A 72,089-nucleotide genomic window follows, 5' to 3' on the forward strand; every position below is an offset into this window, starting at 1 on the left:
AGGAGCTGCATTTGGAGGTATAAAGTTCAAAACTTTCCTCTTCATTTTGGTTTGATGTTTCATGGACCATTTTAGGGTTAAAAGTCCCAAAGGTGGATACTTTATGAGTGTAATGTGCTCCATGGACCTAGATTTGTCCCATTTCAGTGGTATTTATGTTATAAATCCATAAAGTTTCCATCTTGGTCGTGGAAATGAGGTTATGCATGAGTATTGAGCTTTCTAGTGTTAGGAAGTGGAGTATTATGGGTGTTAGTGACTTGTCCAGCCATGCAAAGGCTTAAAGTCATTGACTTTATGGATTAAGAGGGTTATAAATGGTCAGATCTAGAAGTTGGACGTGGGTCTTAATGGATTAAGACCCCAAAATGCTTACAGTCTGAAATTGGGAGTTACGCTGGGCGTAATCCCAGTACGCGCGGCGTAACGGGTCGCGCACCCCGCTTTCTGTGAAGACACCGGGTATGCCCAGCGTACATGTGTGGTACGCGCAGCATAACTCGGGGAGTTGACTTTTAGGGTTTGGTTAACTTTAGGGTCTTTGAGCCATAAGAGGGGTAAAATGGTCTTATACCCTTCTGAGAGTACTAAGAGGAGGGATTGTCTATCCTTGAGATATGTATTGATTTAGAGTGTTTATTTCATATGATTAGGCGGAGGCTAGATCGGATTTTACAGAGTTCGAGATTTTACCGAGTTACCCGAGGTGAGTCTTCTCACTATACTTTACTTAGAGTGGTAATTAGAGTTAAGTGACAGAGTATTTTGTATGCTTTTGCATGATGTGATTTCTATGTGATTTATGCTATGTATGTGCCAGAGTTTTCAGAGTTAGGACCGTAAGGTCCATAGAGTTAGGGCTAGAGGGCCCACAGAGTTATGGGACTGGAGGGTCCCACTGAGACACATTGACTAGAGCGTCAAACAGAGTTATAGCCTCGAGTGGCTAATATGTATTGTGTGTGGTATTTTGGGGAACTCACTAAGCATTTATGCTTACAGGGTTGTGTTATGTGTTTCAGGTACCAGTGAGTATCGCGAGAAGGCGCCGACTTGATCAGTACATACACGAGGAGTTTTTATATTTTGATCTTGGGATGTGATGTTATGTTTTGACTATGTGATATAATGGTGTTTTTATAACACTTATGAAAGAAAATGTGTTTTATAAAATGTGAAAAATTATTCTGCAAATTTGGGAGTTACAAGTTCGTATCCGAGACTTTGTTTGAGGGATTCGGGTACACCTTCGGGCGTATCTTAACTCAAACTGAGGATTTGGGAGGTTTTCAAAATAAAATTTACAAAACTTTTTCAAGAAAAAAAAAAGTTTTTGAAAGAGCAGAGCAGAGCAGTGTGTACGATCAGCCAGCGCCCGAACGGTGATTTCCCAAAATACCCTTACGTTATGAGTTACGAGATATGTTATGATATGATAAGCATACTAGAGCAGGCTAGGTATTCTTATTAGGACTAGAGTAGCCTGATTTGTGATGCCTTAGCCTAAGTATTTTTTTGCTAGGAGATGCTTGAGAGTGAATAGATAGCAACAAGAAGCTTATGAGACATATGCATGAGAGTAGACTATGCATAGAGAGACAGTAGAGTGCTTGGGATTTGGGATCCTAGGAGGAGGACTTGAGGTGAATATTGATGCGGTGTGGGTGGTAGTATTGGGCCCGTACTACCGAAGGCACCGGATCGGTGCGCAGCCCAAGTAAAAATCCTTAGGGTACCAGGGATCGAGTAGGATTGGGATATCGAGTGTGTGTACACTCGAGCGAGTCTCTGATATCTTGTGTTGTATTTCATTGAGACATCATGGTAGGGACACGCCACAGGCCAGGGTCTAGTGAGGGGGGTGTGAGCGATGAGGAGCTCCGCCAGATGATTCATGATGAGATGGCTACTGCCATCCGCACTGAGATTCTAGAGATGTTCAGGTCTATCAAGACCACCCTGATCGAGACTTTTGATGAGCGGTATGCTGCTCTTACTAATGTTGTTGTTGCTATAGCCACTGCGGCCGTTACTGCTGCCATGCCGCAGGGGGGGTGACGTGTTGCTGTACCGGGAGATCAGCAACACAAAGCCACCAGAGTTTGATGGGACTCAGGATCTGATAGTTGCATTGAGGTGGATCTCTGACATTGAGGGGTGCTTCTACACATGTTCATGTCCGGAGCATCTGAGGGTTCGGTTCGCGCTGAACCAGCTTCGCTTGGGGGCGAAGGATTAGTGGAAGTTTGTGACAGCGCACTATTCTTCTGCAGAGCTTGCTGCGGTGACCTGGGAGAGGTTCAGCGCTATGTTTCGTGATGAGTACGTTCCCCCGGTGGAAAGGGAGCGATTGGCCCAGGAGTTCTTGACCCTCAAGCAGGGTACAAAGTCTGTTACTGTGATCACCAGGATGTTTCATGAGAGGGCGATGTTCTGCCCTGAGCACGTGTCTTCTGAGCAGGCACGTATGAGCCGTTATTTGAGCATTTTAAGGAGAGACATCCGCAAGTTCGTGGCAAACTCGATGTACCGTAAATTTTCCGAGCTTCAGGCAAATGCCCGGAAGAGGGAGATTGAGCTAGAGACTTAGGCCAGGGAGGAGGCGAAGTCTCAGGGGAGGGATCAGCGGCCGGCGCAGTCGTAACCGACTGCCAAGCGGGCTAAGCCCGCCAATTCGAGATCTGGGAACCAGAAGGGCCGGACTTGTGGCAAGTGCGGCAAGAGTCATGAGGGGGTGTGCAGATCAGGGTCTTACTACAAGTGTGGCAAGGAGGGGCATATGGCCAAGGATTGCCCCAAGGGGTTTGCAGTTTATTTTCACTGCAACCAGATTGGACATCGGAAGGCCGAGTGTCTGCAGTTGCGAGGGTCAGCTCAGGGAGCTTCTCAGGGCTCTGTTCCTGCTGCTGTTCGAGCTACAGAGAGTCGGCCAGTGAAGGCCAAGGCGCCGAAGGCTCGCCGGAGAGCCTTCCAGTTGATAGTAGAGGAGGTCCGCGCAGCACTTGATGTTGTGGCTGGTATGTGTTCTTTCATATGTTTATTCTGAGTTTGTGGTGTTATGCTTATATTTTGATATGCGTAGGTACATTTCTTGTGTGTTCTGTGCCTTCTTTGGTGTTATTTGACTCGGGTGCGAGTCGGTCTTTTGTGTCATTAGCCTTTAGTCAGCACATTAGTATTTGTCGTGAGGCGTTGAGTCGACCTTTGCGAGTTTCCATAGCTAACGAGAGAGCAGTGTATACCACTGATGTGATTCGAGGATGTGTACTCGAGATATTCGACGTTGACTTTCCGATTGATTTGGTCCCAATTGCTATGGGAGATTTCTGTGTCATCGTGGGCATGGACTGGTTGAGCAGATTTGGAGCGGTTATCGACTGCGAGCGACAACTGGTGACCATACGAGACCTTAGTGGGGTAGTTCTTACGGTTTATGGCGAGGGTACCCGTTCTAGGTCGGTGTTTTTTTCAGCCGCGAGAGTGAGGCAGAGTCTACAGCAGGGTAGTAGTGGGTATGTGGCTTATGTGATGGATACGAGGATAGGTGCAAAGAGACCGAGGTCGGTCGATGAGGTCCCGATAGTGCGTGAGTTCCCAGATGTTTTCCCCGAGGAGTTGCCGGGTGTGCCTCCCGAGAGGCAGGTGGAGTTTCGTATTGATTTGGTTCCGGGGGCAGCGCCTATCGCCAAGGCGCCCTATCGCCTTGCACCTCCATAGATGCAGGAGTTGTCCTTGCCGCTTCAAGAGCTGCTAGGGAAGGGGTTTATACGGCCGAGTAGCTCGTCGTGGGGAGCGCTGATCCTTTTTTTCAACAAGAAGGATGGTTCACACCAGATGTGCATTGATTACCGGGAGTTGAACAAGCTGACGGTCAAGAACCTTTACCCCTTACCGAGGATCGACGATTTGTTCGATTAGTTGCAGGGAGTGTCTTGGTTCTCCAAGATTGATTTGAGGTCTGTATATCATCAGATGAGGGTGCGTGATGAGGATATCCAAAAGACAATGTTCAGGACTCGTTATGGGCATTACGAGTTCGTGGTGATGCCTTTCGGGCTCACCAATGCATCGGCGGCGTTCATGGATCTCATGAACAGGGTGTGCAGGCCGATGTTGGATCGTTCGGTGATCATGTTCATTGATGATATATTGGTGTATTCGAGGACCAGAGAGCAACGTGAGGAACATTTGAGGGAGATCCTCGGAGTTCTGAGATCGGAGAGGCTGTATGCCAAATTCTCCAAGTGTGATTTATGGTTACGGGAGGTCGAGTTTCTAGGGTATCTCGTCAACCAGAATGGGATATTGGTCGATACGGCCAAGATTGAGGCGGTGATGAGCTGAGAGGTACCGAGATCCCCTTCGAAAATCAGGAGTTTCCTGGGGTTGGCCGGATATTATTGGAGATTCATTCAGGATTTCTCTAGGATTGCGGTTCCTTTCACCAAGTTGACCCGAAAGGGCGTGGCTTTTAGTTGGGGCCCAAAGCAGCAGGCCTCATTCGAGACACTTCGCCAGAGATTGTACGAAGCCCCAGTGTTGGCCCTTCCAGAGGGAATGGAGGATTTTGTGGTATATTGTGACGCGTCGATATCAGGTCTGGGCGTGGTGCTGATGTAGAGAGGGCATGTGATAGCATATGCATTGAGGCAGCTGAAGCCTCATGAGACGAGGTATCCTACGCACGATCTAGAGTTGGGGGCTATGGTGTTCGCCCTAAAGATCTGGCGTCACTATTTGTATGGGGTTCGGTGTACCATATACACGGACCACAAGAGCTTGAAGTATCTGATGGATCAGCCCAACCTGAACATGCGTCAGAGGAGATGGTTGGACGTGGTAAAGGATTGTGAGTGTGAGATCCTGTACCACCCGGGCAAGGCTAATGTGGTAGCCGATGCTTTGACTCGCAGGGCAGAGAGTGCCCCTTTGCGAGATGTTTGTATGAGTTTGACAGTAATGACTCCGGTGTTGGACACCATTCAGGGGGGGGGGGAAGTGGAGGCCATGAGACCGGATAACCGCAAGCGAGAGCAGGTGATTGGGCAGGTATCAGAGTTCATTGCCGATAGCCGGGGGCTTATGACCTTCCAGGGTCGGATTTGGGTGCCATTTAAGGGTGGGGAACATGCTATTTTGATGGAGGAGGCACACAGGTCGAGGTTTTCGATCCATCCCGGGGCCACTAAGATGTATTTGGATCTGAAAAGAGATTATTGGTGGCCCTGTATGAAGAGGGATGTGGCTTGGTTTGTAGAGAGGTGCTTGACCTGTTGTAGGGTTAAGACGAAGCACCAGTGTCCGCATGGCAAGTTGCAGCCACTTGAGGTTCCCCGGTGGAAGTGGGAACAGATTTCCATGGATTTTATCACCAAATTTCCGAGGACTGCGAGAGGTGTCGATGCAATTTGGGTGATCGTCGACCGGCTGACGAAGAGTGCTCATTTTCTTGCTATCAGTGAGAGCTCTTCTGCAGAGAGGCTGGTAGAAGTGTATGTGAGAGAGGTGGTATCACGGCATGGTGTGCCGATCTCGATTGTGTTGGATCGAGATGTGCGTTTCACTTCCAGGTTCTGGAAGAAGTTCGATGAGGCGCTGGGTGCTAGGCTGCATTTTAGTACCGCTTACCACCCACAGACGGACGGACAGAGTGAGCGGACGATTCAGCCGCTCGAGGACATGCTTCGGGCATGTGTGCTGGACTTTGGAGGAAGTTGGGACACATATCTGCCTTTGGCTGAGTTTTCTTATAACAACAGTCACCATTCGAGCATCGGTATGCCTCCCTTTGAGTTATTGTATGGGAGGAGGTGTCGGACTTTCATTTGTTGGGGAGAGGTAGGGCAGCGAGTGATGGGCAGCACGGAGATAGTGCATCAGACAACAGAGCAGATACAGCAGGTTAGACAGAGATTGCTGACGGCCCAGAGTCTCTAGAAGAGTTACGCGGATAGGCGTCGATCCGATCTCGAGTTCCAGGTTGGAGAATTTGTACTCCTGAAAGTGTCTCCTTGGAAAGGAGTGATCCGATTCAAGAAAAGGGGAAAGTTGGGGCCCCGATATATTGGACCATTTACGGTTATTGTGAGGGTGGGCAGGGTAGCATATCGATTGGAGCTACCTACGGAGTTGAGCCGGATTAATGATACCTTCCACGTGTCTCAGCTGAGGAAGTGCATAGCTGAAGAGTCGGCAGTGGTACCATTGGAGGATATCTAGGTGGATACAGGTCTTAATTATGTTGAGAGACCGATCGCGATCTTGGACTGAAAGGTCAAGATTCTAAGGAACAAGGAGGTGTCACTGGTTCAGGACCAGTGGCAGCACCGGAAGGGGTCCGAGCTGACTTGGGAGCTGGAGATAGACATGCGGGAGCAGCATCCGAAGTTGTTTTCGGCATGAGACTTCGAGGGCGAAGTCTGTTTCTATTGGGGGAGAATTGTAACATCCCGAAATCCAGGTAAATCTATTATATCCTTCCATTTTGTCAAGTTGTCAAAAGTGGTCCTTTGTAAGAGTTCTTGTAGCAAATGAGTACATTGGGCGTACTGGGGAGTACGTTGCGTGTACTCATGCACTTAATTCGGACGCGGACTCACCTGGGCACGCTGGGCATACCCAGGGTCACATTGGGTGTAATGGGTCCAGATGCAAACCCTAATATTTGACTTGTGCCTTATATAATCGATGCTAAGGCTCATTTCTCAACCTCCATATCAGTGAGTAAAACCCTAAGAGAGCCTCCCAATCGTCCTTAGCTTGAGAGTGAGTGTCTTGGAGCTAAAAGTGCCTTGGTGTGTTAGTGAAGAAGAAGGAGAGGAGCTTGTGGAGGCTAGAGCTTGAAGTGTAAGTTTGGATCTAAGATCTACAAAGGAAGGAGCTGCATTTGGAGGTATAAAGTTCAAAACTTTCCTCTTCATTTTGGTTTGATGTTTCATGGACCATTTTAGGGTTAAAAGTCCCAAAGGTGGAGACTTTATGAGTGTAATGTGCTCCATGGACCTAGATCTGTCCCATTTCAGTGGTATTTATGTTATAAATCCATAAAGTTACCATCTTGGGCGTGGAAATGAGGTTGTGCATGAGTATTGAGCTTTCTAGTGTTCGGAAATGAAGTATTATGGTTGTTAGTGACTTGTCCAGCCATGCAAAGGCTTAAAGTCACCGACTTTATGGATAAAGACGGTTATAAATGGTCAGATCTAGAAGTTGGACGTGGGTCTTAACGGATTAAGACCCTAAAATTCTTAGAGTCTGAAACTGGGAGTTACGCTGGGCGTAATCCCAGTACGCGCGGCGTAAGGGGTCACGCACCCCGCTTTCTGTGAAGACACCGGGTACGCCCAGCGTACATGTGTGGTACGCACATCGTAACCTAGAGAGTTGACTTTTGTTGACTTTTAGGGTTTGGTGAACTTTAGGGTCTTTGAGCCATGAGAGGGGTAAAATGGTCTTTTACCCTTCTGAGAGTACTAAGAGGAGGGATAGATCCTTGAGATATGTATTGATTTAGAGTGTTTATTTCATATGATTAGGCGGAGGCTAGATCGGATTTTACAGAGTTCGAGATTTTACCGAGTTACCCGAGGTGAGTCTTCTCACTATACTTTACTTAGAGTGGTAATTAGAGTTAAGTGACAGATTATTTTGTATGCTTTTGCATGATGTGATTTCTATGTGATTTATGCTATGTATATGCCAGAGTTTTCAGAGTTAGGACCGTAAGGTCCATAGAGTTAGGGCCAGAGGGCCCATAGAGTTATGGGACTGGAGGGTCCCACTGAGACACATTGACTAGAGGGTCAAACAGAGTTATAGCCTCGAGTGGCTAATATGTATTGTGTGTGGTATTTTTGGGAACTCACTAAGCATTTATGCTTACAGGGTTGTGTTATGTATTTCAGGTACCAGTGAGGATCGCGGGAAGGCGCCGGCTTGATCAGTACATACACGAGGAGTTTTTATATTTTGATCTTGGGATGTGATGTTATGTTTTGACTATGTGATACAATGGTGTTTTTATAACAATTATGAAAGAAAATGTGTTTTATAAAATGTGAAAAATTATTCTACAAATTTGGGTGTTACAGAAACGTACCAGTGCCACTGTGGGGTCGGCAACCACTTCCTCGTGGCTTATAGCCAGAACCCTTCCTACTCCATCGACATTCCCTGCCTTAGGGCAGTTCCTCTTGTAGTGGCCCGCCTCGCCACAACTGTAACAAGCTTGGCCCACTCCTGCGTCGGGGACTTGGTTGATTGGCCTCGCCGGAGCTTTGCATAAACAGGCTGTGTGCCCCTTCCTGTTGCAGTTTGAAAACTGCATTTCCTGGTAGGAACCGATGTGGTGGAAGTTGCATTTGTTGCACTTGGGCAAACTTCCAGCGTACTGCTTTACCGGAGCAACAGCGGCAAGTGCTATCGCAGCATGAACTGCCACGGCCTGCTGCTTTTTGGCAGCCTTGTTCTTTTTTTTCATCCTTGAATTTCCGATTGGAATCAGCAGTTTTGGAGGGTTCTGATATGGCTAGGGTCGTTTTTGTTTATGGGGTACGAACCCCATGGTCAATGAGTCTCTGTGCTAACCTCTTGGGACTATCGAATGTAGTGGGGTTTGAAGCTAAAACATTCCCCTGAAATGGAGGCACCAGCCCCCAGATGTACCTCTCTATTTTCTTTCCCTCTGTATGAACCATATTGGGACAGAGGGCCACTAGCTCGCAGAATCTGGCGGTATAGGTGACTATGTCGGAGCCTTTCATGGTTAGGCTCCACAGTTCCTACTCTAGTTTCTGGATTTCACCCCTCGGACAGTATTCTTCGATCATCAGCTCTCTCAGAGCTTCCCAACCCATGGCATTTTCCAGTATTAGAGATAGTGACTTGACATGGCTATTCCACCACGTCAGGGCTTTTGCCTCGAAGGTGCATCCAGCAAATTTGACTTTGCTTCCTTCCGGGCATGAGCAGATCTCGAAGATCGACTCTGTCTTTTCGAACCATTACGAGAGGGCAATGACCCCGTCAGTCCCTTTAAAGGACAGTGGCTTGCAGTTGGTGAAGTCCTTATAGGAGCACTCTCTCAAGCGCACATGGATTTCACCATGAGTATACTGGACCGGTGTTCCTCCTCCAGTGGAACCGGAAGAATGATATTGAGCCATGGTTGTTGCCACAGCCGCAGCTACTGCAACATTTAGTGTTGCCATATCAATTTGAGGAGTAAGTGGTGTTGCAGTTGCTGGAGGATTGCGTCTCGTTGATCGACGTGGAGGCATCTTTTAGCTATAAGTTTACAAAGATGACAATATGGGTAAGAATAGAGGAATTGATGAGAGTGACTCATGGATTAACTCTTTGTAGTCCAACAACACATTTGAATAGTATGATTGAATGTAGATCTAGTACTAGTAGATGATAGCATATGGATATTAATTTCCATGAGATTAGATATCTATCAAATATACTGGAATTACAGATGTAACAAGTTCGGGAAAATGACCTAGAAGTAGGCCTTACATCAACCAAGATGGGAAAATTTTGATAGAACTACGACCTGATCAAGACCTAACAGGTCCAAGTTTTAAAAAAGATAGGACATTAGACTAGAGTTTTACATAACTAAGTTATATCCAAAAGAGAATATTGGGTAGGCTCTATCTACGACGAGAGCTACTAGAGTGAGTCCTTGATTCTGATAGACGACGCTCCATGTCTCTCATGCGCCTTTCTATCATTGCCTGTCGAGCTCGAAGTTCCCTAACTTCAACTCGGGTTTTGGTAAGTTCTCTCTTTAGGGCTGCATTATGGACCTGAGTCCTTTCATGAGCATACTCCAGCTGACGAATGCAGATCGTGTTAACGCCAGAGTTGGCGTCAATCTCCACGACTCGGTCGATAGTTGCTCGTCCTTTCTCGGTGTTCCGAGAAATCCTACGAACGATGATGGGTAGGACCCGATTAGTTGAACCTCCTTCATTTAGGTTGTAAAAGCTTCTATCTCCATTGTAGGGAATGGTTTGACCTTGTTCCTGACTCCATCTGTTCAAGTTTGTGGCCCATAGGGGTGTGAGTCCTTGAAATGTTGGACGAGGGTTCGGGTTTGGAGCTACTAGGGGTAGGTTGTTGACTTTTGGCTCTGATTCAGAAGCATCAGAGAAGCCTTCCGCGAGGTGATCATCCAAGGGGATTGGATAATCATCTTCTGGCTCTTCTCCCAGCCATCCTGCATTGTCGTTGTTGGGATAGTAAGGGTCTCCGGGGATATGGAATCCAGCCATGATATCTACGCGAGAAAAGGGGTATAAGATATAACTAAATAGACGCACTAATTAGATAATTATAAGATGATCTTTATCAGTTACTTCAATACATGTTTAGTGCATACCGGTTACATGTACTCAAAACACGATAGACCTTCGAATATGTGACCCTAACTCTAAGCCACAACCAAACAAGGAGCAGGAAGTAAAGCAAAGATAACAGATTCTAAGCCTATGACACCCTAGTTACATATAATCTTAGCGTATCCACTTAGAACTTATTGACCTACTAATAAAGATCTTTAATTCTCAGATACGTAATTATAGTAACACAAAATACTCCTATAGTATTTTAAGTTTATGTTTTGTTCTATTGTTTTCGTTGTAGTAGTGTTGGTAAGTTTTTTGACTTGTTGCAACCTCACAACCACCCTTAGGAACATGCTAGTCACTCCTCATATAATAGTTGATCAGGCTATATCTTCCCAGGGTTGACCATATGTCTCTAAGTCTAATTGTGTTGCCCAACAATCGTAATACTTCTGTTCTTTCTTAGTGTCACTGATTTTAGTATGAATGCAAGTATGTATACTTGGTTAAATATTTTATTATTTAAAAGCATAAACTCTTGGTCAGAGTATTTTAATCCTGTTGTGTTTATAGTTTATATATCTTTTATGGGTTGATATACTCGATTCACTATAAACAATGCTCTGATACCAATATGTCACACCCCAAAATCGGAACGGCGGAAACGTTCAGGGTTGGAGGACGTCATGTTCAGTATCACAACAATGCATAGTAGTAAACAAGCAACGACGTCATCCATTGCATTAATAGTATAATTTAATACAAGTGTGTTCTATTAAGTTTAATAGACACCAAAAGTAAATCAAAATATGAGATGAGTCCTGAATGTGCTCCATCTTCTCAAAAGCCTGGCATCAGTACCTGTCTACTGATGACCTGAGAATACAAGTTATTTTGAAAGAGTTGATCAGCTTTAAATCTGGTGAGATCATAAGTATTTTAGTGTCATTGTTTCTATGAAAGTGTTTGTATGCACTTGATTTATAAGTTTGTAAATGTTTGAACTCTCCTAGAAAACCCTATGTTTTCTACTAAAAGTAGCCTTCTACTAAGGCATCAACTCACCTGTAGTGAGTGGTTTGGATGAACAAATGGTATAGGATGGTAAGTGTCAAGTGAAGACTTGAGCACACACAGATCCTATTTATCATATAATAACACATATATGTATCCAATTAGTCACTTAACAACTAATTAACCAAGTTAAGACACCGTAGGACATGGAAAACACTTTGATTCAAGTGCTAGAAGTACCAAGGTTTGCATCTAAGGGTTATATAGCCACTTAAGGGAGTTTTCGGTCTAAGTGGTATGTTTCTTGTGGTTTTCGATCCAAGAGGTTTTTGGTCCAAATGGTTGGTCAAAAACTCATGATCTTTGATGCATAAGGTGATTTCCAAGGGCTTTCAACAATTAATGAAGTGTTCTACACTCAATACTAAGTATTAGGAAAGGCTTAAAGTCATTTTTCTCTGTTCATAAGGGTTTTCGGTCTAAGGAGATGCACTAGACCGAAAACACCTTTGTTCTTGGATAAATGGATGTTTTTAAGGCCCTAAATCAAGTATCCTTACTAGATAACAAGTATAGGAGATAGATACTTACAATATGGAAGCAAATGAGGGTGTTTTCAGCCCAAAACACTAGTGTGTGTTCTTGGTGAAATGAAGAACACTTGAAGATCTAAGAAAATGGAATGATTTCATGGATGAAATCATGTAAGATCACTAGATAATGGAAGAGATCAACTAAACAAGGAAGGAAACACTTACAATCTTGAAGATCTTGACAAAAATTCGGATGAAACTTGAGAGAGAATTGTTCTTGACTTGGAAATGGAAAAAGAATGGTAAAAATGACTAAGTGTCATTTATATACCCTTTAGGGTTTTCGGTCCAAACACTATTTGGGCCGAAAACTCCTAACTCTTGGAGTTTTGTGACTTAAATGTTGTACAATTAATCCTAAAGTATACTTCCGCTAATTATCTCTTGAAGTACTAGGCTTTAGAACACTCAAACTGACTCCAAAAAGCTTAAAAATTAGTAGAATTAAATTTGACTTCTATTGAAGTGAATGGTTGTACAAGATAGAAATTTCGGGTTGTCACAATATCATACCTCGTCGTTATCCTGACCAACTTTCAAACACAACATCATACATAGTCTTTATGCTGATCAACTTTATAGGATAATATCATACCTAGTTGTTACTCTGGCAAACTTTCAAACACGGCATCATACCTAGTCGTTATGCTGATCAACTTTATATGATAATATCGTACCTAGTCGTTATCTTGACCAATTTAAAAACACAACATCGTACCTAGTCGTTATTTCGATCAACTTCATAGGATCATATCGAACCCATTCATTATGCTCACTAGGAAAGTAGTATACCTAATCGTTACACTGGCTAAACTTTTGGATAGCATTGTACCTTGTTGTTACTATGCTCGAATATCGCACCAAAATAAACTATACCAACTTCATTATATATATATATATATATATATATATATATATATATATATAGAGAGAGAGAGAGAGAGAGAGAGAGATTAAACACAACAGGAATGACACATGAAAAGAAAGGGCACAATACTGATGCACATAAAACAGCCACGATACTGGTTATACGAAAACCGAATAAGCTAAACTAACTCATATATATATATATATATATATATATATATATATATATATATATATATATATATATATATATATATATATATATATATATATTAAATACAAATAAAGATAACAACGGAAAGTAAGATACACGATATATATATATATATATATATATATATATATATATATATATATATATATATATATATATATATATATGTATATATATATATATATATATATATATATATATATATATCAAGGTTGTAAAAAACGTTCGACGTTAGCTGGTCAGTAGACTGGGGTCAATGGATTAATCGGCTAGGCGGAGATTTATCGGGGGATTAATCGAGGACCATTAATTGCTAATTTGTTGAATTTTAAAAAATTAAATATTAGTACTATGATATCAAAGTTCGTAAATACCACTAATATGATAACAAATGGGTAATACGATCAATACAATACTAATTACGCCTCAAATAGTTTCCATTGAAATAAAACTTCTTCAAAATGTTTAAATTTATCGTTTTATAATGTTTCCCTCATTATGTATGCAGGGATTAGTCGTTAGGCGCCCTAATCGGTTGAGTAGCACCAAGGGATTAATCAGATATTAATCAGGACCTAGTTGGGATTTTTACAACAATGATATATATATATATATATATATATATATATATATATATATATATATATATATATATATATATATATATATATATATATATATATATATCGTGAGAGGCATCAGACTCGGCCGTTAGATATTGGAGGCCCTGTGCAAAAATTAAATTAAGGCCCCATACCTTTTTTGTAAAATATTATTAAGGAAATTTTTTAACGCTAAAGACAAAAAGAGTCCACTATTTTATCAAACAAAATTTATATTGTTTATAATATAAATGAGATTTGTAACATGCAATTTTATTTTAATTAACTTATTATTATTATTTTTATTCTAACTTTTTTTAGTAATATAATACTAACAAAAATTTTCAATCGGAGGCCCCTTACGATTGGAGGCCTGGTGCGATTGCACATTCGCACCACCCCAAGGCCGCCACTGAGAGGCATTAGTTAGATCTGAGAATCGAATATGAGGAACTCATTTTAACTTTTTCCACCAGCATTAAATTTATAAGTAGTACATACATTTTTATGTAATAAATACTGCGAACTTTCGAAATGTGGAACGTCTTAAGCATACAGTGATATAGGTGGAAAAATGAATAGTTGTAGGATAGAACGTTGTCCTATTAACCCACCTCCAGTAAACTGTTATAAGATAATATCATATTAACCTACCGTCTGAGATAGAAGAAGCAAGATACAAACATATAATAAGAAACACATAATATACTATATTTGATAAGGAGATCCCTAAAGAGACTAAGAGAGTAGTAGTATACAATAAATATCAGATAAAGTATGAAAACCATAATACCTACAAACAGTAAAATCTTACCCTAAAACCATGTAGGCCGAAATACTTTTATAATCACATATAGTTACATGTAAAAATTATTTTCAAACTATAAAACTTGTGAACTCACCAACACTACGTTGACCCTTTCAAAATGACTTGTATTCCTAGGAACCGTGAGATAGAAGACTGCACGACCTGGAGCAGCCGTTAATCAATGGAGCTACTGGAAGCTTAGTATCAGTTAGTGTTATGCCTAACTGTAGAGGCACCCTTTTGTGTTAGAGATTTCAATAAAACATATTGTGATGTAACATTTTACACACAATGGAAGTGATATTTATGTTACATCTTGTGTTGTATTGTTCAGTTTATGTTCAATATATGTGATCCAACCTTCTAATGTTGCACAGCTCGGCGATTCCGCTACCGGTTGAGGGTGTGACAGATTAGTATCAGAGCTATTGACTATAGTGAACTAGCACTGTAGCCTAGGGACTTAAACATAGATTAGAATTGTCGTCAAACCTACAAATAAAAGTATTATTCTTAGTTACACTACTGATAGACTACTTACGGGAGAGGTGTCTAGATTTAACTTGTCGCTTGGGTTGTTGGATTTCAGAACAACTATATGCTAAAGTAGTCATTCCCTCCGAAACTTCATGACTAAATAATCTTTACTTGATAGTCTTGAAGTACAAAACAAGAATTAAAAAAACACACTTCTGATATAGAGTTATATATATATATATATATATATATATATATATATATATATATACACATATATAAAGTCAGTCCCTCGATGAGAAAACACCTTTATCATATAATGAAATCTATAGAAACCCAAACTCAAGAGTTTAGGTCAAATATGATATCTATGATTGGAACAATATATGGATCGAACCACAACTAGGCACAACATGTACACCTGTGTTTAATTATGGTTAGACCGATATACAACTAATCCTGGATGTTGTAATTGATAGACTAAACCCTCAAGAATCCCATAGAATTTAGAACCCAATGATTCAGACCATTACTATCTAAAAAAGAGAGCACGATCATCGCGCGAGAATGGCAGATCTTGGAAACAGGGTAACAAAACCATTTCCTGAGAAAGATCACGTTGAGACACTCTATATTAAAACCATGGATATCCATTTTCATGAGGTCTCCACAACCTTATTTTCTTTAACTCCCAAACGAGGAACCCCACAAGGAGAACGATCAACTCAAGAACTAGTTTAGTTGTCATAAGAATCCCATGAGGACCCTTCAGAGCCCTCTAAGGAAGACGATTGTGCAGAGGAGGAAACAAATCCCACTAAGGAAGAAGATGATTTCTTGCAGTATGAGAATAAGAAAGATGAAACTGATAAAAAGCAAACTAAGGAAGGAGACCAAGTGTTAAGAAGGGACCAGAAAAGCTAGAGTTCGTCACTAAGGAATAAGCTCCACTATTAATCAAAACATTTCAACTTTTTCGGAAGATCCTCGCATAAAAAATTGCTATGAAGAGACGTGGATCAGACACCTTCCCACTTTAAGGTCAGAAATCACCATAGGCTTCAAAAATTAACCTTTCCCTCGAAACATCATCTAAATCCCTCTATACATATCCTAGCCACTGGTAACACACATCATGCCAATCATACTCACATCATCAATGATGTGTTTCGGATCATCAAAGGAAAACCATAGATCTATCTAAATATAGTCCAAAGATGAGAAGAGGGTAAAAGTCTATGATGAAGAAGATTAAGACCGGATGCGGAAAATGCGGAGAAAAGATCAATCACCACCAAAGCTAGAGCCTATACGACAAGGAAAGGAGCCACTCCGCTCAAAACACAACTTTGTAACCTTATATCAGTAACAATTACCTTTTTAAGATATGATAGACTTACCCAGTCAAAGTTATGCCCTATGATCCTTGGATTACGGGTACAATACGAAGTCAGGTTATACGAGAGTATAGTATCCTCGCCATCTAGTTGGATAGGGCCTTTGGGCATATTAAAGCTTTCCACCCAAAAATTTCACGTTATCCGTAAACTTTTTAGTAAGAATTCATGTACTAACTCATTCTCATAACCATCGATATCTACGACATCAAAAACTATCACCCTCTCTTGTACTGACAAACCATAGGATGGAAACTTGTTGCCAACTCAAAGCAATCTAGAACCCCAATCAGACTCAGATCACACATTCATGGACATAGCAGCCATTGAGACAATGATAGCCTAACACACCTCGAACGCAATAGATATCTTTGAAGCTAATAGGAATATCAAGTCGAGTCGTAATGGAGGAGCAGACAATGATAGTTCTCTAGGGAATAACAGAGGTCATCCAAGGGCATGTACTATAAGGTATTTATGAACTACAAACCCAAATCCTTATATGGAAATGAATGAGTAGTTATACTCACTCACTGGATTGAGAAGATGGAGTAATCGTTTGAGATCAACTTTTGTGCTGAAAACACCAAGGTTAGATTTGTTATCTACACCTTCGTAGATACAACATTAGCATTGTGGAACAACCAAGCCAAAACCATGGATATTAATGCAACTAATTCCATATCTTGGGATGAATTAAAACAACTACTGATTGAGGAGTATTGCCCCTTAAAAAGATTCAAAATATAGAGCAAGTATTTTGGAATCTCACCATGAAAGATGCAGATATTGCAACTTATACCAACCGCTCGAATGATCTCGCCACTTTCTACCCCAACCTTGTCACCGCATAGTACAAAATTTTTTAAAGGTCCATATGGGGTTTGGTTAAGACTGTTTAAGGACTGATCGCTGCTTTAAGGCTAACTACATACGATAGTGCCAAAAGATTGGCATTTAACCTGACTAATCAGAAAATTTTCCAAGGCACTATGGTCCAGAAGGTTGACATTCCCAAGTATGAGAGCAGTAAGAGAAAATCTAATGGTGATTTAGAGCAACCAATATGGAAGAAATGAGACTTGGGGTAGGTTTACGCTGCCAACACCACATCTACCACTCCACCAAGACAATACGTTGGAGATCTAACACCAGGAAATAAGTGACAGTACCACCATTAAGGAGAATGTAGAGAACTAGTCTGTAAGAACTGTGGTAAGAAGGGACACATCGCTAAGTCCTGTAGAAGCCCGACATATGCCACACACCAAAATACTAGAGATGGTGGTAAACACAAATGTTATTAATGTAAATAAGTTGGCCACATCAAGAGAGACTGTCCGAGGAGGACAAACTACGGAGGTAATGCTCAAGGAAGATCATTTTACATTAGAACAAGAGATTCTACACTAGAAAATGGTATATCCTTACTAAACAACTTGTGTGCAAACTATATGCAGATAGGCTTTATAACTACTAGTCTTAAGTGCTCGTTAAGACATAAAACTGATATAAACTAAACCTTAGGAAGTCGGTTCAATTTATAGGAGTAAGTTGTACCAATATTCACTACTACCTAAGAGTATGCTTAAAAAAAACATGTTTCCTTAACATTCTCCAAAATAGTGCCTACGCATCAGGCACTACAAGTTGAATTTCGAGGACGGAGTTCCTTTATCGGGGGCAGAATGTGACATTTCCAATAATTGTCACCGATCATTAACGTGACAAAACATAATAGACTAAATATTAGTCAACCCATGATGAAAATATAAGAATTTGCATCCCTTTATTAGCCAAATCGTCCATAAACTAAAAATAAGGTGCATATAAGGTCGTGTCAGCATATGTAGATAATTACAAATTCTGAAAGTACACGTCATTCGAATCACAAAAATAAAAATTTCGTAAAAATCTGATTCCTCGTGAATAAGTTATTATTTGTACAAAATATAAAAATCTATCGCACACAAAAAGTTATAACATCAAAAAGTTACGAAGAGAACAACTGACTTTTGGCTAAAGTCACCAAAAGGAGAATCGACGTACTCCTCGACATAAAACCGACGAAACAAAGAATGCCAAAAAATGGAATCCATATGAGAGAGATATGATTTCCGTAAAATCATGTAAAACCTATAAAAATAAGTGCTAAAATAAAGTCAAAATTAGCAAACTCTACCTAAAGGAAAGTTGTAGTATGCGTAGACAGCTACGTGTGGATATAAATAACGTAAAAAACGGAGCTCGTATGAAGAAGTTATGCAATTTATAAAAATCAGTATTTCCAGCATGCGCATGGGCGCGCGGCGCGCGACACACAAGGTTTCTAGAAGGGGGCATCATGGATCGGGGAAAGCAAGACACGTGTTACACAACCATTGGGGCCACGTCAGCAAGGCATGACGCCCCTATTGAACAATTTCCCTATAAAATCCCAACGAAGCACAACCGTTTCGCACACCTTCCTTCTTCACTTCCTTTCGATTTTTTGAGAAAGTTTTCCCACTTTTGAGACAAGAAAGTCTCAAGTAGACAGGGGAAATCTATCGGAGCAAAAATCACACTTCAAGGGTGAGTTCACGGCTGACGACTTTTCAAATGCTTTACGAGGGGAATATATGTTATAATACTCATTGTTTTTATAGATATTACTAATTGTATAGTACCAGTGATATAATTATGCCTAAAATGTTAGGATAATATTATACCTAGTATATACCCTACCCAACTTCATAGGATAATATCGTACCTAGTCGTTATCCTAACCAAAACATAACTTCGCACCTAGTCGTTATGCTGATCAACTTTACATGATAATATCATACCTACTGGTTATCCTGTCCAGCTTTCAAATACAACATCATACCTAGTCGTTATGATGATCAACTTTATAGGATAATATCGTACCTAGTCATTATCCTCACCAACTTTCAAACACAACATCATACCTAATCGTTAAGCTGATCAACGTCATCGTTTAATTTTGTACATAGTCATTATGCTCATTAGGAAAGTAGTATACCAAATCATCACCCTGGTCAAACTTTTTAATAACATTGTACCTAGTTGCTAATATGCCCGAATATCCTACCAACACAAACTATACCAACTTAATTATATATAGGATGATATATATATATATATATATATATATATATATATATATATATATTGATTAAGCACAACAGAAACGAAACAAGAAAAGCAAAGCCACGATATGACTATATGAAAACATAATAAGCTAAACTAACTCAAATACATATATATGATAATATATATTAAATACAAGTAAAGATAAGAATGAAAAGTAAGATACACGATATGACGACAACAAATTAAGACTAAAATAAACAAGTGTTAAATGAGACACTTCACTCTTCTTAAAAAGCTAATTAGATTTTAGTTATACCTCAAGCTATAATCATGGATCATTACAGCAAAGTATCTTGTGGGGCATTAGTTAGATCTGAGAATCGATTATGACAAATTCATTGTAACTTTGTCCATCAACCTTAATTTGATAAGCAATACATAATTTTTTATGTAATAACGCAGGAAAAAGTACCTATTTATTTTTAAATTTATAACCTAACATATCTATGCACTTATTTGTAGTGTACCTAGTCAGTTTATAGTATAGCTCAGGTAAGTCGGGTGCCGATCACAGAGAACGGAATTCAATTAATTAAATTAACTACTTCTAATTAGAGTATTAAACAAACTAGGATTGGGGGGTTTATTCTGATTTTTCAAGATCAAATAAACTTAATATCAACTAGCAAACAAGCAAGCAACAAAAACAAAGTAACTTCAAGAATTAAAAGAATACTTCTGTCTAGATCTGATTTCACTTTCTCCTTTGGTTGATTTCTTACAGATAGATTATATTGATTATCAATTATCTAGTTATTATGATCAAATATCTAGGACTACCAATTTATGAATGAAAAAGCAATGACCATGCACAAGTTAAACACCAAATTGATAATAGAACAATTAGACTATAAAAGATATGAGTTATTGTAACACTCATAAACATCATGATAAATGTAAACTTTTTAAAACCAACTATTTCCACAAATTGTTACAAACGTAGTTTTCAAAACATGTTCAATATCAGAGTCTCCCAAAATCATAAGTCCAAACATAAGAATGCGTATGGTTACACATTCGCCTTCCCACGATTATCCGAAGTACCTGAAACATAACCCAAAACTATAAGTCAACGCTTAGTGAGATCCCCTAAAGTACCAACACGCAAACAAATAACATATACAATTATAGCATATCGGGTTCGCTCAACCATCAGGTTGGAGTACCCTAGGCCCCTCAACCATCGGGTTGGAATGTCAATACACTGTGGGTCGAGTCAAGCATCGAGTTGGAATGTCAATACACTGTGGGTCGAGTCAACCATTGGGTTGGAATACCCCAGTCCCATCAACCATCGGGTTGGAATTCCAATATACAACGGGTCATGTCATCCTCGGGATGGAATACCCTTGGGCCTACTCAACCATCGGGTTGGAATGCCCCAGTCAGTTGGCTTACAAATAGAGCAGTAAAGACTCAACCATCAACAAAATATGTGCACATATACATAACAAATAAACATATTGTCAACCAAAAGACAACGTACAGATCCACTGATCACTATGCATAGCAACATCCTATATATCAGGGTACCAATCTAACAGATCACTACAGTACAATAGCATGCATAACAGGATATCGAATCCGAAGGGCCGGCCTTGATGCGTTCGACCCACAAGTACAATGAGGAAAACTCACCTCACAACTGAACAGAAGCTGGTGAGGTCCCGACCTCGAATCTCAACTCTATAACCGGAACCTAATCCCACCAATGACCAATTTCCATCAAAATCCTAAAATACCCTCAAGGTCAAACTTGGTCAAAGTCAAAGTCAATTGGTGAAACCCACTAAGTCAACTAAGTCAACCCAGCCAAATCAACTCATCTGGGCTAACCCAGTGCGAGTACGCGGGGCGTACTCCAGAGGTACGTTGAGCGTAATCCAAACCCTCGTAGTTGACCACCATTGGGGTGGTTGACCTCGTACGCAGGCATACTCCGAGTACGCGTGGTGTCCTCTCGCATCCTTTGAAACTTAATAAGCGCTTAATGGCTTAAGCACTTATGTCCATATTTCATATCGAACGCTCAAATACACTCTAAAGTCATCAAGTTTCCAACCTTATAACTTTACATGCCCATTAAGTGCTTAACTTAGGGTCTTAATCCTTTAAGACATTCTACAAGATGCATGGAGCAAAACTAACCATTGGGACTTCATTTTTATGACTTAGGACCCCTCCCAGGGTCTGAAAGGACAACTAAAATCGTCAAGAACATGTCATGCTCAAGATAAGACATTCGCAACCAAAAAGTATCACTAAAACAACCAGTTCTAGATCAACATGATTGAAAGATCAATTTGCAAGCTTTATACCTTTGAAGGGTTGCAAATAAGAGAAAATCCTAAATCCAAAGTGCTTCACTCTCCAAAGATGATCTTGGCTTCCTCCCTTCCTCTTCTAAGCACACAAACACACACTTTTAGTCTAGAAATGGCTTCTCAATGAGAAATAGGGCTTTAAACACGAATGAAAGGGTGGAGGCTGATAAGGTGAAGGAAGTACGTGCAACGTAGAATTATGTACGCCCAACGTACTAGGGCACGCTCTACTATGATCAGCATACACCACGTACGCATGGTGTACTCTGAAGCCTTAAATTACCAAAATGCCATTAAGTCCCTTTTTGCCTATAATTCTTGAACCTTGGGACCAAATTCAATATAAATGAATTAAAGGGTTGGAATTTGAAGTACTTTATCATCGGGATGTTACAGTTAGTCTCCTATGATCAATTCAAGCAACCAAGCACAACTTAATACTAGTTATGCTCTATAAAATAGATAAACTTACTAGCTTTAATTACTTAAACTAAGATGTGATTAATCCTAGCTCTAATTATCTAATGATCATAAAAAATTAGAAGATAGATTCATGAAATTAATATGATCAATTTATAAGCAATATAAACTGCAATTAAAACATGTTAGGCTTTATATATAAAAAACCAAGTAAAATCAACAATACTCATCTAATATCGAAATCAACATATAACTATCAAGCTCATCTTCACCAAACAGAAGTAAAAGGTGATTAGCCTCTCCTTGTAGTAGAAAAACACATTAAATCTAAGCACAGTAAGCTAGACATAAGTTTAATAAGCAAACCAACTAGATGAATGTTGAATATCATCTAAATCTTCCTCAATCCTTGAGCTCTCTTGAATTTCGACTTTATCTAGGTTTCTAAGGGTTTATTATTCGCATTTAACCTTAGAGAACCAAATGCATTCTCACACTTTCGACCTATTATCCAGGATTTATAATTGAGAAAATCTGACCACCATGTTGTTTTTGACCGTCACCACGATGTGGTCTTCGTGTTAATCATGTGTCTGCCACGTCAGCAAATGGGTCATGATTATTCCAATCACCACATCGCGGTTATGTGACCACAACATGCTCTTCAGACCTTTTCTTTTCTTCTTTTGTATTAGCTCATGTTTCCTGCTTTCAGCACCTCGTATGCCTCCTTTTTGTCCCAAGCAAGTCTTTGCCACTACAAAACATAATTTAAACATACTAATTATCTTTTTTTCCATATTAAGCATAATTGTAGCTAAAAGTATTAGAAATATGCATTAAATATGTAGTTAATTATGCTCATATCAAAATACCCCACACTTGGCTTTTGCTTGCCCCCAAGAAAAACTGATCTTATTATCATCATATCAAGACTTTAACTACCAACATCGCACAAAACAATCCATTTTGATCCTCTCCATTACTCCAAGACCGCAATGCATGTATTTGTGTTTAAATTTTTCCTAAGAACTTCCCCAATCCTAAAAACTCACAATCTTCATAAACACTTGCCTACTTTTTTTTAACAACGCTCATTTTATTCATCCCTCCGAATCCATCCCCTTAAAAATTTCTTAACCTCAATGTATTTTTGGTTAAACCCCCAAGCATACATATGAAAAATAACCTAGAAAATTAAAATACAATAAATAACTTGGCAAACTTTGCCTTATTCTTGAGTCTTTGATAATTTGGAGTTTTTCTTCATGATATTTCTTGATCATCATAGCTTGTAGACTCTTTTTCTTGATCCTTTGCAACTTTTTTTTCTATTTTCTATTTTTCTTTTCTCGCTATTTTTTTCACTCAAAACTAAAAATCTTATCAAACATATGCTTTAGATAGGGAACTTAACTTCAACCCTTATTGGTTAGAGGTATTAGTCTAAGGTGCAATGACTACATAAGCTCTCCTAGATACAATTATGGTACACGATGCTAAACATATTGCAGCCTTCAAACTAAGCAATTTCGTGTTTTTGTTACATGATTTCAATCGGACATGGAGGCCACAAATACACTATAACAGCCGAAATAAAGATTGAAACTCGCAATGGATCGTCCCACACAACACTAGCAACCTAGATCTTAAGACAACAATTTTGTTTGACTAGATTAAGTTTTAGATTATTGTTTCAAATCTTTCTAATAAATTTTTTAAAATCCTAGCCATTTTTCAATTTTTTTTTATCAGAATTCTTGTTTCCCTTGATTCAACCCCCTACCCCACACTTAAATGATGCAATATCCCCATTGTGTACTAAAAAAATTAAGAACATATAAATTAAAGAGGAAGAATTGGAACAGACTCCAATTGGGTAGTAGTGGCAAGATCGAATTCTGAAAGTGTGTGGAAAGCTTGGACTTCTTGTAATATGGCTGGAAACAAGAATATTGGACCTCTTTTTGTGAATGCAAATGTGCCGGATCGGAATAAAATCAAAGAACCATTCTTGAAAAATGTGTTGAACCGCTACCAGGTTGTGGGAAAGCACCGCCATGACTTGGTGTAAATCTGTATGTCGTAATGCTCGAGCAAAATAATGTTGCCACGACATGGTCTAAGGATGCCACATCGTGGTGCAGTAAAAAGAAATCGTGATAAAAACTTTTGCCATAATGTGTTGATGATGTCCATGTCGTGGTTCATTCTCAGATTGTCTTTAAAAATTGGAGTAAGGAATCGACTCTTCGTAATGTGTAGGACCATTCCCAAACTTCTTTTTTAGTAAAAATTCTTCAAAATGCCTATTCTCTTCATCATAATGTGGGAACCCCACACTTATCTAAGAATATGGTCTTTGATTGTGATTTTCAAAAAGATCATGCATTTTTCATCCATTAATCTCCTTTATCGCTTCATGTACACTTTTTTTTAAGAAGACTAGAGAAACACATGATGAATTGGTTAAAATAAAAACTAAACGAAAATAAAATCAAGACGGAAAATAACATGCAAACTCTAAAAATTGGCTTACCTCCCAAGAAGTTCTTCTTTTTGAGGAGTCGTGAGTCGGACTCCTTCCCACTCTACGTTGTTGAAGTTGGGAGTAGGATATCCCTTTGCTCCTTTGCTCCTTCCATTTTTGCTTGTAAGCTTGAACCCTTCTCTTGTAAGCCTTCTTTAAATTCTCCTTCTTCTTGTTGTTGGCACTTTCCTCACCCTTATGCTTCACCCCTTTTCCTTACTTCTTTGCCTTGTTTACCTTCTTATCATCTTCCTTAGCTCCATCCTTATCTACCTCCATGTTGACCATTGTTGGCTCCTCCAATTCTCATCCCATATCTTCTTCTATTATTTACACTTCCTCATACAAGTCCTCTTTGATTTCATCCATTTCTTCTTCCTTTTGAACCTTAGGTGTAGTAAGTGAAATCACCTCAAAATTCATAGGATTCGAGGCTCTTGGCCTCAAATATTTGACTTTTTCAACATTGGGCTCCTCCCAAACCTTAAGCTCTTCTTCCATCATCTTCTCAATTGCAACTAGCTCATCAAGATCCTCTTCCATCGCATCTATCTTCGACACTTCGCCTCTTGGCTCTTCATGTTTCAATTTAGGACCCATCTCAAAGGTAATATAATCGTCTTCCACACGAAGTGTGATTCTTGATTCATGGATTTCAACTAGTGCTCTTGTGATACTCAAAAATGGTCTTCCTAAAATAATTGGAAGTTCTTGATCCTCCTTCATGTTAAGAACCACAAAATCGATAGGAAAAACAAACTTTCCCGCTTTCACTAGTAAGTCTTCAATGATTTCTTATGGGTATGTTGTCGAGTGATCAACCATTCGAATGGTAATCCTTGTGTCTTGGAGCCTTAGTAATCCGAGCTTTTGATAGAAAGAGTATGACCTGAGATTAATGCTTGCCCCCGAATTGGATAAAGCATTAATAGAAATCAAATTGCCAAATTTACAAAGAAATATGAGTTTTTCATGGATCTCCCATCTTGATTGGTAATCCCTTGATAATCGCATCTGAACAAAACTCATTAAGAACCATAGTTTAGGCCTTTTCTAACTCCTTTCTATTACTCATTACATCTTTTGCAAATTTTGGAAGTTTTGCCATTGATTTAAGGAATGGGGGGTTGATCCAGAGTGAGGTCACTTGTTCCATAAATTTCTTTTGTCCGGGCTCAAGAGAATGTTTGATTGCTCGAGATAAGAATGGAAAAGGTGGCTGAAATGAATTGAGAAGAGAAAAAAGTTCTTCAACTCGAGACCACGACTTGGTGAAGCATTAGAGAGCAATCCACTATATGATCTTTTGGCTCCAGGATTTTCTTCTTCCGCACATGACTTAGATTGACTTATAGCTACTTCATCGATCATTATTGGCTCAGAATGAACCTCTTCTTCGGTGTAGATCACCATGACATGAGGTTGTGATTTTGGGTCTTGATTTTTGGGTGGTAACCTTTCATTAACAAGTGTGGTCAATTGCCCAAGTTAAGTTTCTATGTTTTTGATGGAAGCTTGATGGTTTCTCAGATCGACGTCAGTAGTATTATGCCTCTTTTCAGATGCTTCCATAAATCTAATCCTTTTGTTTCTTGTACTATTCGTATGGCAACCACTCCTTCTTGGGCTTCCTCCAATCTTCATCATATTTATCACCACTTGAGTAGAACACTTGCGCCTACTTGTTCCCATTTTCATCCAAAATCACAATTCTTGGTCAAATGTGGACAACTATAATTGTCACAACCAACTCTTATCGCATGAATGGATTGATCTAATTTTGTCATTCGCATATCCATAGAATCTAATTCAGCTATGATTGCAGCCAAGTTCTCATTCCCACCATCTCCTTTTCCTCTTGTAACATTATCTAATGGATTGTGGTACTCTCGTGAGTGATTTGAAAATTCTTCAATTAATTCTTTTATAGTTGTCGGCTCCTTCTTCGTCATAGGCCCTTATGAGTCAAGAAGTTGTATAGTAGTTACATTCAATCCATCATAGAATATGGAAACTTCTTGTTGAACATTCAAATCATGTTGAGTGCAACTTCTAATAAAGCCCTTTTATCATTCCCAAGCTTCATATAAGGACTCTCCCACCCCTTGTTGAAAGTTAGCAATCTTCTTTTTAAGCTTTGAAATCTTCGAAGGTGAACTAAATTTCTCTATCAAAGCATCACAAAGAGTAGCCCATGTGGTAATAGATCCGGGTGCAAGAGACTTCAGCTAATCCTTTGCTTCATCGGTAAATGTGACCGGAAGCATCCTTAGTAACATAGATTCTCATGGAACATTAGGGACATGAAAGTAGTTTGCAATATGCTTGAAAGCATCTTCATACTCTTTCCCAGCGAAAGGTATGTCCTTGAGCATTGATAGAATGTGTCCCTTGAGCTCAAAACTTCTCTCGGCTGGTATCTTAGGTAAAACTAGACCTAGTACATGTTCTTCATGTATCCTCTTCTTATAGCCTCCAATCATCGTTCTCGTAATGCATGCTATCTCTTCAACCTCTCTTTTAATCTCCAAATTGTCTTAACTTCCTTCGGTAGAGGATTTTGGCTCGTATCCAATTCATTTTGTCTAGCGTCCTCTCAAAGCTTTCAAATCCTTTGTCTGATTGAAAAGTGCTTGTTGACTCGTTGACTTTCTTATCCTTCTTCTTGTGGAAAGCGGATTCGGGGTCTTGACGTGGAGGAACAATAGAAGTTTTAGATATTTGGGTCATAAATCACTGAAACAAAACAAAAATGCGTAAAAGGAATAAAAATCAGTAAACTAATAAATTCACTGAAGTGAGACCACGACGTTGTAAGGATAACCATGATGTGGTTGTGTCTCAGAAAGAAAAACAAAATCTACTAATTGCATAAAATTAACTTTTTGTGGTTTTTACCCCACAAAAATGATCGAATAACTAAAAGCAATTAAAATGATTATCAAATAAGTCGTTCCCCGACAACGGCGCCAAAAACTTTGATGCCAGAAAAAGTACCTATTTAGTTTTTAATTTATAATTTAACAAACTCTTACTAACTATGAACCTATATGCAATGTATCTAGTCAGTTTATAGTATAGCTCAGGTAAGTCGAGTGTTGATCATAGGGTACAAAATTTAATTAATTAAATTAACTACTTCTAATTAAACTATTAAACAAACTATGATTAGGTGGGTGTTACAGATTTTCAAGATCAGAATAACTTAATATCAACTATCAAACAAGCAAGAAACAAAAACAAAGTAACTTCAAGAATTAAAAGAATACTTCTGCCTAGATTCGATTTCATTTAATCCTATGGTTGATTTCTTATGGATAGAATATTGATTACCAATTATCTAACTATTATGATCAAATATCTAGGACTACCAATTTATGAATGACAAAGCAATGATCATGCATAAGTTAAACACCAAATTCATAATAGCACAATTGGATTAGGAATGATATGAGTTACTCTCCTATGATCAATTCTAGCAACCAAGCACAACTTAATACTATTTATACTCATTAAAACAATTAAAGTTACTAGCTTTAAATACTTAAATTAAGATGTGATTAATCATAACTCTAATTATCTAATGATCATAAACAATTAGGAGCTATATTCCTATAATTAATATGATCAATTAACACACAAAATCTTATTTATAAGTAATATAAACTAGAACTAAAACATGTTAGGCTTTATATATATAAAAAACAAGTAAAATCAATAATACTCATCTAATATCGAAATCAACACATGTATCAAGCTCATCTTCACCAAACAGGAGTAAAAAGTGATTAGCCTCTCATTGTAGCAGAAAAAACACATTAGATCTAAGTAAAGTTAGCTAAACATAAGTTTAATAAGCAAACCAACTAGATCAATGTTGAATATCTTCTAAATCTTCTACCATTCTTGACATCTCTTGAATTTCGACTTTCTCTAGGTTTCTAAGGGTTTATTAGTCACAATTAACCTCAGAGAACCGAATGCATCCTCTCTGTTTCGACCTAATGTCCGGGATTTCGTAATTGAGGAAATCTGACCACCACGTTGTGGTTCATTGCCACCATGATGTGGTCTTTGTGTTAATCCCGTGTCTACTACATCATCAAATGGGTCGTGATTCTTCCAATCACTACATTGCGGTTATATGACCACGATTTAGTCTTCAGTGTTTTCTTGTTTTAGCTCTTTTTTCCTACTTCCAGCTCTTTGTATGCTTCCTTTTTGTCCCAAGCAAGTCTTTGGCGCTACAAAACATAATTTAAACATAATAAGTACCTTTTGTTCCATATTATGCATAATTATAGCTAAAATTATTATAAATATGCATTAAATATATAGTTAATTATGCACTATCAAAATAGCCCACACTTGGCTTTTGGTTGCCCCCAAGCAAAACTGATCTTATTATCATCATATTAAGACTTTAACTACCAACATCAGACAAAACAATCTATTTTGAGCCTCTCCATTACTCCAAGACCGCAATGCATATATTTGTGTTTAAATTTTTCCTAAGAACTTCCCCAATCCGAAATACTCACAATCTTCATAAACACTGTCTCACTTCTTTTGAACAACGCTCATTTTATGCATCCCTCCGAATCCATCCCCAGAAAACTTTCTTAACCTCAAGGTATTTTTGGTTGAACCCCTAAGCATACATATGGAAAAATAACCTAGAAAATAAAAATACAATAAATAACTTGGAATTTTTTTCCTTATTCTTGAGTTTTTGATAATTTGGAGTTTTTCTTCATGATATTTCTTGATCTACATAGCTTGTAGACTCTTATTCTTCAACTTTTGCAACTTTTTTTTCTTTTTCTATTTTTTTCTCATTTTTTTCACTCAAAACTAAAAATATTATAAAACACATGCTTAAGCAAGGGAACTTAACTTCAACCCTTATTGGTTAGAGGTATTAGCCTAAGGTGCAATGACTACATAAGCTCTCATGGATACATTTATGGTACACGATACTAATCATATTGCGGCCCTCAAACTAAGCAAGTTCGTGTTTTTGTTCCATGATTTCACTAAGACAAGGAAGACAAAAACACATTATAACATATATTGGCTCAAATAAACATTGAAACTCGCATCGGATCGTGCCACACAACACTAGCAATCTAGACTGCCACCACGACGTGGTCTTCGTGTTAATCTCGTGTCTGCCATGTCAACAAATGGGTCGTGATTCTTCTAATCACCATGTTGTGTTTATGTGACCATGATGTGGTCTTCAGACCTTTTCTTTTCTTCTTTTGTTTTAGCTTATGTTTCCTGCTTCCAGCTCCTCATATGCTTCCTTTTATTCCTGAGCAAGTCTTTGCGACTACAAAGCACAATTTAAACATAATAAATATCTTTTGTTCCATATTAAGCATAATTGTAGCTAAATGTATTTGAAATATGCATTAAATATGTAGTTTATTATGCACATATCATGTAATAAATACTACAAAAATTCAAAATGAGGAACATCTTAAGCATACGTTATATAGCAAGAATAATAAACAGTTATAGGATAGAAAAGTATCCTATTAACCCACCTCTAGCAAACAATTATAGGACAGTAACTTGTTAACCTACCTTCTTAGATATAAGAAGCAAGATAGAAACATACGATAGGAAATGCCTAATATACTACATTTGGTAAGGAGACGCCTAAAGAGAGTAGTAATATACAGTAAACATCAGATAGAGTAAGAAAACCATAGTACCAACAAACATTAAAATCTTACCTTAAAACCATGTAGGCCGAAATACTTTTATAACCACATATAGTTACGTGTAAAAAGTATTTTCAAACTATAAAACATGTGAACTCACCAACATTATGTTGATTATTTCAAAACCACATGTATTCCTAGGAAACCGTGAGATAGAAGATGCACTCTGTGGAGCAGCGGTTAATCAATGGAGCTACTGGAAGCTTTGTATCAGTTAGTTTTATGCCTAAATATAGAGGCATCCTTTTCTATTAGAGACTTCAATAAAACATATTCCGATGTAACATTTTACTCATAATGGAAGTGGTATCTATGTTATATCTTGTTCTGTATTGTTTAATGTATGTTCAATATCTGTGATCTAACATTCTAACGTCGCGCAGCTCGGTGATTTTGTCGTCGGCCGAGGGTGTGACATCTTGAAACCAACTATGTTATGCATGTAGCTAAATGATGTCATTAATAGATATTGATGTTATGTTACCATAACTTAATACATTAAACGCAATAACCAAAAACTAACATCCTATGAAAACCAAAGGTAAATAAACTCAAGCAAAGATGTATTGAACATGGATAATTAAAAACAAAAACGAAGATTTGAATATCATCATGTGTAGCTTGTTCTTAAAGAAAGATTGAATCATCTATAAAAATTATATAGGTTTTATTCATTTACATCAAAAAAATTTCAATTTTTCATTCACTATTCTATACGTTTTAATCATTTCTTGCCTACGTCAAGCAATGTAAATATATAAATAAAAACCCAAAATATGAAATTGTCAAATTGATTAAACATGACAATATTTTGTGGCATACGCCACCTTAGGCGTTCCCCACAACTAACATGGAGAAGATAAATAACAATGTCCTTAGAACAACATTCAATCATCGACTCATTTGATTATGTTTTACTTCTAGCTATATTATTTTAATCTTGCTCATTTGAGATAAAATATAGCTAGAATCAAAATGTTTTTAAACAATTTAGTTAACTTTTTTACAAAATTGATTATCACTTTAGTAACCCATGAGCTGACACACATCCTCTCGTCTCAAAACTACAATATGAAAGAAATATCAGTGAACTATAAATCGTGTACACAACATTTCACTAGGAGGCTGACATTAAAATACAATGTCCACAAGGAGTCCCATTCAATATCGGAATTCAAACTCTCATGTTGTGGAAACTAACACTTAAACCCTAGCCATTTGTACATTATCTTGAAACCAACTATGTTATACATGGTGCTAAATGAGTCGAAAGTGTCACTAATAGATATTGATGTGATGTTACCATAGTTTAATACATTTAACGCAATTACCAAAAACTAACATCATATGAAAACCAAAGGTAAATAAACTCAAGCAAAGATTCATTAAACATGGATAGTTTAAAACAAAAACAAACAACCAAACATTGTCATGTGTAGCTTGTCCTTAAAGAAAAACTCAATGGTCAGTAAAACTTATATAGGTTTAATTCATTTACATAAAAACAAAATTCAAATTTTCACTCACTATTCTATACGTTTTAATCATTTCTTGCTTGCGTCAAGCAATGTAAAGATATAAATAAAAACCTAAATACGAAACTGTCAAATTGATTAAACATGACAATATTTTTTTACGTACACCACCTTAGGCGTTCCGCACAAATTAATCTCGGGACTAACATGGGAAAGATAAATCACAATGTCCCCCACAAACTATTTCCATAACTAACATGTGAAAGATAAATCGTAACGTCCCCAGAATAAAGAAGGTGATATCCAAATATTTGAGTATCTGGCACACCTCTTATGGAGAACCATAACATGACAATATATGACAAAAAGATAGCAAATTCATTCGACATTAGTATATTTTTTACAAGATTTCACAAAACTTAAAACACATATCGTATCTATATAATTTGTTGAGCCTATACGGTATCTGTATAGGCTCATATATACTATATAAAGTAGCCTCTAGAGTACCTAAGACTCGAGGAAATCGGGCTAAAGCTCGGTATGAATCAAGCGCTCATCATCATTGACCTCAATTTCTTCAATAGACGACTTATCAATCAAGCGCTCATTATCATTGACCTCAATTTCTTCAATAGACGACTTATCAGAAGAAGTCAAACAATCAGCAGAAGGTTGAACTTGCCCATAATTAATTCCCGTAACAGAATTGCAATAAGTTTGGGCTGTTTTACCATCAAGCTTTAGTAAATTGATGTTTTTTAAAATTATGTTATTGCAAGGCACAGTGTCACTGCATGCAAATTTCATTGCGTCTGTGCTTTTTGATGATCCGGTGACGTTTTGGTACATTATTTGGCTTATTTCCACAGCCGACGTCTGTACAAGGAAAAAAAAATTTAAAAAGTTGATTCAAGAGTTTTTTTGTTATTCTTAATGTAAAATGTTGAAAATTAAGATATGATAGAAATTATACCTGATTTTGACAACTTTTAGGTGAATCGCAATAGAATTGATCGATTATGATGGGGTTGGCTACATTATCCATTTTTACATTTTGGTAGCGTACGCCTTTAACGTAACCTGATCCTCCCTACATGATATAAATTTTAAAAATCGATGATTTTTCATCTAAAATATATCGAATCAAATCATGTGTGTGCATTCAAGAAGAACAAAATATTTTTGCCTAAATATAAATAAGAGTTCACTTGATGCACACCTACATTTAGGTATCAATCAAAATCATTAAAATGCAAGTTGAATAAGTAAGTTATCCAGATCAAGAAACAAACAATTTATGTAATACGTCTATTAATTAAAATTGGTCAATTTGTGTGATACATTATTGATAAAATTGCAATAATGGTCCCTGTGGTATGTTCAAAAATGCTACTTTTGACCAAACAAGTTTGGATTAGCACCAATCCGTCATTTTTAGATTTTTTAGGACCAAAATGAAAAATTTTAGATTATTGATGTTAGTCCAAACCTGTCTCTCCAAAAATAGCATTTTTAGACATACCATAAGTACCATTTTTGCAATTTTGTCTTTATATTATTCATAAAACTTACCATAAAAATAAAGTTCAGTCAAACCATTTAAAAGTTATCTAAAATATACTCAAGTATTTGCAACTTCCTAAATTGCTTCATTAAAATAATTTAATCATTATTCTAATCACACTTTTTTAATAATAACTAATATATTGATATTTATTATGTAAATACCTGCCATGTTTTAATTCTGAGGCCATTACTAGTGCCTTTAAGGAAAGCTGTATCCAGGACTACTTTTGATACTATGCCAGTAGAGTTATCCTTACCCAAGCTTCCAATGCTGCAAACACCAAAATCTTTTTTAAGTATTCCCTTTTTTTTTTATTATTTAATCATCAAATATTATATAAATATATATTAATCTAACATTCTTATTAGAAATCAAAACACACCTAATTCCATGGCCGGGCCCACAATAAATATTCTTCATCTTGATATTTGAGCTAGCATTCACAATCGAGACACAGTCATCACCTAAATAACATGTGTGAAAATAGATAAACGGTTAGTACATTGACTTTTGAGGTCAAATGTTATACTTGTTGGATTCTATTTGAAGTATATAATATTGACTCTTTATTGTTTTATAAAGTTTATCATAGTTATTATATTTAAAGAATTTTCATATCGATTTTGAAGTTGAAAGTAGTATGTTAGACGTTAAAATCAACCATTTATATGTTTTATTAGTCTCATAAGAATTAGAACATTTAAAGGTCAAGAAAAAAAAACATTTTGACTATTAGTCAATGGCTTAAGATCCTTCACAAAATAAAAATAAAAAATAAAAATCTTGTGGACCCATATCAGGTAACTTTAGGCTAAAAAGTTGAAAAAAAGATGAAATTTAGCAATTTAGTGGATAGGAGATAGTGGCTGACCTACATGCAATGATGCAAAGGAGGGGATGGACGTAAATACCCTCAAATTCTTTTTGGTATCCTTTTTTAGTGTTAAAATCTTTACTAAATAATTATAAGGAAGAGGCAAGAAATAGAAACTTGCTTTCATTGATTTGTACTTTCATTATTTGTGTATTATATCATGCTACTCTCATTTCTTTCTATTAAAACATTATACTTTCGCATAGTATCTTATTACGAAATTATACTTCAGAAGATATTCCCAATTATTGTTTTGAATCTAGATGGCATTTCTATAATTGGGTAGAATTTCAAAAGTTGAATGTTATAATAACAAGAAAACAAAAGTAGGATTGATCTTTAGTAAACAAACCAATATAAATACGTTGCTATTTCTTCCATTGAACACAATATTATAACAATAGTAGAGTCTAACCTGTAGTATGTATTTTTGTTAACGAGAGGAGCTTTTATATGATTATATCTATATATTATGGAACATGAAATACAAGAAAAAATTGAAAAAAAAAAAAAAAAAAAAAAAAAAAAAAAAAAAAACCTGTTCCAATTTTGCTGTTTTGAATAACGACATTGCTTGATCCAGTTAGATGGATTCCATCAGTGTTAGGACTATCTTCAGGAGCAGAAACTACAACACTATTTATGCGCACAGAGTCACAATGAGAGATGACAAAATGCATCTGTTGACTATTTTGGAAAGTAAGACCTTGCACTTTTATAGATGAACTTTGATCAATTGTGAACGCCTGTATACAATCTTCTATGTTAAAATAAATTTCATTCAAGCTGTTCAGAAACCATATATAAGATGTGTTTGTTACACGGGACATGACTAAACATTAAAATAAAAACCTTAATCCAATTTTTCAATGTCAAAAACCAAAATTTTTGGTTCTTTTCGGTTTTAGTCAAAAACCTAACCTATTGAAATAAGTTATAGTCCAAGTCCAATACATGTTAAACGCAGTACAGACCGTGTTCTGTGTATCAAGTAGATCCTTAAGTTCTTACCGTTGGTGCTCCTAAGCAAGGCTGTAAAACAAGAAAAAAAGTATGTCAATAACTTGATTTTTATCGGTTATATTGAATTATGAGACTATAATTTATTTTATCGTGGTTAAATTGGAGTTTTTCGGAAAGAATAAAGATTTTACATTTGTCTTGTTTTTTTTGCAAGATGCAGCCCACCATTTCTTGCCGGATCCATCAATAATTCCATGTCCTTGGAAAGTGGCTCCGGTCAGATTAGAAAAGTGAAGCCAATTCCGAGGATTTTTCGAATCCCAGTTCTTGGGTTCATCTGGAGCTACGATTGTTCCATCGATCTGTATATAATTATATTCATCATTTTATTAATTATCTACTAAAAAAAACTTACGCAAATTGCGTAAATTTCGATCAAGAGATGCCTCGTTAAAATTTCAACATTTCTATTTTTAGAAATCTTTCAAGTTAAAAGTATTATTTGCTCAATGTCATCATTATAAAAGAAAGTTGAAGCCTTGAATGTAATGATTTGGTTTTAAATGGTTCCCTTGTAGTGTCATTGTTGAAGGGTATATCAACATTTCGCAAAGTGAGATGTTGCAATTTCCTAAAATAGAACCTTCATCTCAAAACTATAGTTAAGTTTTAGTTTTAAAATTTCCAACCTAGTTCTTTCCATATTCAAAATGAATAAGATCTTTAGTATTTTATCTTCAAAATGTATTGCAACATTTCTATTTTTGGAAAGCTTTCAAATCTTGCTCAATGTCACCATTACAAAAGACTGTTGTGATGGTTCCCTTATTATGTCATTTTTAAAGGGTATTTTAAGTATTCCTCGAATGAAAAAAACAATTCTTAGAAGATGTTAGTGAATAGTGAGTGAAATGCTTCAATTTTTTAAATAACTACATTATCTCCATCCCAACACTATCGTTAAGCTTTAATTTTAAAATGTCCCACATATTTCTTTCCATATTTAAAAGGAAATACCTGAACAATTAACTTTGTCGCACAAGGTCCTTTAAATCTTGTTGCATTAACAAGATAAGAGCGACCTGGAGGAACCAAAAGTACGGCTTTTGCTGTAGAGCAGGCTTTTGACCAAGCATTTTCAAATGCCTGAAAAATAAATCAAAACTTGGATTAAAAAAAAAAAAAAAATTTCTTTAAGGGTATTTCTGACATTTCGGAAATGAAAAACAATTGCTTAGAAGCATCTTGGTGAGTTACATGTTGCGTAGCAAAAGGTATGACAAATGAAAAAACAATTTCTGTAAGGGTATTTTAGTAATTTCCACATCTTCACCATTGTGTCATAGAAACTCCATTTCCACACAGAAAAAGATATGGAAACTACTATAAAAGTAATTTCTTGAAGGGTATTTTAGACCTTTCAAATGAAGAAAAAAAACAATTTCTTAAAGGGCATTTTAGATATTCCACATATTCACCTTTGTATCATCAAAACTCCATTTCCACAAACAAAAAGTTATGGAAACTGCTATAAAACTAATTTCTTGAAAAGGGTGTTTTAGACATTTCAAATCACACAAAACATTTTTTCGAAGGGTATTTTAGACATTCCACATATTCACCTTTGCATCTCAGAAACTCCATTTCCAAAAACAAAAACATATGGAAACCGCTATAAAAACAAATTCTTGAAAAAGGGTATTTTAGACATTTCATATCACAAAACAATTTCTTGAAAAGGGTATTTTAGACATTTCCACATACTCACCTTTGTATCGTCAGAAACACCATCTCCAACTGCACCAAAGCTATCCACATTGATCATAACCTTGCTACCATGTTGACTTGACCACGAAGGCAACTCCAAGAACTCAATTTCATCATCTTCGACATCCAAACTTTCAAGTTCATCAAAACCATAAAAACTTTTTACAACATGAGTGCCATGAACCAATAACAAAACAACAAGAATAGAGAAAAAGTCGATTTTGCCCATGCTATAAAAGGTTTTGTTAGTTTGAGAAAACCGATAGATTTGTATAAATCAAAAAGAAGACATGAGGATTTTAATTTATATGTATAGATTAGTGGTATAAATGATGATATAGTTGTACCTGGCTTTGCTTAAAAGTACATGAAGGTGTTAGATTTTCTACATGCTCAAGCTTCAAGTATTTTTTAGGAAACCTTTGCTTTACTCTTCAAATACTTGTCTAAATCAGCACTAAATTTCACAGAGAGTCTAAAAGCGTCTTTTGTTTTCTGTCTTTGGGACCCACTAGTAGCCGACGTTATATAGATTAACATCCTTCAAAGTTTCTCCTTTCAAAAAGTCTCCTCATGGTAGAATTAAGTCTAAGAAAATTAAATGTGACACACAAAACATAAATTAATTCTTTCTATTTGATTATATTATAAACTCTTAACATTTATCAAATGTTGTTTGACTGTAGATAAGCTATTTCTCGATTTTTGTTAATTTTTCAGTTTCAGGGAGCCAATTGTTTAATATGTTACATACATGGTATATGATTACTGCAATCTTTTTTCCAAAATTAAAATTTTAACCATTAATTTTACTATATGAATTTGATTTATTTAGGTAGATGATGCTTTTGAGATATAAACGATTTAACTTTCGTGACTTTGATCTTTTAGAGATTGTAAAGATTTGGAAATTGTATGGATTGTGTTGTGTTGGAATCTTGATATTTGAATTTTGTTTAAAGGTTTTCTAGCTTCTCTTTATTTATTTTTTTATAGGAACATGGAAATGTGACAATATGGAGGTGTAGCGATCCATATGTTTGGTTTGGTGCTTATATAGAAGATGGCATGGTGAATGGTAAAAACTATGATAGAAGATATGATTAATCAAAGGACATTATCGTCTTTTATAAATTAAATTTTATAGGTGTAAGGGAAAAAGTGCTCAATATAATACATATAGAGGTAATGTCCTAATGAGATCAAAATGAGAATGGTTCAGATTAGTATTTGCTTCTGTCGATCTATCTTTAATAAGTTAAGCATTAAACGAATTTGTTGTAAGGATAAGTGTTTAAGTGGTTGTATGCTTTGCTTGATCTATTTTTTTTTTTTAAGGTGTGGAGTTGTACTTTAGGCACTCTTGATTTAGTAATGAATAGGAAGAGGAGAGTGGAAAGAACAAAAGTGTTTGGTGGTTTTCAGGGATTGTATTGCTCCTGTGGATTGTACCATGTGCTTGGCTTTCATCACCAAGAAGTGGAAGTGTGGAAAAGAGTATTGGAAATTTATAAGAGTGTTGGAATCTTAACAATAGGAATAAACATGATTTTAAATGTTGTGTGATTTATGTAATTTGGCTGATGGAATTAAGTGCTGAAATATTATGTGGGATTATAGGTCTCTTCATTTGAGGATTTGTAATTTCCATTAGAAATTTGACATAAAAATCGACAAAAACCATAAGTGAGCCTCAAGTACAAACAAATGTAAGCACATTGCTTTTTTGCATAAAAAATAAAGTGCATTGTCTATATCTATATATAAAAAGAAACTAAAATACATTGTTATTTCATGCAATTTGTTTTTTTATCTTATTTTCTTGCAATTTGCTTAATTTTCACATAATGTTGCTATATGATTTTCATGTTGCTATTGTCTTTTTCCTTTTTACAAGAATAAATTACACGAATGGTCTCTATGGTTTGGGTAATTTGCACGTTTAGTCTCTGCAGTTTGTTTTTATTGTGTGTTTGATCCCTATCTTACCTAAAAATATTATTTTGCCCTTGATTTTTTTAATTTATTTAAATAAACACACCCAACCCTACTTCAACCTCATCTTACATTAACTTACCTACCCTATTTTATTTAAATAAATTAAAAAAATCAAGGGAAAAATAGATTTTTTAGGTAAAAGGGACAAAGCGCGCAACAAAAACAAACTGTAGAGACCCTCCAAGTTAAAAAAATAAGTTAAAGACCAATTTTACAAATTACCCCAAACCATAGGGATCATTTGTGTAATTTACTCTTTTTACAATTGTTAGCCAACCAACTAATTTTATATTTTATGAAACTATTGTTAGAGAACCATTGCCCAAAGAATCTATTTTAAATCATTGTTAAAGAAGCTTTTCACTTCTATACATTTTGTTAAAATAATAAGAAAACAAAATATTTGTCATCTTTTATTTTATTTTTTGAACTTTTATTCATTTTATATATTTGTTTCTCATTGCAATATGTGACTGGTTTCTTTGTGATAACTTTTTTCATTTTTTTAGTTAAACAAAGACTTTAGCAATGGTTGGTCTGGTATGAGGGTATATAAAATGGAGGTATTTTCTATTTATATGTACATTGCTTTTGTCTCTCAACTTCTTACAAATGGAGATATTTTCTATGATTTTTGCTCTAAAATGATCAAATTCTTGAAGAAATACCTAAACATTTAATGTATTTTCATTTTTCTCATTACGTCATTGTACTTTAAATTTTCCTCTTATTTGGGTGCTTTTTCAAACTATATTCCCTTAAATAGGGGGCTAAATGTGTGAAATGATAACATACTTCCATATAATTACTTTTGTTTGTGTAGCTTTCATTTTTTTCCGAACATAATACTGTAATTTTTTAATTTAGTTTGACTTTTTTTTCTTACATGAATAACATGAGTGAGTCAGAATTTTCCACCTCACATGAAAAGAACACAAAGTGACTATTAACATACATTATGGAAAACCGATCGTTAGGCCTGTTGTGCTGTTGAGGTTAAGGAAATGTTTGTTGTGGTCCATAAATGTGGTGAACGAAACTATGACAAAACATTAAAAAATGTTTTAAAGGTGATAGAATGCTTCCATAATATCTTTGGTTTCTTTTCTTTTTGTCATATCCATGTAAAAAATAATAATATACTTTTATTTATTGGGTATTATAGCATTCCATATTAAAAGATACATACGTGACAAATTATGTGAAGCTTAAAGTTCAAAAGAACATATTATATCACAAGTATTGTCGAAACTCCCTTAAAAACCTCGTTTATTATATACTCCATCTTCTTGGATAATTGTCCTTTTCTGAAGGTAAATACTCCAAGGAAATAATACCACTTGTATATTAAGGAAAACTATGTTCATAATCATAATGTGAAGCATACAAAAGTGGTTTTAATCATTCCTATATGAAAATCTAAAAAAAATTAAAGCTTTGCAAGCACCAAAAGGATAGAACATTTTTGCATGTGACATAGAGTGATCTGATTTGGAATCACTGATAAAAAAATAACGTAAAAACTTGTTGAGATAGATACCTTTCTTTGAATTCAAATTTATGAGAAATCTTACATATGTCATTTTTTTCTAAGGGGAGTGATCAATTTGGCTATTTATGTCAAATGGAATAAGTTTCAAAATTTAAAATAAATAATTAATTCCTTCTAATTTTCAATGATAAAATAATAAACTGCACTATTCTGTCTAAAGTTGGGCTGAAGCAATATTGGGTGAACTTTGGAGTAAAATCTAAAATCATTCTTTAATAAGACAATATATAAATTTGACGGGGTAAAAGTGAAACATCATATATTTACTTTCATATGTTTGGACGATTACTTTTCACTTTCTTTCCTTCACCTTAAGAAAACACGCTCATGAGTCGTGAACTTTGGATGGATTTTAAACAACTGTTAAATGCAAGAAATAGCTAAGTGCTTTTATTGATTAGTTTATTATAACATTTTTTTTCTTCATTTTTTTCTATCACAAAATTGTACTTTAAAATTTTAGCGATTATAACAATTTCATCCAAGTACAAAGCAATTTCCAGTGCTATAATGAGGTAGATTTTTCAAAATATAATGTCATAATGAGAAAAACAAATTAAGAGTATGATGCTATAATGAGTAAAATTCACAAAGTACAGTGCCTTGAGATTAATATACGCATTCTAGCAAATTGTAGTACGGTGCTTATGTGTTTTTCTTTTTTTTGCATTTATACAAGAATGATGGTTTCTTTGCTATAAAAAGCCAGATACATTAATTTGAAAAGTCAACAAGTCTGTACATTTTCCAATTCAAAATTGAAGAAAAAGGATTGCAAAATACTCACCCACACAACTTCTTTCGAGCTACACATATTGTCTTGAAAACCCTAATTCAGTAACTTGCAACACATGGGAAGTGCATATTCTCCCTCAATCTCAAGAACAGTAGAACTACCTAAAGTAATACCAACATCTAAACCTTTCTTTTCGAAAAATTATATCAATTAGAAATTATGGTCTTTATTCGATGTTATAAAACCCTACCAAAGTCTCAAAAGTTGAAAATATCCAAAAAAAGTGCTAAAGGACCAAAAATGATAAATATCTTGTGAAATACAAATTGAGGCCATTGTAATTACTACAAAGAAGAAAATAGACCTTAAAATACACAAATCTCATGAAGATTCAACTATCGTATCAAATTGATCACTCGAATGATCGTGTATATATGCATGCAACATATTATAAATAAATACAAAAGAAGTTGAAGAAAAACTGAAATATAATTCACAAGAATGGAGAATCACCTCAAACTCGAATAGTTCACAAAATCCCTCTCCTGTGGCCGGCTGTCAAGAGAGAGAAAGTGATCATTTCCATACGCCAGCTATACACCGTCGTTCCGTGGTACGTTGGGCGTGTTCGGTAAAACTAGTTGGTAGCGGGTAGCTTATAGCAGGTAACGGGTAGCTTGTAGCTTTTAGTGTTTTGTTAAACGCTACATGAAGTAGCATTTGGATTTGTAGCGTTTTGATTAAACTAAACGCTAGAAGTTTGTAGAGTCAAACGAGATTTTTTGTTTTAAAATGAGCGTTTTGTCAAACGCTACAAGCTACAAGCTCTCAAACGCTCCGTATCGAACATGCCCATTATAGATTTCTTAATCTGGACCCTTGATTTTCTGTTAGCACAACTAGCTTGCCCTTATGGTTTATATGTGGACATATTACACTTCTATCTAATGTGACATAGTGGTTCAATCTGTGCAAAACACTATTATCGACATTTACCTACCTTACCCTATTTTAGTGGTATTACTGATTGGAAATCAATATGTGATTCTCATTGCTCAAAACTTACACTATATAGCAATATATACAAGGAACAAGGGCCGAATACAATCAAGCTAATTATGGGTTATATACAGTACAATATATACTAACATCCTCGCATAGTTTTATCGGGAGGCAACTAACGAACGTTTAAACTAGAGAAAAAATCTAGAATAGGCCGATGGGTAGTCCTTTGGTGAAGATGTCGGCATATTGAGATCAGGATGGCACATTATGGACATGTATGTGGCCGAGAGCCACTTTGTCTCAAACAAAGTGGATGTTGATTCCAATGTGTTTTGTCCGTTGGTGTTGGACCTTGGTTGACATGTAGACCGCATTTACGTAGTCACAATATACAATGGTTGCTTTAGGTGTATGGTAATTTAACTCAAGTAAAAGGTTCCGGATCCAAGAGATTTTTGCAACGGTGTTGGCAACTCTGTGGTATTTAGTCTCGGCGTTGGATTGGAAATGGTGTCTATTCGTTTGGAAGACCAAGAGTTGAGGTTGTCCCCAAGAAACACATAGTAGCCTAAGGTGGAATGTCTGGTAACTGGGAATCCCTCTCAATCCGCATCACAGTAAGCAATAAGGGATGGGGTGGAGGAGATATAGAGTTGGAGCCCATGATCAAGAGTTCCTCAAACATATTGAAGAATTCGTTTGAGAGCATGAAGATGTAGCTCTCAAGGATCATGCATGTATAAACAAATCCGCTTAACGATGAAAGCAATTTCAGGTACATGTGAGATGCTAAAGAGCACCTGTAAGACTACAATGTGGGGTCAATCATTGTGAGATCCAGGTGCGTCTAGTTTGTGAATCGGTTTAGTTAGATTCCGAAAAGGGTTGCAATTTGTCATGTTTTCTCATTCCAAAATCTCAGTGGCATACTTCTGTTGCAAAAGAAAGAGACTTGTGGAAGATCGAATTGCATAAATACTCAAAAAAAAGTTAAGGTATCCAAGATCTATCATGGCAAACTCATGATGATTTTGTCAGTAATATGATGTGGGAAAGATAAAGATAATATCGTCGACATAAAGTAATAAGTATGCAGTCTCCCCGACTAAATGTAATATAAATAATGTGGAATCTATGCGACTATGGTGAAAGCCGATGAATGTGGATGTTGAGAAAATCGATGATACCAGGCCTCGATGGCCTGTTTGAGAGCATAAAGAGGTCTCTAAAGATGACACACGTGATCGGGAAAGCGAGGATCCTTGAAACCTAGAGGTTGATACATATAAATAGTCTCTTGTAGGTGTCCGTGAAGGAATTTGATGTGTTTTAAACTCACTAAATCGAGTGGTGGTGGATAGGAGGTGTGGACTGACAATGACGGTAGTCCGGTTACAAGGGTGATGTCGATCCTATTACAGAGGGTCGGCGACAGTTGTCCGATAAAGGAGGTGGCTGCAGTCATCCGACAAAGGAGGTGGCGACAATCGTTCGAAAAAAAAGGCGACAATAGTCGACTAGTAAAGTAGGGAAAAGACCTCAGTGTAGTGATTTAGGGCTTAATGTATTATAGAAGAAAAATATATGATATCGACCAAATGGTTTCTAGCCTAACAAAATCAGGTGGTGCATTCCCTCTTTGAGGTCGAAAGTTTAAGTCCCGTTGTGGACATATAGGTGGAATTAAGTGTTAGATTATAAGTAGATTAGATTTACCGGTTAAAAAAAATATAGATAATATCGGATGGATAGCGAGCCTTTGTTCTTATTTTTTTTTAAATTTAAAAATGATAAATAAATGAGAGAAAGTTAAAAAAGAAATTAATGTGGTGTAATAGTCATTTTAGGTTAGACAATGATCAAACGCACAATAAACTCTATTAATCTTCCAAATTAAAAAAATAGGTTAGAAACCAAATGTATAAATTACTTAAATCACAATGACCATTCATATAATTTACTCTAAATATTAACATGCACATAAAAATAAGACAAAACTTCAAAAATGGTCCCTGTGGTTTCACGAAATTTGAAGTTTGGTCCCAAATTTTAAAAAACCTCACGGATGGTCCCTATGGTTTCAAAACTTTTAATGTCCAGTCCTTCTGCCTAACTCCGTCAGCTTTCTACCATTAAGTGAGGGGCATTTTCGTCATTTCAATACTCAGAGACCATTTATGAGGTTTTCTCTATTTAAAAAATAATATAAATAAAATATAAATATTAAATATAAAATGCTCTCTCTCTCTCTCTCTCTTAACCAAACAACTGTTGTTTGGATCTTGACCATCTGTACTTTGTTCCTCATATGTACTATAAGCTTGGACCTTTGTACTTTGTTCTCCAGCCGAAGCATAAGTCTAGACGTCTTGAAATTGATTTGAGTAATCATAAACATTCTTCCTATGCATGGAATCATCTACTACATTGTTGCTGCTTAACACAACAACATTTTGTTTCTGACTAACCAAGTTACAACCTTTCCCTATTTGATCCACATAACTATCTCCAAATTTAGTGAAAAAATCATTGTAGGATCCAAACCCATTACCATCATTCTCAGTAGGTTCGATAGCAAAAGTTGTCCACCGCACCTCCTTAACACCAAGAGCACCTCCAAATCCATGATCCCAACTAGCTGTAGAATCCAAAAGGCTCTTCCAAACCAGCTACCTCAGTATTGGGTTCTTCACTCACGCTATCAAATGTAAATGAATTTGAAGAAACTAACGGATGAACATGGTCTAAAAAAGTGTCAGTTGACGCATGTTTGGTATCCCCATCAATGGAAGAAGAATCTTCACCTACTTTCCCCAAATCTTCGAGTCTAGTGCCAACATCACTAATACCTATATTAGCAAAAGCTTTAGTATCATCATAATCGTTCCTATCAGCTAATTTGATCGTTTCTGAGGATAATAGAGTGACCTTATAATCATCATCGTCATCATTGACCAATTTATCAAAGAAATCTTCGCTAGTATCCTCCACCTGAAATGGAGGATTTGAAGCCATCTATACCAATCAAAACCTAACCTGCAAAAAACCTCTCTTGATCTCAATTCGGTTTAGAACCACATTATAAATCCAGAACAAGAACTCCTAATAAATCTAGAAAAACCCCTAAATTGATATATATATATATATATATATATATATATATATATATATATATATATATATATATATATATATATATAGGAGTAGGATCAACTGAGAACACCTAAAAGGTTGAGAACGCGAGAACAGATCACAACCTTATAAATAATTAGATCTATGGCTATTATTAACCGGACCATTTATGAATATTTATAAAACTGATGTGCTAAATATGTAACTTTGAAATGGCAAGAAGGGTACAATAGGAAATCCATATAATTTAATTAAATATAAATTCCTATAATTTCTCTATCTCTCTCTCTCTCTACTTAACTAGAAAACCCTAATCTAATTATTTTGAAAAAACCGGCGTACACCCCCACCTTCTTCACCACTGTTTTCGTCCATCGTCTTTTGCCATCCTCCATTGTCGACCATCACACAGCCACCATCGAGCCTTCTCCTTAGTCTAAACGTGGTTATTCACACGCTTGCTTCCCTCTTTGGATCTTCACGATTTCAACAACAATAGAGTTCATTTTCTCTTAAATGGGCAAACATAAGGGAGAACCAAAAAAACAGAGAATCATTCAATCTAGGGAAAGCTTTCTGAGGCGTGTAAATAGAGATGAATTAGTACCAAGAAATCATTCATCTTCATCACGCATCTACTTTCATCTTCTTAAGTACACTCCATCGCACCATCACTACCCATCTACGCAGCGTACACCACACCGACTTCAACCCACCATCTTCACATAATCAACATACAACCTGTAACAAATCGGTTGCTCCAGGAGAATATGGTGGTTGTCGAGGCCAACAAAAATAATAACCCTAAATATTACACACTAGAATAGTGTATAGTGGTAAAGGGATCGAATCCACGGAGATTGGTTCAATTTATAACTCTATGAAAGATCTCTTTGTGAAAATACTTGCTAAATGACAATAAATTAAAAATGGGGGTTTTGGTGTTTTGAAGTACTTGAAACAAACTAGAATTAAACTATGATTTAAATGGACAATTTAACAAAAACAAGATTTTGATGTAAAATCAATATGGGAAAGATGGTTGACTTAAGGTTTCCTCACTTTGACTTTTTGATGAACATATCATTAGAATCCAATGGTGCAATACTTGACTTAAATCCTTAATTTGGCTATAGTAATCCAAGAAGCTTGAGATTACCTAGACTTTTCTTAGTTGTTAAAATGGTTAGAGAAGCTCATAACAATTTCCTTAGTTAAAGTCACAATTTCCATTAAGCATGTAATTAGTGAAAGTCAACTAGCATTAAGAACCAAAAAGTCACCAAATCCAAGAGGGGTCAAATGCTTTCACCACCATGTTGGAGGAAATGTTTTTATGATTGTGTGAAGCAAAAACAACACAAAAATCATTTGTTGCTTGCTAATTTGAGGATCCTTCACTTAATCAAGAGATTAGCCAACTAATCACCACAAACACATTTAAACTCATGAACGAAAACATACAAGTAATGATAAGATGTTAAACCACAAAGCATTCCCATAAAGATTTAAGAACATGTTCATGGATTCTTCAACATTCAACAAAAGTTCAAAGGATTCAACAAAAGTCAACCAAGATTAGTTTAGCTAGGCATGGCTAAACTCAAAGAAACAAAGTTAGAGAAGATTATACCAAACATTAAGCAAGAATCAAGAGGTGAAAAGATGATGTTCTTGAGGTGTTCTTGGCCTTCAAAAGTCTTCAAAACTCCAGAGAGAATCTCCAAAAATCGGATGTCCAAGAGTTGAGAAAAGTGGCACACCAAACTTCCCCATATGGCTCAAAACATGAATTCCCGGAAATGCCCCTGCAGAAGGTTGCGCGACCCGCGTGCTGTTGTGCGGGTGGGTTGCTTGGGTGGTCCCTGAATGTAGCATCTTTGAGGTTTTGGGCCTCCATAGCTTAGCCCACTTGGCCCAGTTCGAGTCCAATTAGCTCCTAGCCCATTTTTCTTTAAGTTTTCTTCAATTTAAGCCCAATTTGGCTTCTCCAAATGATTCATAGCTCGTAAACTCACCCGATTAATAATCTATGCACGCTTGAATATACTCCCGCATCTTGCAAATTTAAATGTTTATTTCTCTCCAAGCCTTCAAATAATCATCAAGCTCGCTCCATGCATCATCTCCACTACCCATCAAGCCTAAGATCCTTGTTTTCCACCAATTCCCATCGCTTTCCATACGTCCTGAACATTCCCGCTCCACTAGTCTCCATGAAATCTGCAATAAAGCTCACGAAACTAGAAAGTGCCCGAAATAGTCATAAAATAACAAAAAGGAAAATATGCATGAAAATTAACTAGATTATGGATGAAATATGCTAAAATAAACTATAAAAAGAAGTAAATAAAATGAAACTATCAAATCACCCCAAGCTTAAACCTTACTTGTCCTCAAGTAAGACAAGACTAAAATGAACTCGGGATGAACTATCCTAAGGAAAATAAAAAGAATGGATAGAACCGCAGAACCTAATCACCGTTAGTCAACATGGTCAGAACTGATCTTGCTATTATCTCATTACTTTTTCATCCGATGACAAAGGCACCATAAACCATAGCTAGGACAACTCCTCTAGGTGAGTAAGGAGGGATAGACAGTCGCAGCCCCAATGGAACATGCATATAATGAAGAACATTTGTAGTAGGGAGAAAGCAGTTGGATGGGCTCGTGTGGATCTATTCTTTAAGTGTACACTCTGATCTCACGTCTGCCGGTTTCTCTCATGTGTAACTAGGTTTAATCGCTCGGGCACCGTTGTAGGAATCAGCTCACTTGGTGTTGGCCCAAACCTCCCGTAGTATCCGACTCGACAGCCTCCTAACATCACCAATTTGTGAAAAACAACTCGATCTAAATACAATGAATCAAACCTATACAAATGAATATCAAATGTCGGGTGACCAAAATGTTGGAAAAATTTGTTCAATAATTGAACCGGTCACCCTTCTTAAATTTCTGCAGCTGGGAATTGCCTGCCATTTTTTTTTACCATACTTGAAGGTAATGTAATAACAATTGAAATTTTTAACAAGAAAACCCTTTGACTCAAAATTTGGTTCCTAAAGTGTGTAAGTGGAACCGAAAGGGTAGTAATATAATCTGAATGGTCTAAGTGAGAAAATGACCATGTGTGGAGCATAAAGATATAATGTAAGCTCCTTTTCAAACTTGTGATTTTTTTTTCAAAAATAATGAAAATTTCCACATGCGGACTAAAAGACTTCTCTAAAATCCTAAGAAAATCGCAAAAAGATATGGTGATGTAAAGAGACCGGATATGGATTCTACTCGGGGACAAGCACTAGTGCTTCATCCTAACGGTTCAAACATGATCAAGTGTGATCCTCTCGGCGGTAGTGACTTCAAGGCTAAGACATCCATTTCTATAGTATATCATACAGTCATTAGTAGTGTATGTGTAACAACCTGAAGTTGTTCATCACCGATAACCCGTTCTACCCGTAAAGATTCGCCGTTTGTCAAACGTTCCGTTTTCGTTTTGGGTTGAATAATTTAAATTTATATGTTATTATAAATCCAATGAGTGTCCAAATCCTTTAGGAACTCATGAATCTAGCCCAAAAATGTTTATTTCAAAAAGTTAGAAACGTCCCCGCCGGGTGATGGAAACTTAATCGGGTGCGACCTAAAACCCCATTTAAGGCCGGTATCGGGTAGAATTCCACCGTGTCCAAGTTTTAGGACCTATATAAACGTGTTTAAACATTCATTTGAAGCTTTTTCTTCCTCTCTCTACTCTCTCTCTAACCTCTCTCCTAAAATCCATGTTTAAGGGTCCAAAACTGAATTTTAAGGCCTCAAATCTCTAAGGTACCTTTCTAAACTTATTGTATAGCATATTTGGCCTTCAAATTAGAGATTAAAACATGAATTAAGACCTTTTAGATGAGTTTACGGCCCTGGAAGGAGCTTGGGTCGTAAATACATAATTAGTGGGTTTTTATGCCTTTAAACCCCTCCTAAACAATTTTGGGACTTAGATATGGCTAGATGGCTTTAAGGAATGGACCTAGAATGCCTTAAACTATAATTTGGAGACTTGAATATGATTTTACGGCCAAGGATGGTGTTTAGGCCGTAAACTCATAATTATAGGGTTTTTAAGCCCTTAAACCCTTCCTACACCTCAACAAGACATGGTTATGACTTCTAGAATAATTGCTTTAGCCTTGGAACACTTTAAACATAAATTTTGGGGGATTTATATGAGTTTACGGCCAAGGCATGTGCTTGGGCCGTAAACTCCTCCAACTTGGGTATAAATTCATTTTCAAGGTGTTAGAAAGCCATCCAACACCACCAAAAGCCTTGGAATAAATCATAGAACCAACCAAAAATAGTTTAGGGGCTTTAAAAACAACCAAACTCATCATTTGAGATTTTACGGCCATAGCATGTGTTCCATGGCCGTAAACTCCTAAAAGCATGTCCAAAGTCCCTCAAAAATCCATACAAGGCTAGGAAAAATCATTAGAATCACATGTGATTGATTAAAGGACCAAAACATTAAGGATTCTATGTATGGGGGAGTTTACGGCCGTAAACTCCATGTTTACAGCCGTAAACTACAATAAATGGTCCCTATGTGTGCTATAATCTATTCCAAAGTCAAAAACCAAAGTCTAGCATTTATCCCTAAGTGTTTGAAGCCATATTGCACCATAAACTACCCCAACATGAGTTTACGGCCGTAAACTCATGGGGAAGGGGTCATTAGGGCCGTAAACTCCCTAAGGAGTTTACTCTTGAGGTCCCAAGTCATTATCCTAGCTAAATGTGTCCCCAAATGCCACCCGGGTCCCTCCAAACACTAGTATCGGGGTGTTTTCGCGATTAGAAATAATTGTCCCTAACAAATAATGTCACAACTAGAAATTTTGTGTCTTGTAATCACTATACTTAAGTAAAATGTTGAATCAAAAACTTAAGAGCATGTGTGATACCTATTATTATGACATCTAATCTTCAATCAAATGCACCATACAAATACTACTAATAGTCAATAAGCAATTGGAAACCCTAGAAGTTCTTGTTTAGGTCCATTTTGGACTAGGACTTCCTTATTGGACCCAATGGCCCAATAAGCTTCCAATTTGACTATCATGGGCTTAGAGCCTTTAAATGGGCTCTAATTGGACCCACATTTATTTATTTCAACATTTTGGGCCATATTGGGCCTAGAATGAAATAAATTAAATATTATGATTCATAATTAACTCAAACTAGCCCAACAAAGTGTAAAAATCATGTTATATTTCTTTTAGGACAAAACTCATCCAACTTAACTTCTATATGGGCTTGAGGGCATTAAAGCCCAAATCTTTCCTTTTCCATCCAAATTCTCGGCCCAAGGCCCAAATCCAAGAAGAAAAGAAGAAGGGTTGACTTAATGCATGCCACCTCATTATTATATGGTGGTTATCCAAGCTAATATCCCTCAAACATCCATGCTAATCTCATTTCTCCATGCATATGTCACCTCAAGGTCACTCTTCTTCCCTCCCCTCTCACTCTCGGCCAAGAATACACACACATCACAAAAATCAATTCCAATCTCTCTCCTCCTTCACTAAATTTCGAAGATTCAAGAGCTTCACAAGGAGAATCCTTCACTAAAATCATTATCTAGGTAAGTTAATGCTTGGATCCATACTTTAGACTTCTTATTATATTCAAAGATCTCTTCTAAACTCATGAGAAAACATGATCTTGTATCTTAGAAACACCTCAAGGCCGAGATCTTCATCAAGGGGTGCTAGGGCCAAAAATCACCAAACTTTCTTCCATCTTTTCTTCAAAAACCGAAACCACACCTTAAGGTGAGCTTCATACCCCCTTATTTTCGGTTTTTATAAGTTTTGTGGGGGGAGAATACAAGCAAATGTGTAGATCTATCATTGTGTGTATGCCTTGTATGATTTCTATGCTTATATGTGTGTTTTTGTGTGATTATGATGTTGGATCTAGACATAAGCCCCTAAAAATCGAGATATACTTTATGTTAAATGATACTAGCATCAATTATATTTCTACATACAAAGTATTTCAAGAAAAATAGCTAAGTGGCTTAATAACATCTTCTTTGGGCTAAAAACTCAATTTTTGGACACAAAATGTTAAAAATATAAAGTTAAAGGACCCAAATTGACATATTATGAATTCTGATGGATGAGAGGAGTCAAAAAAGTTTCAATAAAATATTTTCTGGAAATATACTCATTTGGAGGATTAAAAATATAAATTTCAAGCTTAATGGGCTAAAAATGACATTTTCGGTCCAATAGGGCCCAATATGCGAAATTTTCTGATTTGGAGGGCTGAAATTGTGTTTTTCGGTAAAACAGTGGACTATTAGTGTTCTAAGTCCTTTTCAAAGGTTAAAAATGCTTTTCATAATCAAAAAGGACCAAAGTTGCAAAGATTTTCCAATTTGGGCCAAAAATGTAAAAATTGCGAAAAAGAAGGGTTACAACCGAGAAAACTGTATTTTCAGGGACTAAAACTGTTTTCAACTAAAAATGTGCTGAAAAATATCAATTTCAATAAGTTTTGGTGTTAGAATGTCAAGAAAAATGGTTTAAGGACTAAACCGGAAATTTATTTATTCAAAAGGTTGAAAAAGTAAATTTACAACATAAGAGGGGCTGTAAACAGAAAAATTTCAATGTTAATTCAATACATCCGTTGCGATCAAATATTGACACTGCGACTGCCGACGAATTACAATACACAACAACACCAAAAATCGTTATGAAACGAATTGATTCGGTCTCGAGTCAATAACAAATCTGAAACTACTAACACGATGACAACTCGATTCATACACAGAAAATTTGGGAATTCAATACACACGTGAGAGTGCACCGACGTCGATACACCATCTTTGGGCCCAAAAGTGTAAAATCTTGATTGTTGGGCCTAGCTAGCCCAATGACCTGATCTTTAGGCCCGAAGACATCTACCTTACGAGTTGTTGGGTCTTACATGATCCAACACAGCGTAAAAGGGCTTTCAATGGCAAACGTGCTGCTGGTCCCCAAGGGTCCTTCGGTACTGCTAGCAAAGTCGAGATTTCTCCAATGCGAGTTGGGCTAAGGGCCCTTCGCATTCACGATAGCCTTGAACGACGTAGGGAATTACCGGGGGCTTCGCACCTTCTTTTTCCCCTCGGTCGTGGGGCTACATAAGTCCGGAGGGTTGGGTTATGTGAATAAGTGCGAGCGACGCCTAAGTGATCGTTTGTACGGTTGTCAACTGGTCGTTTTCAGTAACGTACGTTACAACAATTCACAACCCACTGTTTATCCAACGCCTCCGGAGCTCAACGAATATACCTGTCGTAACGAAATAACAACACATGAACTAATTTAAAGCAAAGTATTAGGAAAACGTCGGGCTTTCCTAGGTTTTTCAACTATTACACCTACGAACTACATAACGAGTTTTACAAATCGTACGCTTACATCTATAGGAAACAAACAAGCATACTTATGGATCTTCACACCTTTTTGACTATACTATTTTCAGAAAATATCGGATTTTCTGGTGGTTTTCAAACAATACAAAACGTTGGATTTCAAACATTACTTATGAACTCACCAACATTTCATATGTTGACGTTTTTCAAAATACTTGTATTCTCAGGTAATAGATAAAGTGAATGAAGAATTGTACTCTATGATGTTTTGCTGTTGTTTAATTAGTATCGAACAATCTACTTTTGAGAATGTAATGTTTTGAGACAATGTAATGGATGTAAACACTATCAGTTGTAATATTCAAATGTTGGTGATGAATGATGTTATGATTCATGTATATTCATTGTGATGGTATTCAATTGAGTCACAACAGCCCCCGGACGTTTCCGCCGTCTGGTTCGGGGGTGTGACAAATAATCAATCTAAGTCCTAATTAGATACAAATGTGTATCTTTACATTATACTTAGGAACCTCGTGCGTTTGCAAGCCCCGGACCAACGTTTAGCATCCGAAAGCGTCACGTTTCTCGTTCGGTGAGTTCATACCCCTACGCTTTTCCATGTTTTTCAATGTTTTCAGGGGAGGAATACAAGCAAACTATAACTGTTTTCAAATCATAACATTGATATGTTTCTAATAATATCCGGCAATTTATTAAACTCTTTTACTCCTTATGTATTATGCTGAGCATAAGGAATGATTTATCAATTACAACTAAATGGATTTTAGTTAAGAAAATAACCTAACTAATAAAATTATTATGGGAATAATTTGGGAATTCTTTAGTGTTCGTTTTATCATGTACTGATATCTATATAAAGTTATTAGATAAACTATGTTTGATTCAGTTTATCTCCGTATCATTTGATTGTATTGCCAGATAGTTTCATTGTATGTATCTATATTCAATGTATTATGTTTCATAATTCTTTGTATGTTTGATATCGTATGAGAACCCTGTGAATAGTTTAGTACTAGCTTGTGAGTTTGTCACTACCCTTTATGGATGATCAGTAAATCCTCCCCGGAAGTGTAACCAGAGTCTCCTGGAGGGAGAGCGAGGAATTTGTGAATAGATCTATTCGGGACTGACAATCCCACACCTTAACTGCTAGCTACAGTTAGGCGGGCACGCCTGGGGTGACAAATTCTGGATATCGTCCGACGTCTGACAAACGTCAAGGAGGTCTCGTTGTCGTATCAGTATGGTTACCCGACTCACAATATGTATTAATATAAGTTTATTCACAGCTTTGGTTTTAGAATTTATATCTAGTCCGGGATGGTAGTCCCATGGTTTTCAATCTATCGAACTTGTATCTAGTGCGGGATGTTATTCCCATGGTTTTCAGTACGTATATATCTTATATCTAGTACGGGATGATAGTCCCATGATTTCAATCTATATCTTGTACGGGATGGTAATCCCATGGTTTGAAACTATATCTAGTTCGGGATAGCGATCCCATGGTTTTATCAAACAATCTTGTATCTAGTTCGGGATAGTAGTCCCATGGTTTTCAATCTATAATTTCAAGTATATCAAACTATCTTGTAACTAGTTCGGGATGATAATCCCAAGGTTTTCAAACTACTTTCTATCTACAATTCATGTATATCAAAGTATTTCATATCTAATTCGGGATAGTAATCCCATGATCCTCAATATATAGTTTTGTGTATTAAACTATACTCTGTGTTATTCAATCAATCTTGCATTTAGGAAAATATGGGATTTTCCTGGGGTTAACATATAACGCATAACTGAACTGTATCGAAAGATAACCAAATTAACTTTACATAAGAAAATATAGGATTTTCTTGGATAACAAACCTTTTTGGAAAAATAAAGGAAACCGATACATTTTCATAAAACAAAACCGCTTATGAACTCACCAGCTTTATGCTGATTTTCAAACTGCTTGTATTCTCAGGTCCACATTAGACAGGTACCCGACGATATCTTTTGGAGAAGATGGAGTGCTCAGAAGACTCGTCTCAACTTTTGTTCATATGATATATGTATAACACTTGTATAATTTACTTTTGAAACAAATGTAAACTTTCAAATATATATAATGTAATGGTTGTTTACTGTGATTACTATGTACATTGGATTTGATACTCAACGTGGAGTCAACCCCGGAAATGTTTCTGCCTAAGGTTTTCGGGGTGTGACAGTATGCATAATTCTTCATGAAAACTACATGGCCATGATCACTTACCCCTTTAAGCTACCAGCATCTGATCCCAAGTATGAAATCCCAAACTGCAGCTAGTGGTCTCAGTTCGATGGGTGAGATAGCAACAAGATCCTGGACCAATAATGATACAATAACTATGAACCTGTTCCATGACATCCAAGGAGGTGAGAATAAACAGACAACAAAAATCCATGAATGCTAATACCCTAAGCTAAATGTTATGCAAAAATATAAAAGTAGAAAAGAAGAAAATAAAATCTTTTTGGATTTAAAAAAAATGAATGAAAATTAGCTTAAAACTAAAATGTTATGCAACCTAATTAAAAATGCATGAAAAATAAAAGGAAAATGAAATGCCCCACCTCAAGCTTAAGAGCAAGCATTGTCCTCAATGCTTAAGGTAAGGGCAAAAATGACCTAAATCGGAGGATTGGATGACGGGAGATGTCTGTGGCGGTGATTTAGTGAAATTACGACCGCTAGAATTCTGACAATCTTGAATTTTCCGGCGAGGTGGTTGCTGGAAGGTTATATGAGAGGAATGGAGTGGGAGGTCAAGATGATTAAATGAAGAAGAAGGGAAGCTGAACATTTTAATCTATGGGTCAAAAAGGGTCAATTTCGGTCAATGTTGGTCAAGAAAAGTCAAAAGGTCAACTCATTAAAACCTTTGGTCAACACCTGGTCAAATAATAGCCAAAAATAGCCCAAATTGCCCAGCACAGTGCGCGGGTCGCGCAGACCTTGCAGTTAAGTCTTGGGCCAATGTCGTTTCATCACACCTGGCCGCGCAACCCACCCGCGCAACAGCATGCGGGTCGCGCAACCCACTGATCCTGATCTTCATTTTCGCTTCATTTTTCTTCGTTTTTTCACCCGTTCTTGCTTTGGAAGGCCCCAAACACCTAGAAACTCTTGATTTCTTCAAAAACGACTCTTTTGAATTCCAAAAGCATCTTTAAAACTCATTTATTCAAATTAAAAACACAAAAACACAATGCTTTCCAAAAATGCCATTCTTTAACGTCTTTGGCAAGACGCCTCCAAACTTTACTTTAACACTTTGGGGCGTCCAAATGGACGAAATCTTGGACATTTGAATCAAAAACTTCATTGAATGGATTCAATCGACGTCCATTAACCTTGTAAATTTTCCCCGTGTCGACATTTTTTAATTTCCACACCTCCATTGGGACTCTTTTCTTGTATTTGACTTTCTTTTTACGGGAGAACCATACCAGACTCAGACCTTAGATAATAGCAATCATCCAACCATATTCTTTCTTGTACTTGTTCATTAAGGTGACCAACTCTTCCTTCTTTGACATGGATTTTGAGTAGGTGACCGGTTGGGCGTCTTCTTTCTTGGGATACGTATCCTTTTGAAGAGTCCGATAAATTTATCGCTTCCAGCTCTTGTGGCTGGCCTACCAGTGGAGTTAGTTTCTTAATGGTAGTGGGCGGCTCAACCTCTCTTTCATTAACCCTATCACTTCCTCTATAGTTTCATTGTCAGCTTTTTCAATTTCTTCTTCTTCTTTGACAGCCTCTTCCACTTCTACTTCTTCTTCATCTTCTTCATATAACACTCCTGGGCCATCAAAAATTTTCTCATCTTTCAAAGGAATGGAACATGCGCTATGCGATGGGCTCTCTTCGGATGGTAGTTTGTCTTGAGCTTCCATTATACTAATTGATTGAGCAATTTGTGTTATTTGTTGCTCTAAGATTTTGAGGCTAGCTTGGGTTGTTTCCTGAAAAATTTGGGTAGAAGTGGCAATGATTTTCATAATGTCCTCTAAGGACATGCTTGGTGTTTCAGTTTGTTGAGGAGGGTAAGGATAGGGTTCTTGGAACAGTGGAGTTGGTTGGTATTGGTTATTTCCCCATGTTTGCTATGGGTTTGGGTAATGGTTATTTCCCCAAACTTGGTTGTTCTCCCACCACTGATCATATTGAGGCTGATCATAACTCCATTGGTTTGACCGGTAGTAGCTTCCCTTATCTTGCACTTCTTCCCATCTCTCCTTGTAAATATGGACACATGTCGGAATGATGTCCATTTTGGGCGCAAAAATCACAAAGAAGAGGTGTGGGCTGCACACTTTGGTTACTTTCAATCATCATAACTAACTGAGCTAGCTCAGAAAGTTGGTCTTCGGTGCAAGGAGTGTTCATTTCCGAACCATACTTCTTTTTTTTTTTAATTTCGGGATTTTAAATTTGAGTACCTGCACAATGAGATCTAGGCATAGAGAAACAAATTGATTAAAAATAAACCAATCCCCGGCAACGGCGCCAAAAATTTGGTGGTTGTCGAGGCCAACAAAAATAATAACCCTAAATATTACACACTAGAACAGTGTATAGTGGTAAAGGGATCGAATCCACGGAGATTGGTTTAATTTATAACTCTATGAAAGATCTCTTTGTGAAAATACTTTCTAAATGACAATAAATTAAAAATGGGGGTTTTGGTGTTTTGAAGTACTTGAAACAAACTAGAATTAAACTATGATTTAAATGGACAATTTAACAAAAACAAGATTTTGATGTAAAATCAATATGGGAAAGATGGTTGACTTAAGGTTTCCTTACTTTGACTTTTTGATGAACATATCATTAGAATCCAATGGTGCAATACTTGACTTAAATCCTTAATTTGGCTATAGTAATCCAAGAAGCTTGAGATTAGCTAGACTTTTCTTAGTTGTTAAAATGGTTAGAGAAGCTCATAATAATTTCCTTAGTTAAAGTCATAATTTCCATTAAGCATGTAATTAGTGAAAGTCAACTAGCATTAAGAACCAAAAAGTCACCAAATCCAAGAGGGGTCAAATGCTTTCACCACCATGTTGGAGGAAATGTTTTTATGATTGTGTGAAGCAAAAACAACACAAAAATCATTTGTTGCTTGCTAATTTGAGGATCCTTTACTTAATCAAGAGATTGGACAACTAATCACCACAAACACATTTAAACTCATGAACTAAAACATACAAGTAGTGATAAGATGTTAAAACACAAAACATTCCCATAAAGATTTAAGAACATGTTCATGGATTCTTCAACATTCAACAACAGTTCAAAGGATTATACCAAACATTAAGCAAGAATTAAGAGGTGAAAAGAGGATGTTCTTGGCCTTCAAAAGTCTTCAAAACTCCAGAGAGAATCTCCAAAAATCAGATGTCCAAGAGTTGAGAAAAGTGGCACACCAAATTTCCCCATATAGCTTAAAACATGAATTCCCGGAAATGCCCCTGTAGAAGGTTGCGCGACCCGCGTGCTGTTGCACGGGTGGGTTGCTTGGGTGGTCCCTGAATGTAGCATCTTTGAGGTTTTGGGCCTCTATAGCTTAGCCCACTTGGCCCAGTTCGAGTCCAATCAGCTCCTAGCCCATTTTTCTTCAAGTTTTCTTCAATTTAAGCCCAATTTGGCTTCTCCAAATGATTCATAGCTCGTAAACTCGCCTGATTAATAATCTATGCACGCTTGAATATACTCCCGCATCTTGCAAATTTAAATGTTTATTTCTCTCCAAGCCTTCAAATAATCATCAAGCTCGCTCCATGCATCATCTCCACCACCCATCAAGCCTAAGATCCTTGTTTTCCACCAATTCCCATCGCTTTCCATACGTCCCGAACATTCCCGCTCCACTAGTCTCCATGAAATCTGCAATAAAGCTCACGAAACTAGAAAGTGCCCGAAATAGTCATAAAATAACAAAAAGGAAAATATGCATGAAAATTAACTAGATTATGGATGAAATATGCTAAAATAAACTATAAAAAGAAGTAAAAAAATGAAACTATCAGGATATCATCAATGTCACTCCATCTTTGTTGATTCACTGATTTCTTGTGATAATCATCATAACTACACATGCAGGTCGATTTATTAAGAGCATCATTACACATGCCCCATAAAGTTCTCCCCGGTTTGCCACTTTCCTTTTAACTTTCCTTGTTCTTCATTGTAGACCACTGTTCTTCATTTACACACCAACCCTATATTTCGTGGTTATAATTTATCTCATACTAGCCCTTATAGTTGATGGAAGAGATAGCTACACAAAGTTGTAATCAGATTCAAGGTAAAAGGTTGTGCACATAAGTTGTTTGATGAAATGCATGAGAGAGGTATTCACTTGTGAATAGCGGGGTATTCATTTGTTAATAACAATGTATTCATTTGTAAATAGCAGTGTAATCATGTGTGAATAAGTGTATTTATTTATGATTAGAGGTATTCTTTTATTCATTTGTGAATACCAGGGTATTCATTTGTTAATAACAATGTATTCATTTGTAAATAGAAATGTAATCATGTGTGAATAAATGTAATTATTTATGATTAAAGGTATTCTTTTATGAAGAAATGATAATTTTTACACCCCTTTTATTTTCGGCTGATCAAAAGAAAGGAATTGGATTACTTGTAAATTGATATATATTCATTTGTGATTGTAGTAGTATTAGTTTTTTTTGAAAAAAAAAATCGTTTATGAATACAAATGTATTGATTTGGGGTTGGATTTCTATTAATTTTTTTTGAAAAAAAAAAGACGTGAAATAGGAGAAAAAAATTATTTTTTAAGAAAAAAAATTAAATTTTTTTAGTTAAACTTTTGTTTTTAATAAAAATGTTTTTTATATTTCATTAATAAGAAAAATAAAAAAAATCAAATATTTTATTTTTTTGATAACTGATCCTAAATTTAAGGGAATTTGATTTTAATTTAATTAAAATATACAATTATTAATATGCCTTTATATATATATATATATATATATATATATATATATATATATATATATATATATATATATATATATATATATATATAAAAGATTAAAAACAGGAGAGATAACTAGGGTTTTACGGATCATCTAACCAGAATTTACAAAATCGTAAATTGCATCATCCTAATCTCAAAGCAAAAATTTACCTTTGAATAGTCTTAGCGCATCAAAATCGAATAAGATTGATCCCCGAAATACATGAATACATTACGAAATAAACTTAGATACCAATATGACGATTTAAAAAAAATTACATTACGTATACAAATCTATATGGAAAGAGAGGGGAGCGGGTAGGACCCTTTTATATTAAATATTTATATTTTATTTTTATTTTTTTTTAAATAGAGAAAACTTCATAAATAATCCATGGGTATTAAAATGATGAAAATACTCCTCATTTAATGGTAAAAAGTTGACAAGTTAGGCCGAAAGACTAAATATTAAACGTTTTGAAACTACATGAACCATCCGTAAGATTTTTTAAAATTCAAGACCAAACTTTAGATTTAATGAAACCACATGTTTTTTAAGTTTTGTTTAAAAATAATATAAAAATAAAATAGTTAAAGCTGTTTTAATCGGGGATTGCATACGCCATTTTCTCGGGATCCTCTGTAAAAGCGAGCAGCATCAAGCTACCTGCAACTTTTGTAGCTTGTTGGCGAAGCTACCTCTGAAAGCGGATTTCATCACTGATTTCATTCCGATTTCATTTTTGGTAAACAGTAGAAATCAAGTTGCTAATACCTACATTGTGATTTTTGCTGAAATATCACTCAACACGATTTGCGTTTTGATTTGTTGTCGTTTATTCTAGTTTTACTTTTACAATGCCACACACATTAGTGCGTGTAATCAATGAGTTTTACTTCTTGGTGCATTTCATTACTCCCTTAGTTTCTGTACTTAATCCGTCGTCGTTCACCTCTCACATAACGAAGAAGGAAACCCTTAAAAGCTAAATGATTCTCATTATGCATGACTTACTTGTACTGTACAACTACAATATACGTGATTTGATCCATTTCGGAATATTCGTGTGGAATCCTGGATATTGTTCAATATATTAACATTATTTATATCGGTTGATGGAAGATATGCAATGTAATGCTTTGTGCATTGATAATCGAACAATGCTTTATGAGGACAATTTTAGGGTATTCTATCTTGAGCCCTAGATTTGATGAGGAGCTAACTATGGAATTTCCATGTGTAATCTTATTGTTTTGTTGAAAGATATTTTATTATTTCATCGATAAAGATCTGATATGGATTCCAATCCTTTTAACAGATTATTATCTGCTGCAGCCTACAGAGTCGTATATCCTGAATCTTTTGGACAAATGGTAAATTGGTGCTATTAGTAATTTGCTTTTAGATGATTATATTCAAAGCCTTTCAACAAAAATTTAAAAGCAAGAAATGTTCTTCATTAGCTATTTGGTGGGCCCTATCAAACTTGGAATTTCTTTAAAATTTCATCTCTCTGCAGGAAGACAATTCTTCTTCTGTAGGAAGTGACACCATTGATTGGAATACTGATGATGAGCTGGAGATCGCTAATAATATATCATCATCTTCCTCAGTTTCTATGAGTACTAATGGAACTGTTTTATCCGAATTCGGGGAGGTAGTTAATAGTTTACAATTAATTAATTACACATAAATAATAACACCGGGTCCCACATAATGCCACATGGGATGTGATAATGAAATGTTACACTAATCTCTTTTATTTGGTTGCTGCAGTCAAGTTCTTCTAGCAATTATTCTTCCAAGCTACATCACTTTATAAAAATGGGATTTCCTCAAGCAATGGTGGCTAAAGTCATAGCTGAAATTGGTAATAATTCATCTTTAAATTTTATCTATGATCATGTTTTTTTTTTCTTTTGTATATCATATAATATATCTAGTTTTGTTTCATTTCCAGGAGATCATGATATTGATGCAATACTTGATACATTACTCTCATACTGTGTAAGTTCTCCATATGTTTTGTATCTTACTACTATTTATATCAACCTTTCTTTGTATCAAAGAAATTGTATTGTTTCTAATTGAAAGTGTTGCAGTATCTTGATGAGACTCCCCACCAAGAACAAGAACTCAATGATTCATTTGTGAAGCCTGAAAGCAATTTTGAAAGTGACTTCTCTGATCTTGATGACAGTTGTAGTGATGTAAGTCCTGCTTTTGATTTTCTTTTTTGTCAAATAAAGCACCGAATTCGTAGTCTGTCTTTCTTCTTCATGTATTTTAAAGATGGAAAAGTATGGAAAACAACACTTATCATTTTTTTCAAGTTATATGATGTAGTTTAGAAAATTGAAAATTTCTCTTTTCTTAGGAAAAAAACATTTTTCTTACAAAATTTTTTGTGGAAAACTACAAAATTTTTCACAACAAAACACATTTGAGGGGGCAAGTGGTTGTGGAAAATTGTTTTCAGTTTTTTTGGAAAAGATTTTAGAAAAAGGAGTGGGGTTTTATTTTCAGTTTTCTGTAGAAAAATTTAGAAAAGAAAACATGTTTGGATGTGTATTTTCTATCCTTTTTTTATTTTCCAATTTTTGTTATTTCAAATAATAACAATTTAATATATTACTTACATAACATGTAGCAAATATTGTGCATTGGTCTTTAAGGACCAATCAAACTACAGTTCTCTAATGCAAAGAATTACAGAAATGGTCCCTGTGTAATAGTAAATTGCAGAAATGGTCCATGTCCTTGCATTGTGCATGAAATAGACAAAATTACAGAAATGGTCCCTGTGTAATTGCATGGAATGTAAAAATTACAAAAATGGTCCTGTATAATAGTAAAGTTACAGAATTGGCCCCTGACTCCTTGTGTCTTTACATTTTGCAGAAAATGACTTTTTGCATAAGTTTATTTTGTAGAAATTAGAAAATAACCTTTTGTATATTTAAATAGTTTAAAAATAAAATTTACTCTTGAGCTTACTGTTTAATTGCTTTGTCAACATTAAAAATTTGGTGGGTGTGGGTATGGGGGTGGGGGTGCATGTGTGGGTTTATATTTAGAAAAAATTTAGAAATAGAAAAGTATGGAAAACAAAAATTATCACTTTTTCAAGTTATACGTAATTTAGAAAATTGGAAAATTCCCTTTTCATAGAAAATTTTTGGAAAAAAAATTGAACCAAACATGTTTTCTAACTTATCGTTTTTCTTAGAAAAATTTCGGGAAAATTAGAAATTTTTCCACAACCAAACGCATCCTTAGCTCCTATACTTTAGGTTAATTTTATGGGTCCCGTTTATATGGTTTGAGAATATTGAAGATTTGACTAAGTGAAACTAGCTTATGCACAAGGATTGAGACAATTCATCTCATTTACTTCATATAAAGAGAAATATATATAGGTTCAGAAATCGACACTAGAGGAAAATCTTATAAATAGATAGAATTTACCTTTTTAATAAGTTAAATGCAAGAAATATCAATACACTTTCATTGATTTGTTTATTATAGCATCACAGAAAATCTACCCAGTTATAGCAATGTGTTCCAAATACAAAGCAATTTTCATTGCTTATAACAGGGTAGAGTTTCAAAGTAAAATGTCCTATTAAAATTATTTCTTGATGAAAAAGAAAAATCTCGAAAAAAAACCAAAAAGAAAAAGAAACAACGAAGACGAAGACGAAGACGTTCTTCACCTTCCTAATCCAATGATAGGATTCGGGGTCCCACACGAACCATTTCGGAATGTTCACAGAACGCTTCCCGATGCAGCCATTGGGCCTCCGTATTTTTACTATGAAAATGTTGCACTTACACCGAAAGGTGTTTGGAATACAATCAAACGTTTCTTATACGAAATCGAACCCGAATTTGTGGATTCAAAATTCTTCTGTGCAGCAGCTAGAAAACGAGGTTACATCCACAACCTTCCGTTAACAAACAGATCCCCAATTCAACCGCTTCCCCCTCGCACGATTTTCGAAGCTCTCCCTGGAACTAAAAAATGGTGGCCTTCATGGGACAAAAGAGAACAATTGAATTGCATACTTACATGTATAGGAAGTGCCCAACTTACGGATCGGATCAGATTAGCCCTAGAAAATTCGAATTCGAATTCCAAAAGTGAGTGCGAGCCTTCGGAGCAAGTGAAGAAATTCGTTATCAATCAGTGCAAGAAATGGAACATGGTTTGGACAGGGAAGACGAAGGTGGCGCCACTTGAGCCTGATGAGATTGAGTTAATCATGGGGTACCCTATCTACCATACAAGAGGTGCAAGCAGAGCCGAAAGATACAAAGGCCTCGGGAATGCATTTCAGGTTAAAATGTTTTAAAATTATAATTTGAGAAATCTACAAATTTAGCCTAATTTCTGAAATCATTTGTCAAGAAATAACTAAAAAATTTAAGAAATGACCCAAATAGCCAATGAAATGGTTCACGTGCGGTGGTTTTGTCATTTGGGCTGCTATATGGATAAAAAGTATAAAAATAAAAGGGAAATACTATAGTGGTTTTTCTAGGTATAGAAAACCTTAATTATGAATTTTAGAAAATATAAAGGTTTTTGTGCACTAAAAAAATAATATAGTGGTTTTTTTAAGCATTTGATAAAAATACATTGGGTTTTTATGAGGTTTTCCCAAAATAAAATCGAGTTATTCCATTTTTGTATAACAAAATCGTAGATATCATTTGCCATCTATGATTTCCTTTTGAAAATTTTCATCTGGGATTTCCTCTCCTTAATTGATATAGTACATGTCTCTAATGCATAAGATTATGTATTAAATACTTGTACAATCTCACTTAAGGATAGACCTGACAATCCGTGTCTGCATGTTGTGTATTCTTGTCAGACACGAATTTACACGACACGAATTTGTTAAATACGAACACGACACGAATTATAAAACGTGTTTGGGGTATCAAACACGAACACGACACGTAAAAAATCCGTGTGACACGACACGAATTGACATGTTTTTTAGCCGTGTTACATGAAAAAACACGAATAGACATATTTTTAATGACTCTTTTTAAGCTAGGGCTATAAGCGAATTATTGACTTTTACGAAATTGGTCCATAATATATTATAAATATAAAATTTAACCTTAAAGTATATATGTGTATATATGTGTTTATACATGTTTGTACTTGTCACGTATCTAACATGAATTTGTATCGTATCTTATACGTGTCTAAACAGTTAAATTCATGACAAATGATTAACGAACTAGGTATTTGGGTCGTTTCTTAATTTTTTGGCTGTTTCTTGACAAATGATTAACGAACCAGGTTAAATTTGTCTTTTGTTATTATAATTTTTGTAATAATCTATAATACGTAAATAATTATGAATTTGTTGTAATCAGGTTGATACGGTTGCTTACCATTTGTCCGTGCTAAAGAATTTGTACCCACACGGAATAAACGTTCTTTCGCTTTTCTCAGGGATTGGTGGGGCTGAAGTTGCACTACACAGACTCGGGATTCCAATGAAGAATGTGGTTTCTGTTGAGAAATCTGTAGTTTGTCAGAATATTCTTCAGGATTGGTGGGAACAAACTAACCAAAAAGGGAATTTGATACACGTGTCAGATGTTGAAGATGTGACAGTTGAGAAGTTAGAGGAGTGGATTGGGTGTTTTGGAGGGTTTGATCTTGTGATTGGAGGGAGTCCTTGTAACAATCTTGCTGGTGGAAATAGGAAGACACGTGATGGACTTGAAGGGGAACACTCTTGGCTTTTTTATGACTATTTTCGTATTCTTGATGGGGTTAAGTCTATTATGGGTACAAATTAAATTAGAGGTCCTGATTTAATATAATATCTTTGTTTTTTTGATATAAAAAATTAGTCAATTACCACCATTGTGTTCTCATTTATTAGCGTTGAATGTAAATGGTGAAAGCTAACGAAACCTCAGGATTCGCGTTACATATGTCGTTCTCAGGAAATCTATTGTTAAACATTTTTGGTAGAATGGAAATGTTATATTTGACTTTTGTTTGTTTTGTCTGTTATATTTATTTCGGTTTTGTCTGTGATATAATGGAAACATGTTCAAGAAAAATGTTGAATTTTGTTTTTAATCCGAAATTGAGAAATCCAAAACCACATATATTCAATGTTTTAATAGCATTACTCTTATGTAAAAGTTATAATAGCATTACTCATATCTAATGGGAAGTTTTATTATAACTAATTATTATTTGTTTGAAATGGATTAATATTTTATATTGCCTCTTTAATTATATTTAATATTTTAAAATTAGTTTTTTAGTAAAAAAAATATTTTATTAAAAATATGATAGTATTTCAATTATGAAATATTTTATTATATAATATTTTTCATGTTTAGTTTTATAACTATAACAATTCTTTTTTATATTTTAGTTAATTACCTAATGTAGTTGTACTTAAATATTAATGTCTACTAATACTTATTAAAATAATTTGTAAAATCTAAACGGCAAACATATACACACTCGTCTTGTTAAATACTACTCAGAAATCTATACGTTTTGAACATATTTTAGACAACCTTTTTTTTACAAACTAGAGACGAATGTATCTGATGTCATATTTTTTTTGGTAAACATTGCAGATCTTTAATCAACTAATCGAGTGTTTTAAAAAAACTTTTAATCAACTAATCATGTAGAAGATTCAGTCGGATGTCTACTTGTTTTCATCTCAAAATCAGGAATTGGAAGAACATCTTTTTCTTGATTCCAAAGTTTTTTGACACAAAATTCAGCCTAAAAGTTCCATTCTGACGATTAAGTTCCAAAATAGCAACCTAATTTAATTACATTGTTTATTATAACATATACCTTTGGTTTTTCCTATTAAAGCAGTGTACTTTGAAAAATATATGAAATTGTAGCAATGTATGTGTAAAGGCTATACAGGGATAGACTTTTCAAAATATAACGTACAATGAAGAAAAAATTGATGAAAATAGTTACATTTATCAAAGTACAATTCCATGATAAAAAATGCAAGTAGAATCATGTAAAAGAAAAAAAAAACAAATGTACTAATGCCATGATACACAAGTAAATAAAAGTACATTACTATTTTTTGTATTTTCAGTTGATACTGTGGAGAACAGTTGGAGAGCTGCTCAAAAAATTAAAATTAAAAAAACAAAAAAAACAAAAAACATATCACAATCAACAAAAGATTAAAAAAATCGCATTTGGATTCAAAGAAAGATTCATTACATCATATCATATAAACATGTAGAGACAACCCTTTTGCAAAAAAAAAAAAAAAAAAAGACAATCTTTCACCACACTATTCATATCACAAAAACCAACCTGAAAATCTTTGCATAAAAAAAACTCTATTACTACAAATATTAAAAGAATTTTCTAACCTTCCTACTTGATGATTCGGCCACAGAGCAGATGTTTCTGCTCAGCTTTGGAGATTTTCGACATGCATTTAATATATATAAAATGACAAAATAGTAATTTGATATGCAATTCTCTACCAAGGGTATCATAGTAATTTACGTTGTAAAGGGTCTCTTGAAGAATAAGCATTGTCATTTTGTTTCTTGTTCAACATAGATGTCTAAAACACAAAGCTAATGGGGAAATAAGTGCAAAATTCCGCCAAAGAAAAAATAGTAAGTTACCTTCTTTAGTTCTACTTTCAGAGGGGAATTTTTGTAAAAATTTAGCAGTGGGGCAGTTTTAAATGTCAAACTCTTCTTTCATTTCGTGATCTCAGCTTTTTGGCCTTCCTGCGTCCCACGAATTAAAAACATTGACTTGATCATAATTTCGTTGACTAATAAATTAACAAAAGATAAAAAAAAATCGTATCTTTGGATTAATTGAAAACCAACCCAGGTTTACTATTTCCTACCTGCCCTGTTCACCTATTCTCCAACTCTGAACCTGAACCCAAAATTATAATCTTTCTTCCTATGGTCAAGTTGCATAACATAATTGACAAACAAATTACTTCTTGAGTTAAATATAAGATTTCAAAGGGTATTTCCAACAGTTAACATATCCTAACTAATTTTTTTCGCCAATATTATCAAAGCTTGTGTCACATTTTGTTGTGAAGAAACTTGTTTCACATTTTCTTTTATGCATTTGAAGCATTCTGCATTGACTTATTTCGCAACTTTCTGAATGAAGAAAAAAAATGTATCAAATACTTGCAAAAAACATAATGAAATGTAAAAAAAGCACAATAGTGTCAGTGGCTATTTTATGTCACCTATTAAGAAAAAAGAATTATATAGTTTTTCTTAATTAATAATAACGTAAAAAAATAAAGGATATTGGTAAAAAGTGTAATATATGTTGCTATTTTCTACAGTTACCGTAATTAATAATAAAAACATATAGAAGAGAAGACAGGGCGAAATGGTCATTTTATAAAGGGTAAAGGTGAAAATAGACGGATTGAGTCTTCGGGATCAAAATGGTCATTTCATAAAAGAAAAAGAAAAAAAATTTCAGTAATGGCTACTTTTACTAATAGAGGAGGTAATTCTAACATTTTACCTTTAAATAAATAAAATAGTTAAGAGGCATCTATTTACAAAATTACATAGTTGGTGCTTGTGGTTGGCAAATAAAAACACTGCAAGTCCTTATAAAGAATTTTGAACATTGGTGATGCCTGAGGGTTGAAATGTTGCACCAGAGGTCCTCATCACTAAGTTGGTCAAAAAAATTGCTTTTTTTAGTAGGTGATCGTAGTTTTTTTTGTCAACCACAATAACCATTTGTGTAATTTTGTCTAAAGTTTACAAAATATAAGTACCATGTGTTATGTACGTCATCCCACACTCCATCAGAAACCAATATTGGATACTCCAACTCATCAGTCAAGGGTAAAATTGTCCTTTCAGGTTCACTCAATAACCAATCTTTCAAATGAACATCACCTATGCTCCATGACACTACAACTACACCATGAACCATCCAAGTCCCACGATTAAGTTCCACACATGCTAGTTGATTAACGAAAAGTCTCAGCTTCACCACCTTTCTTCCAAGTGAATTTCAAGAAGGTGATTTTTGTTCTCTAACCAAATAATCATTTAATCAATCATATTCATTCGTATCATCATATCATTGTAATCTAATGTAATGTAATACATTACTCAAAGACATACACAAAAGGTCTTACTGTATGATCTGTGGACACCTCTATCGCTGAAGTTTCTTATTAATCATTTCCTTTGTAAGCCAATTTCGCACTGCAAACTTAAAAATTTCCAATCTCATATACATAGAAGAAAACAACCTAATATCAGAAACAATGTTATATGCATCTACATCAAACAATAGAAGGCATCCACTGGCACTTCCCCCCTTTTATGATATATAAACTTTCACAAACTGTATAAGAGCAATTTCTCCTACAAATTAAGCAAACCATCATTTCTTTGCGTAATTACTTGCATACCTCAATTCTTATATTTTAATCATTTCAGCTGCTTGGCCTCACATTAGGATAAACCCCATTAATGAACAATTTGTGAAGAACATGAATTCCAAGAATTAGGAGTGAATGAGGAAGCGAGTGATATGAAAGCATCTAAAAGTTTAAACATTTAATTATTAGAAAACATACCTGATTAGTTACAATCCTAAGTGCAAATTCCCTAAAAAAAAGCCATTTGTGAAGTTAATCGAACAGATCAAATTCATCCTTAAATGATTGATATACCGACTCTATCAAAGTGGCTGCAAACGCTAACAAATATGCATATGAATGGTTATGATGATGATGTAACATGCATGTATGAGGTAATTTGATGTCCGTATTTCCATAGGCATACAAAAAAACCCAAGTGATTTCAGAATTTATAATTAGGGTTTACAACTTACCTCTTAAAAGTTTGTCTAGCAGAAGGGAAGAGTTGAAGAAATTAGGGCTGAACAGTACTGATACAACAACACAGGGCTGCTTCCTTCTGTATCAGCGGCTGATTTCCCCTTTATTCGTTTCTGTTAACACACAACAAAACACGGGAATCGTCACCTTGAACGGAGTCGACCGACGCGGTTGGTGCCAGCTTCTACTGCTAAAGAGAATATAGCTCATCGATGGTATGTGCCTTCAGCATCATATGCATTTGTATCTTCGGCAGTCCATTCCCACCACCGCTACCTTTTCTCTGGTGGCCAGGCTCGCATTTTCCCGTTCAATGCCATCTCGATCGACCGATCGATCTCTAAAGAAAGATGAAAAGGACTTTGTAAGAATATTGGATTTTAAGAGGGTAGAAGAAGGTTGGCGGTGGATATTAGCGAAAGTAGGCGATTGTGGAGACGGAGAAAATCATGGTCGCCGTTCGGATTTAGACTGAGAGAATAGCAGACGAACATAACTGGGCGGTGGAGTGGTCAAATACTTTGTGCAGTAAGCAAAGACATGCAAAACAAAAAAAAAAAAACAAAAGAGGGAAGACGCCACGCTTCTTGGTAGTGTCAAAACCGATGAGGAGGCGAACCCTTCAACCTAATTAAGAGGAGTTCAGGGATTAAGCTGTCAATTCCTTAAACTATTGGGTTAATTCTGAGAAGGACCAGATGAAGAAAGAAGTGGGGTAATTTTGACATTCATGAAAGCCCAAACACATTTGACAATAGACAAATAAACAGGACTACTTTTGCCAACTCTTAGCCACTTTACTGTAGCTAAGGCCAAATGATATACATATAACGAGTGGGTTCGTGGTCGAGCTGGTCACGAACAACGGGCGTGCACACCACCCCGTTGTTTCGTGGTGGCTCGTTTTCGTCGTGACTCGTGCTCGGGACAACGGATTCAAACGAGGCATTTGATTGGTTGTTTGGTTTTTGGCCGTTGAACGGCTATTTTGGCCGTTTTTTTTTTTCAAACTCAATTATAAATAAACTTCTATTACCAAAACACATACACATTCTATTACACCCCATTCTATTCTCTAAACCACAAAATAAATACACATGGATCCCACAATACATATGGAATTTTTAAAAAGTTTTGAATCAGATGACGACGTAGAATTCGTCGAGACATTCTTCAATGTTGTGCAACACGTTCACGCTGAAGAAAGTTCGAATGCAGCGCGTACAAGGGCGGTCGTCAATCGTGATCGTTAAGCCGCACACGACTTATTGGTACGTGATTACTTTTCCGATAATTGTCTTTATAATGACGACTCGTTCGAACGTCATTTCCGTCTGAATAAGGCTGTATTTTTACGTATTAGTAATGCTTTAGAATCTCGTTATGATTTTTTCAAACAAAAACCCGACGCTAGAGGAAGAATGGGTTTAGTAGTATACAAAAATGTGCGGCTGCTCTTAGGTATTTGGGATACGGTATAACATTTGATGCATCTGACGAATACTTGAAAGTATCCGAGAGGACCGCAGTTGAATGTGTAGATTGGTTTTCTGCATGTGTTTATGAAGTTTTTCACAAAGAATATTTGCGTAAACCTACTCAACGTGATATTGAGAGATTATATTCGGCTCATGAAGAGAGGCATGGATTTCCTGGTATGCTTGGCAGTCTAGATTGTATGCATGTGGCTTGGGAAAAATGTCCAACTACATGGCGTGGTCAGTTCACTCGAGGAGATATAGGTGAACCAACTATCATCCTAGAAGCTGTTGCATCTCAAGATTTGTGGATATGGCATGCCTTTTTTGGAGTAGCGGGGTCTAACAACGACCTTAATGTTCTTGGTCAGTCTCCACTTTTCAACGATATTTGGACTGGTAAAGCACCTTATATGACGTTCACGGTAAACGGGCACGCGTACAAATACGATTACTACCTTGGTGATGCGATATACCTGGATTATTCTACATTGATGAATGCATACTCGGTTCCTCGAAATGAAAAAGCAAAATTTTTTACCAAAAAACAGGAATCGGCGAGAAAGGATATCGAGAGGGCATTTGGAGTCCTTAAGCAAACATGACATGTAGTGAAATATGCTACACGACTCTGGGATTAAGAAAGAATTAAGCGAA

The 72,089-nt window shown here is 35.8% G+C and overlaps 3 protein-coding genes, 1 long non-coding RNA gene and 1 other non-coding gene across 7 annotated transcripts; 3 read left to right on the plus strand and 2 right to left on the minus strand.

The window, feature by feature from the left end:
• The first annotated feature begins 26,785 nt into the window (after positions 1-26,785).
• Positions 26,786-26,892, plus strand: LOC111907303 (small nucleolar RNA R71). Its single transcript, XR_002855535.1, has one exon. It is a non-coding gene; the product is annotated as a small nucleolar RNA R71 (small nucleolar RNA).
• A 5,426-nt stretch (positions 26,893-32,318) lies between these two features.
• On the minus strand, positions 32,319-37,419 carry LOC111907302 (probable polygalacturonase At1g80170). Its single transcript, XM_023903077.3, has 9 exons — positions 37,137-37,419; positions 36,386-36,514; positions 35,560-35,730; positions 35,417-35,437; positions 34,944-35,151; positions 33,914-33,995; positions 33,693-33,801; positions 32,938-33,054; positions 32,319-32,840 (listed from the first exon to the last, which is right to left on the minus strand). The coding sequence occupies exons 1-9, from the start codon at positions 37,362-37,364 to the stop codon at positions 32,493-32,495; spliced, it is 1,413 nt and encodes a 470-aa protein (XP_023758845.1). The 5' UTR covers positions 37,365-37,419; the 3' UTR covers positions 32,319-32,492.
• A 23,913-nt stretch (positions 37,420-61,332) lies between these two features.
• On the plus strand, positions 61,333-65,948 carry LOC111907301 (DNA (cytosine-5)-methyltransferase DRM2). The gene is given in 7 exon segments (XM_052766764.1): positions 61,333-61,425; positions 61,572-61,709; positions 61,829-61,922; positions 62,013-62,059; positions 62,155-62,352; positions 63,589-64,392; positions 65,450-65,948. Coding segments are annotated over 7 exon segments (1,791 nt in total). The 5' UTR covers positions 61,333-61,347; the 3' UTR covers positions 65,882-65,948.
• Positions 65,949-67,269: 1,321 nt separating this feature from the next.
• On the minus strand, positions 67,270-70,580 carry LOC111907300 (uncharacterized). Of its 3 annotated transcripts, XR_006185691.2 has the most exons (5): positions 69,948-70,580; positions 69,244-69,721; positions 68,875-69,138; positions 67,960-68,230; positions 67,270-67,834 (listed from the first exon to the last, which is right to left on the minus strand). It is a non-coding gene; the product is annotated as an uncharacterized LOC111907300 (long non-coding RNA). The 3 variants fall into 3 exon arrangements; XR_006185690.2 differs by lacking the exon at positions 67,960-68,230 and having other exon boundaries at positions 69,948-70,573; XR_006185689.2 differs by having other exon boundaries at positions 67,270-68,230; positions 69,948-70,573.
• A 1,052-nt stretch (positions 70,581-71,632) lies between these two features.
• Positions 71,633-72,037, plus strand: LOC111907295 (uncharacterized). The gene has a single exon (XM_023903071.3). The coding sequence runs from the start codon at positions 71,633-71,635 to the stop codon at positions 72,035-72,037; it is 405 nt and encodes a 134-aa protein (XP_023758839.3).
• The last annotated feature ends 52 nt before the right edge of the window (positions 72,038-72,089 follow it).

The sequence above is a fragment of the Lactuca sativa genome, chromosome 8 (genome assembly GCF_002870075.4).
Source record: "Lactuca sativa cultivar Salinas chromosome 8, Lsat_Salinas_v11, whole genome shotgun sequence".
Lineage (NCBI taxonomy): Eukaryota > Viridiplantae > Streptophyta > Magnoliopsida > Asterales > Asteraceae > Lactuca > Lactuca sativa.

Coding starts and splice junctions, on each gene's coding strand:
- LOC111907302 (XM_023903077.3), bottom strand. CDS start 37,364: ATGGGCAAAATCGACTTTTTCTCTATTCTTGTTGTTTTGTTATTGGTT. Junction 33,055..33,692: donor TCAGAATTAAAACATGGCAG/GTATTTACATAA, acceptor TATATCATGTAG/GGAGGATCAGGTTACGTTAA. Junction 32,841..32,937: donor CTAAAAGTTGTCAAAATCAG/GTATAATTTCTA, acceptor TTCCTTGTACAG/ACGTCGGCTGTGGAAATAAG.
- LOC111907295 (XM_023903071.3), top strand. CDS start 71,633: ATGCATGTGGCTTGGGAAAAATGTCCAACTACATGGCGTGGTCAGTTC.